The sequence below is a fragment of the Dendrobates tinctorius genome, unplaced genomic scaffold (assembly GCF_039654945.1).
Source record: "Dendrobates tinctorius isolate UK_male_01 unplaced genomic scaffold, ASM3965494v1 ptg000178l, whole genome shotgun sequence".
NCBI lineage: Eukaryota > Metazoa > Chordata > Amphibia > Anura > Dendrobatidae > Dendrobates > Dendrobates tinctorius.
Genome location: NW_027361845.1, coordinates 2,476,613 through 2,548,701, shown reverse-complemented (window position 1 = coordinate 2,548,701; position 72,089 = coordinate 2,476,613). Strand labels below are relative to the sequence as shown.

General features: G+C 45.9%; 1 protein-coding gene across 1 annotated transcript; it reads right to left on the bottom strand.

The window, feature by feature from the left end:
* Positions 1–29,388: 29,388 nt before the first annotated feature.
* LOC141054334 (NXPE family member 3-like) lies at positions 29,389–56,521 on the bottom strand. Its single transcript, XM_073551648.1, has 3 exons — positions 56,393–56,521; positions 37,734–37,949; positions 29,389–31,568 (listed from the first exon to the last, which is right to left on the bottom strand). Exons 1-3 carry the CDS (start codon positions 56,394–56,396, stop codon positions 31,036–31,038), a joined length of 753 nt encoding a protein of 250 aa, XP_073407749.1. The 5' UTR covers positions 56,397–56,521; the 3' UTR covers positions 29,389–31,035.
* Between the last annotated feature and the right edge of the window lie 15,568 nt (positions 56,522–72,089).

Here is a 72,089-nt window from a genome sequence, read left to right as displayed (position 1 = left end):
GAACCCGGTTACTAAGCAGGAGGTACCTGTGCTACAAAGCACTACCAAGGACCAGCAGACGTTGCCGGAACTCGGATACCGAGATGGAGGCACCTAGGCCAAAGGCTCTGACGAGAACCAGCTGACGGTGCTGGAACCCGGAGGGGTAGCATAAGCTGCAAGAGCAAATGGAAATAGCGAGGACCAGCTGACAGTGCTGGCACCCGGAGGGGCAGCAGAAGGAATAAGAGCCAATGGCACAACCGAGGACCAGCTGACGGTGCTGGAACCCGGTTACTAAGCAGGAGGTACCTGTGCTACAAAGCACTACCAAGGACCAGCAGACGTTGCCGGAACTCGGATACCGAGATGGAGGCACCTAGGCCAAAGGCTCTGACGAGAACCAGCTGACGGTGCTGGAACCCGGAGGGGTAGCATAAGCTGCAAGAGCAAATGGAAATAGCGAGGACCAGCTGACAGTGCTGGCACCCGGAGGGGCAGCAGAAGGAATAAGAGCCAATGGCACAACCGAGGACCAGCTGACGGTGCTGGAACCCGGTTACTAAGCAGGAGGTACCTGTGCTACAAAGCACTACCAAGGACCAGCAGACGTTGCCGGAACTCGGATACCGAGATGGAGGCACCTAGGCCAAAGGCTCTGATGAGAACCAGCTGACGGTGCTGGAACCCGGAGGGGTATCAGAAGTTACCCCTGAAAAGCAAAGTTGGCATGCCGCAAGCTGGCCGCAGTTACCGAATCACACAGTCCTACAGGGGGTGCTTGTCCTACTGGCACTATGGAACAAACCTTTCTTACCAGAACCCGCAGTCCACATAGGAAGCACCTAAACTGCTGGCACCCTAGCCTCGGCTAACCCAACCGCAACACGACATGGCAACTTGGGGTGGCAAACTGACATTGACACTTCCCTGAAACAGCAGGCAGGGCTGGAACCAAGCTGGGCAGGAGGGAGTACCCGTGCCAAAGTCAGTTATGAGCAGCAACTGGCGATGTTGGAGCCCAGGACAAGCAATTAGCAGGCTGAGGCCTGATGTGCTGTCAATTGGGAGGCAGCAGGACAGATTGCCATCAAAACAGCAGGGGAACAGCTGACATTACTGAACCCCACAAACACAGGAGCTAGTGTTTTACTCTGTGAAGACGGCACTTCCGAGCAACAACTGGCTGTGTTGAAGCCCAGGGACAAGCACGGAGCAGGCTTAGGCTGCATTGAAGAAATTTTAAGATCGGTTGTAGACTACTAATTTGAACCAAGCTCCACTTAGGCCTGTGGCTTCACTGATTTTCGTATTTCCCCTGTCCTCCAACCCCGCCAGTTACAGCTCCGAAGTGGCGTCTGCACAATCCACACTTGTTCCTGTGTTACAGGTGTTCAGTCCGGTCAGTTAATCCCCTGATGTGTGTCCGGCAATGTCGCCTGCTCTGTCCACATTCCCATAATGGGAATGTGGACAGAGCAGGCGACATTGCCGGACACACATCAGGGGATTAACTGACCGGACTGAACACCTGTAACACAGGAACAAGTGTGGATTGTGCAGACGCCACTTCGGAGCTGTAACTGGCAGGGTTGGAGGACAGGGGAAATACGAGAGACAGTGGAGCCACAGGCCTAATTGGAGCACGGTTAAAAATCAGTAGTGGTACGACTGTGTAGGCAGCAGGAGACTTTGCCATCCACACAGCAGGGGATCAGCTGACGTTACTGAACCCCACTGAGACACGGGAGCAAGTATCTCTTTCCGTGTGGACGGCACTTCCGAACTACAACTGGCTGTGTTGAAGCCCAGGAAATCGGAGGGTGTAGGCAGAGGCCTACTGTCTTTTGATTGAGGTGACAGCAGGAGAGACTGCCATCCACACAGCAGGTGATCAGCTGACGTTACTGAACCCCACTGAGACACGGGAGCAAGTATCTCTTTCCGTGTGGACGGCACTTCCGAACTACAACTGGCTGTGTTGAAGCCCAGGAAATAGGAGGGTGTAGGCAGAGGCCTACTGTCTTTTGATTGAGGTGACAGCAGGAGAGACTGCCATCCACACAGCAGGGGATCAGCTGACGTTACTGAACCCCACTGAGACACGGGAGCAAGTATCTCTTTCCGTGTGGACGGCACTTCCGAACTACAACTGGCTGTGTTGAAGCCCAGGAAATAGGAGGGTGTAGGCAGAGGCCTACTGTATTTTGATTGAGGTGACAGCAGGAGAGACTGCCATCCACACAGCAGGGGATCAGCTGACGTTACTGAACCCCACTGAGACACGGGAGCAAGTATCTCTTTCCGTGTGGACGGCACTTCCGAACTACAACTGGCTGTGTTGAAGCCCAGGAAATAGGAGGGTGTAGGCAGAGGCCTACTGTATTTTGAATGAGTTTACAGCAGGAGAGACTGCCATCCACACAGCAGGGGATCAGCTGACGTTACTGAACCCCACTGAGACACGGGAGCAAGTATCTCTTTCCGTGTGGACGGCACTTCCGAACTACAACTGGCTGTGTTGAAGCCCAGGAAATAGGAGGGTGTAGGCAGAGGCCTACTGTATTTTGAATGAGTTTACAGCAGGAGAGACTGCCATCCACACAGCAGGGGATCAGCTGACGTTACTGAACCCCACTGAGACACGGGAGCAAGTATCTCTTTCCGTGTGGACGGCACTTCCGAACTACAACTGGCTGTGTTGAAGCCCAGGAAATAGGAGGGTGTAGGCAGAGGCCTACTGTATTTTGAATGAGTTTACAGCAGGAGAGACTGCCATCCACACAGCAGGGGATCAGCTGACGTTACTGAACCCCACTGAGACACGGGAGCAAGTATCTCTTTCCGTGTGGACGGCACTTCCGAACTACAACTGGCTGTGTTGAAGCCCAGGAAATAGGAGGGTGTAGGCAGAGGCCTACTGTATTTTGAATGAGTTTACAGCAGGAGAGACTGCCATCCACACAGCAGGGGATCAGCTGACGTTACTGAACCCCACTGAGACACGGGAGCAAGTATCTCTTTCCGTGTGGACGGCACTTCCGAACTACAACTGGCTGTGTTGAAGCCCAGGAAATAGGAGGGTGTAGGCAGAGGCCTACTGTATTTTGAATGAATTTACAGCAGGAGAGACTGCCATCCACACAGCAGGGGATCAGCTGACGTTACTGAACCCCACTGAGACACGGGAGCAAGTATCTCTTTCCGTGTGGACGGCACTTCCGAACTACAACTGGCTGTGTTGAAGCCCAGGAAATAGGAGGGTGTAGGCAGAGGCCTACTGTATTTTGAATGAGTTTACAGCAGGAGAGACTGCCATCCACACAGCAGGGGATCAGCTGACGTTACTGAACCCCACTGAGACACGGGAGCAAGTATCTCTTTCCGTGTGGACGGCACTTCCGAACTACAACTGGCTGTGTTGAAGCCCAGGAAATCGGAGGGTGTAGGCAGAGGCCTACTGTCTTTTGATTGAGGTGACAGCAGGAGAGACTGCCATCCACACAGCAGGGGATCAGCTGACGTTACTGAACCCCACTGAGACACGGGAGCAAGTATCTCTTTCCGTGTGGACGGCACTTCCGAACTACAACTGGCTGTGTTGAAGCCCAGGAAATAGGAGGGTGTAGGCAGAGGCCTACTGTCTTTTGATTGAGGTGACAGCAGGAGAGACTGCCATCCACACAGCAGGGGATCAGCTGACGTTACTGAACCCCACTGAGACACGGGAGCAAGTATCTCTTTCCGTGTGGACGGCACTTCCGAACTACAACTGGCTGTGTTGAAGCCCAGGAAATAGGAGGGTGTAGGCAGAGGCCTACTGTCTTTTGATTGAGGTGACAGCAGGAGAGACTGCCATCCACACAGCAGGGGATCAGCTGACGTTACTGAACCCCACTGAGACACGGGAGCAAGTATCTCTTTCCGTGTGGACGGCACTTCCGAACTACAACTGGCTGTGTTGAAGCCCAGGAAATAGGAGGGTGTAGGCAGAGGCCTACTGTATTTTGATTGAGGTGACAGCAGGAGAGACTGCCATCTCCACAGCAGGGGATCAGCTGGCAATGATGAACCCCACTAACACTTGAACGAATGTGTTTGGCTCTGTGGAGACGACACTTCTGAACACCAACTGACGCTGTTGGAGCCCAGGATTAGGCGAGGAGCAGGCTGGGGCCTACTGGATTTTGGCAGGTGAAGGCAGCAGGAGACTTGCCATCTCCACAGCAGGGTAACAGCTGGCAGTGCTGAACCCCACTAACACTCTAACGAAGGTGTTTGGCTCTGTGGAGACGACACTTCTGAACACCAACTGACGCTGTTGGAGCCCAGGATTAGGCGAGGAGCAGGCTGGGGCCTACTGGATTTTGGCAGGTGAAGGCAGCAGGAGACTTGCCATCTCCACAGCAGGGGAACAGCTGGCAGTGCTGAACCCCACTAACACTCTAACGAAGGTGTTTGGCTCTGTGGAGACGACACTTCTGAACACCAACTGACGCTGTTGGAGCCCAGGATTAGGCGAGGAGCAGGCTGGGGCCTACTGGATTTTGGCAGGTGAAGGCAGCAGGAGACTTGCCATCTCCACAGCAGGGGAACAGCTGGCAGTGCTAAACCCCACTAACACTCTAACGAAGGTGTTTGGCTCTGTGGAGACGACACTTCTGAACACCAACTGACGCTGTTGGAGCCCAGGATTAGGCGAGGAGCAGGCTGGGGCCTACTGGATTTTGGCAGGTGAAGGCAGCAGGAGACTTGCCATCTCCACAGCAGGGGAACAGCTGGCAGTGCTGAACCCCACTAACACTCTAACGAAGGTGTTTGGCTCTGTGGAGACGACACTTCTGAACACCAACTGACGCTGTTGGAGCCCAGGATTAGGCGAGGAGCAGGCTGGGGCCTACTGGATTTTGGCAGGTGAAGGCAGCAGGAGACTTGCCATCTCCACAGCAGGGGAACAGCTGGCAGTGCTGAACCCCACTAACACTCTAACGAAGGTGTTTGGCTCTGTGGAGACGACACTTCTGAACACCAACTGACGCTGTTGGAGCCCAGGATTAGGCGAGGAGCAGGCTGGGGCCTACTGGATTTTGGCAGGTGAAGGCAGCAGGAGACTTGCCATCTCCACAGCAGGGGAACAGCTGGCAGTGCTGAACCCCACTAACACTCTAACGAAGGTGTTTGGCTCTGTGGAGACGACACTTCTGAACACCAACTGACGCTGTTGGAGCCCAGGATTAGGCGAGGAGCAGGCTGTGGCCTACTGGATTTTGGCAGGTGAAGGCAGCAGGAGACTTGCCATCTCCACAGCAGGGGAACAGCTGGCAGTGCTGAACCCCACTAACACTCTAACGAAGGTGTTTGGCTCTGTGGAGACGACACTTCTGAACACCAACTGACGCTGTTGGAGCCCAGGATTAGGCGAGGAGCAGGCTGGGGCCTACTGGATTTTGGCAGGTGAAGGCAGCAGGAGACTTGCCATCTCCACAGCAGGGGAACAGCTGGCAGTGCTGAACCCCACTAACACTCTAACGAAGGTGTTTGGCTCTGTGGAGACGACACTTCTGAACACCAACTGACGCTGTTGGAGCCCAGGATTAGGCGAGGAGCAGGCTGGGGCCTACTGGATTTTGGCAGGTGAAGGCAGCAGGAGACTTGCCATCTCCACAGCAGGGGAACAGCTGGCAGTGCTGAACCCCACTAACACTCTAACGAAGGTGTTTGGCTCTGTGGAGACGACACTTCTGAACACCAACTGACGCTGTTGGAGCCCAGGATTAGGCGAGGAGCAGGCTGGGGCCTACTGGATTTTGGCAGGTGAAGGCAGCAGGAGACTTGCCATCTCCACAGCAGGGGAACAGCTGGCAGTGCTGAACCCCACTAACACTCTAACGAAGGTGTTTGGCTCTGTGGAGACGACACTTCTGAACACCAACTGACGCTGTTGGAGCCCAGGATTAGGCGAGGAGCAGGCTGGGGCCTACTGGATTTTGGCAGGTGAAGGCAGCAGGAGACTTGCCATCTCCACAGCAGGGGAACAGCTGGCAGTGCTGAACCCCACTAACACTCTAACGAAGGTGTTTGGCTCTGTGGAGACGACACTTCTGAACACCAACTGAAGCTGTTGGAGCCCAGGATTACGCATGCCGCATGCAGAGGCCAATGGGCAGCGGTTTTTATGGAGGTTGTGGACTACTACTGATTCTAACCATGCTCCACTTAGGCCTCTGGCTCCACTGTCTCTACTATTTACCCTGGCCTCCAACCCCGCCAGCTACATCTCTGAAGTTGCGTCAGCACAATCTACACTTGTTCCTGTGTTACTGGTGCTCAGTCCCGTCAGTTGATCCCCTGATGTTTGTCCGGCAAGTTCGCCAGCTCTGTCCTCATTCCCACTACTGGTTATGGGAATGTGGACAGAGCAGGAGACCTTGCCGGACACACATCAGGGGATAAACTGATGGGACTGAGCCACAGGAACACAGGAACAAGTGTAGATTGTGCTGACGCCACTTCAGAGATGTAGATGGCGGGGTTGGAGGTCAGGGGAAATAGTAGAGACAGTGGAGCCAGAGACCTAAGTTGGGCACGGTTAAAAATCAGTAGTGGTTTGAATGTTGATGGAGCTGGTGACTTTGCCGTCCACACAGCAGGGGATCAGCTGGCATTACTGAACCCCACTAACACAGGAGCTAGTGTGTTTCTCTGTGCAGACGACACATCTGAGCGACAACTGGCTGTGTTGAAGCAAAGGGATTATAGTTCAGGTGGTAGAAAAATGAACACACCAGCAGACCTGGATACAGTTGCCAACCACTAATTTAGTCTGTAAGAGGAATGGCAAAGTCTTTGGAGATCCAGGCCTTGTTCATTTTCAGAAAAGTCAGCCGGTCAACATTATCGGAAGATAGTCGCGTGCGACGGTCTGTTAGTACACCACCTGCGGCACTAAAGACACGTTCCGATAATACACTGGCAGCAGGGCAAGCCAGCACCTCCAATGCATACTGGCTAAGCTCTGGCCATGTATCCAGCTTAGAGACCCAAAACTTGAAGGGGGAAGAGCCATCTGGGAGTACAGCGACAGGGCAAGACATGTAGTCTGACACCATCTGACGGAAGCGTTGCCTCCTGCTGACTCGAGGCGTCGCTGATGGTGTAGACAATTGTGGTGGACACACAAAACTTTGCCACATTTGGGCCATAGTGGTCTTGCCTTGTGCTGCGTCGCTGCCTCTGCTCCCTCTTTGTGCAGAGTTTCCTCCACTGCCTCGACGTACAGAGCTGCTTTGTAAAGCACTAGCAACAATGCTGTCGGGTGGAATGGAAAACATTATGGACTGCACCAGTGACTCTTCGTACTCCCGCATTTTACGCTCCCGGTTCAACGTTGTTATGAGCCTTTGTACGCTGTCCCGGTAGCGAGGATCTAGGAGGGTGTACACCCAATAATCAGCCGAGACGAGAATGTGGGCGATGCGGCGGTCGTTTCTCAGGCACTGCAGCATGAAATCAACCATGTGCTGCAGACTCCCAACTGCCAAAGAACCGCTGTCCCCTGTTTGAGGCGTGACCTCGGCCTGCTCTGCATCACCCCACCCTCGCTGTACATACTGAGTAGAGGTTTGTGTACCTCCCTCCTCTGGAGAGATGTCTTCCTCCTCCATCGACTCCTCCTCATCCTCCTCACAAAGTGTCCCCTGCCTAGGCCTTTGTGAGGAAACAGGTAGCGCAGACTGTCCAGAAGCAGATGGCATTTGGGACTCCTCATCCTCCACCTCTTCTGAAACCTCATCCCTTAGTGCTTGCAGTGTTTGTTGAAGCAGGCAGATAAGGGGGACAGTCATGCTGACTAGTGCATCATCTGCACTCGCCATCCGCGTGGATTCATCGAAGGCACGCAAAACGAGGCAGATGTCCTTCATAGAGGCCCACTCAATGGTGCTGAAGTGTGAACGGCGCACAGTGCGACTTGTTTGCGCCTGATGCAGCTGGTACTCCATGACTGCTGCCTGCTGCTCACACAACCGCTCCAACATATGTAACGTTGAATTCCACCGGGTGGGTAGGTCACATATGATGCGATGTTCCGGAAGGCCAAATCGTCGCTGCAGAGCAGCGAGGCGCGATCTTGCCGTGCTGGAACGTCGCAAGTGAGCGCACTCTATGCGGACCTTGTGCAACAGTGCAGCAAGATCCGGATAGTCCCTCAGAAAGCTCTGCACGACCAAGTTAAGAACATGTGCCAGACATGGGATGTGTGTGAGGTTGCCTAGGCCAAGAGCTGCCACCAGATTTCGGCCATTGTCACACACTACCAAGCCCGGCTGGAGATTCGCTGGCCCAAACCACACATCGCTCTCCAGCTTGATAGCATTCCAGAGCTCCTGCGCTGTGTGGCTTCGATTCCCCAAAGAAATTAATTTGAGTACAGCCTGTTGACGTTTGGCCACGGCTGTGCTCATATCGGTCGTAACAGGCTCCTGCTCTGCTGTTTCTGAGGAACTTGAGTAGGAGGAGGAGTCTATGTGTACAGACTGGAGTCCTGCAATCCGTGGCGTTGGAAGAACACGTACAGCTCCACTCTCCAGATCCGTACCCGGCTCCACAACATTGACCCAGTGGGCAGTGAGGGAAAGGTATCGTCCCTGTCCATGGTTACTGGTCCACGCATCGGTGGTCAGGTGGACCTTGCTACTAACGGCGTTTAGTAGCGCATGTTTTATTTTGCCCTCAACATGTTTCTGCAGGGCAGGGACGGCTCGCCTGCTGAAATAAAAGCGGCTGGGCACGTTGTATTGGGGGACTGCCAATGCCATTAAGTCCCGGAAGGTGTCAGTGTCCACCAGCCTGAATGACAGCATTTCAACTGCCAGAAGTTTGGCAATGCCAGCATTCAGAGACTGTGCTCGGGGATGGTTTGCCGAGTAAGGGCGCCTTTTATCCCATGCCTGTGCTACCGATGGCTGTGATGGATGGGAACGTGCTGCTATGGGTGGAATATGACAGGGTCTCCGGACAACAGTGGCAGAGGTTCTTCCTTGGCGATCCTGTGAGGAAGCCGAACCAGCAGTGTGTGAGCTGGAGGAAGAGGGCCCAACACGAACTGAAGAGGTGGTAGGTGGTGCTGTACGTTGGCCTACGTCTTCAGGGTGTCTCTGCAACTCCAACTCGTGCTTGGTGCGCACATGTTTCCACATATTTGTGGTATTGAGGTTGCTGACATTTCTCCCTCTTTTGACTCTCTGATGACACAGCTTGCATTTGACAAAGCAAATGTCATCTGCAACTGTGTCAAAAAAGGACCACGCACTGCAACTCTTGTGAGCGCCCGGTTTGCCTTTGGAAGGAGGAATGCTCCTAACGGGTGCCGAAGTGGAGGGTACAGGCAACCAAGTCTTCCCCCTCCCTCTGCCTCCTGTTTTGGCCGGTAGGGGAATCTCTTCCTCCGAGCTGCTCCCACCACCTTCCTGTTGCTCACGCCATGATGGGTCAAGGACCTCATCATCTTCCCTCCCCTCTTCAAACAGCTGCTTCTCCGGGGTTGTCTCGCCAGCACCGTACGCACCAGAAAGTGGCAACTGAGTCTCGTCATCATCTGATGCGTACTGAGGTGTGCTGACCATAGGCACTGGCCCACTCGCCTCTTCAGATTCAGAGGGACAAAGAAGTTGCGCATCACTGCATACTCCCTCTTCTTCACATTCAGGAATGCTGCTTGGCTGGCCCCCTCTTTCCAAGCCAACAGATTCCGAGAACAGAAGTAGAGACTGTGATGGCTCCTGTCCATGTCTCTCTGACTGCCTGGGCACTTTGGCAGGTGGTGAAGAGACAGATGGTTGCTCTTCGGTGCTCTGACCCTGAGAGGATGCGGAAGTAATTGAAGTCGATGCGTTAGCTGCCATCCATCCGACAACGGCTTCAATTTGTTCCTCCCGCAGCAGTGGGGTACGTTGAGGTCCTACAAAGCTGCGCATAAAGGACTGTTGCCTGCTAAAACTGGGGGATGCTGATCCACTGGTGCCCGCAGCAGGCCCAGAATCCCCACGTCCTCTACCTGTAGAATCCCCACGTCCTCTCCCTGCAGAATCCCCACGTCCTCTCCCTGCTGAAACTCCACGCCCACGCCCACGCCCACGCGCCTTACTCCCTGCCTTCTTCATCTTGCAAGACTGCTTAAGATAGGCAAAAAAGTACAAAGGGGGGCCTTAGTGTGCTTATTCCTGAACAGCTGGTTACAGGTACAAGAAACACTAATTTTATGAAGTGTGTGTGTGTGTGGACTAGACTTTAATAGGAGCTGATGTGGCCTACACAAGTTCAAAATGTAGTGTTTGGTGAACTTTTTTTGTGGTTTCTTTGTTGGAAACAAACTCAAAGTATGTGAACAAAGAATTGAAACTGATAGTATCACCAACTTTTTGGAGCTATTACAATGCAGGCAGGTAACCTACAATGCAAAAGATGAGGCTCCAAAAAAATTGGGTAATACTAATCTGGCTGCGCCGGCAGGGCACAAGCCAGAAAAAAAGGCTCCTCTATCTACTCCTATATAGTGTTTGCAACCAACCAATGTTGATGGATACGGATGGATGCACACTAATAGGAGAAGAAAAAATGAGCTGCACTCAAAGACAAATATGTGTGAGGCAGTGACGCACGTTGAGCGTCCTACAACCAGACGTAGCTGCAGGACACTCTACTCAGCGTGAGCTGCACTCACACACAGTCAGAGGCCTCTCAGACAGCCGTCAACAGTGCAGCTAAGTGGGCACTGGCACTGACAGGCTGCAGAAAGGCTCCGCTGTGTACTCCTTTATAGTGTTTGCAACCACCGTAGATGGAGACGGATGGATGCACACTAATAGAAGAAAAAATGAGCTGCACTCAAATAAAAATATGTGTGAGGCACTGACGCACGCTGAGCGTCCTACAGCCAGACGTAGCTGCAGGACACACTACTCAGCGTGAGCTGCACTCACACACAGTCAGAGACCTCTCAGACAGCCGTGAACAGTGCAGCAAAGTGGACACTAGCACTGAAAGGCTGCAGAAAGGCTCCGCTGTCTACTACTAGTGTTTGCAACCAACGTATATGGATACGGATGGAAGCACACTAGATTGAAATTATGTAAAAAATGCAGCTCAAAAAATAAAAGATGTATGAGGCAGCAGTGATCACACTGGGTGGCCTACAGCCTGACGTGGCTGCAGGACCCACTCCACAGCGTGAGCTGCACTCACACAGCCCTAGCAGACAGCTGTGAACACTGCTGCTAGGGCAAAGAAGGCTACAGTGGTGGTTTATGTAGCCTGGGTAAAGCACTAGATGTTTGGTGGAATCGCTATTTCTAACTGTCCCTCACAGTCTTCTACAGCAGCCTGTCCCTAACTGAATTCACAGCAGAGTGACCAGAAATGGCGGCTGCGGTGGCTTTTATAGTGCATCATGACATCATTTCGGCAGCCAATCACAGCCATGCCAATAGTTAACATGCCTACATGCCTAACAGGATGTGCCCACACTTCGGAGGATTCCCATTGGCTTAATCAAAGCAAGCAGGCTCATAGCATGATGGGAACTTCCTATTCCGATTCCGATTCCGGAATCCGATATGAAAAAAGTATCGGAATTAAGTATCGGAATTCCGATACCGCTAATATCGGCCGATACCCGATACTTGCGGTATCGGAATGCTCAACACTAGTCAGAATAGGATTTTCAGGTGTCAGAGAAAAGCCCAATCCTGGGGATCGCCGTGCAGCAAGGAGATGACAATTTTAACCTGCTGCACAGAGTTCCCCGATGAGTTAGGCTTCAAGGCCAGAAATAATTTACAATCATTCTTAAAATTCAGAAATTTAGACCGATCCCCAGAAAACACATCAGGAGTAGGGATCTTAGGTTCAGCAGCATGTGACTGAATGAGGTAGGTGGAAATTCCCTGCACTTCAGCAGCAAGCTGCTCCACACGATCAGACAATTGCTTAATCTCCATTAGGAGTAAGAAAAAAAATCCTCCCACGGCCCCAGAGAAAAAAGAGGAAAAAATATAAAAAAAAAATTCTGACACTTTTTTTTTACAACCTTTTCCTGCTTTTGAGTACCCTAGAATCTGTGGTATGGCTGGTGATTCTGCTATGAATGGATCACCGAGGAGAAAAAAGCAAAGCAAGCTAAGTCACAGAAAACCAGAGAGGTTGGTAACTATGCAGATTGCAGATCCCTGATCTTACCACACAGCTAGCAGTAGCCGTGGAGCGTACCTATGATGAACCTAGACGCCTCGTCACGGCCGGAGGACTAAATAAGCCTAAAGCAAGAAAAGGGAAAACTAACTGCCCCAGAGCAGACCCCAAAGGAATAGATAGCCCCCACACATGTATTGACCGTGAAACAAGATGAAGGCACAAGCACAGGCAGGAAAATAGGCTGAGCAAATGATGGGGCCCAAACTAACTAGACAGGAAAAGGAAAGGAAAGACACTGTCTGCAACCTGCAAAAACCCTACAAAAATCATATCCAACACTTCTGATAGTAAAATTAACCCTGAAGTCACTAGACTTTTCCCACCATATCAGCACTCTGAAATATTCTGAGACAGAGCAAAAAGAGACCAAACTAGTAAGGGACAAAAAGCCAATTGGCAAAACACCGATAAATAAGAGTGGAAATTCAGCACAGCCCCCAGCAGGGGCTGGCTGATCACACCAAAAAACTTAATAGACCAACAAAATCAAGTGTGAGCATTAGCAGAAAAACTTAGCTTTAGATGACTGGAACAGAGCTGAAAACCAAGAGCTGACAAGCCAGAAGGAATCACCAGCAACTGAATAGGGCGTCGGCTGTCTTAAATCCAATCTGAGACTCCTGAGATCCAATCGTCATCCTCATTCTCAGGTGGCAGATCTCCACTGATCAAATCAGCCTCTCTACCTCCTGTTACCACTAGAGGGAGTCTGGAAGGAGAACTCACAACTGGTGAACCAGAGAATGAACTCACAACAGAGAGCATCTTTTACGTGCTCCACCAAACCTCTCCAAAACACAGGGATGAGGGCTTTATCGGACCACTCCAACTCGGAAGCCAGTGTCCGAAAACGGGCGGCCTACTGACTAACCGAGAGAGCACCCTGAGTCAAAGCTAGAAGCTGAAGAGAGGTATCGTGCGTGACCCGTGGACCGAGGAAGACCTGCTTAATAGCTGTAGAAAGTGAGCAGCGGTCCGGACCTCTGGGTCACCACACTCCCATAGTGGCGTAGCCCACTCCAACGCTTTGCCCGACAGCAGGGAAACAATAAACCCCACCTTGGTCCGTTCCGTAGGGAATCGCGCTGCCAGTAACTCCAGCTGAATGGAGCACTGGCTGATGAAACCCCTACAGGAGGCGCCATCGCCAGAAAATTTATCGGGCAACGGGAGGCGGGTAACTGTCGGCGCGGGGGAGGACGTGGACATATGGGAAACCGCGTCTGTGATTGCCTTTACAGCAGCTTTGGTGGATTGTGCAGCTGAGAGAGCCCTCTCAAGAGTGGCCAGCCGGCCCTCAATCTGCCGAATACACTGTAAGAGTTGCTGCTGTTCTGCCATCACTAGCCAGGCCCTGGCGCTAGTATAATGTTAGGAACAGCGGAACGCACTCAATAAAAATATAAATAAAGTGCGTTCGCCGCTCGAGGTCCACCGTGCAGTAGGTGAAAAAACCACTGCTAAGTGGTGGCAGGAGCAATATCGCGGAATTGCACACAGGGTTAAACTCCACCCAGGTGCGTAGAGCAATCTCCGTTAAACTCACGGAGATGCCAAAAGTACAAACACAAATAACTGAGCCTGTTGTAGTCACAGCACTCAGTAGAAAACGCACACACGGTATATGGTAACAGGAGTAGCCCAAGACGGCGGCACTACGTCCGTCTAGACCTACCGTGCGCGCGGCGTTGCAACTGCGAACGCAAAGGAGGCTGCTACTGCAGCATGGCGTGGACACTGCCGCCAAACGACAAAGGCAAGGCGCAAGCGCAATGTCGGATGCTAGCAGCTGTGCAAGTTGAAGCAGAGGAGCGCTGGCGCTGAAAGTAACTCAGTCCCTATTCACATGCGTAATATCAGAGGGAAGGGGTTTCAAATGAGTCATTCACCAGAATCATACATCCGTCCTCATACACACAGCAGCAAGTATGACTATACTAGCGCATGACGGAACAGCTATGCGCGCCTTTTATAGCAGCCGGGACCTTCTGCACGCCTCCAGATCTCTGAGATGGACCAATGAGAACTGGAGCGGGACCTGAGCACATGACTCCCGATCTGTCCCATGAGCATGCCCAGTAAGAGGACAGAAGGACTTAGCCTCAGGAGAGATTTGCTGCAAGGCAATCTCCTCTGCAATCTCCTCTGCAGTGGAAAAATAGGAGGAGAGTACAGAATGTGAGGATCTGGATCCCTGCTGAGTAAACTCAGAAATCCGACTCCTAACAGAAACACACATCAAGGGTAACTAAGGAGTGGCTCCGTAAGAAGCATTTCAAGGTCCTGGAGTGGCCTAGCCAGTCTTCAGACCTGAACCCAATAGGAAATCTTTGGAGGCAGCTGAAACTCAGTGTTGCCCAGTGACAGCCCCTAAACCTTACATGAACCGCAGTCTGAAAAGAACAGATTCTCTAGCTAATAGAATGGACAAAGATAATCTGCTATCAGAATATGATAAAAAAAGTAATAATAAATAATTTATAACATTCTCAACCCAATACAGTCCACCATATTTAGAGATTATTAACATCATGCAGAAATATCTACTAAAATGAAGATAATAAAGAGATCTCAGAGATCAGATTTAGAATCATAGAATCATAGAATCGTAGAGTTGGAAGGGACCTCCTGGGCCATCTGGTCCAACCCCCTGCTCAAAGCAGGATTCGCTAAATCATCCCAGACAGATGTCTGTCCAGCCTCTGTTTGAAGACTTCCATTGAAGGAGAACTCACCACCTCTCGTGGCAGCCTGTTCCACTCATTGATCACTCTAACTGTCAAAAAGTTTTTTCTAATATCTAATCTGTGTCTCCTCCCATTCAGTTTCATCCCATTGCTTCTAGTCTTTCCTTGTGTAAATGAGAATAAAGATGATCCTTCTACAATGTGACAGCCCTTGAGATATTTGTAGACAGATATTAAGTCTCCCCTCAGTCTTCTCTTTTGCAAGCTAAACATTCCCAAATCATGCAACCTTTCCTCATAAGACAGGGTTTGTAGACCGGTCACCATTCTGGTCGCTCTTTTCTGAACTTGCTCCAGTTTGTTGATGTCTTTTTTAAAATGTGGCGTCCAAAACTGGACACAGTATTCCAGATGAGGTCTGACCAAAGAGGAGTAGAGGGCAATAATGACTTCACGTGATCTAGACTGTATGCTTCTGTTTATACATCCTAGAATTGCATTTGCCTTTTTTGCTGCTGCATCACACTGTTGACTCATATTCAGTCTGTGATCTATTAGTATACCCAAGTCTTTTTCACATGTGCTGTTGCTTAGGCCTATTCCTCCCATTCTGTATATGCTTTTTTCATTTTTATTGCCCAGATGTAGTACTTTTCATTTTTCCCTGTTAAAAACCATTCTGTTAGTTGCTGCCCACTGCTCCGGTTTATTTATATCTTTTTGAATTCTCTCTCTTCTCTAGTATTAGCTATCCCTCCTAGCTTTGTGTCATCAGCAAATTTAATCAGTTTACCTTCAATTCCTTCATCTAAATTGTTGATAAAGATGTTGAACAATACAGGGCCCAGGACAGAGCCCTGTGGTACCCCACTTGAGACATTCTTCCAACTGGATGTGCAGCCATTTACGACCACTCTTTGGGTCCGATCACTAAGCCAGTTATGAATCCACCTAACAGTTGCCTTGTCCATTCCATACTTAGTCATTTTTTCAATAAGGATTGTATGAGATACTTTGTCAAATGCTTTGCTGAAGTCAAGATATACTATATCTACAGCATTTCCTTGATCCACCCAATCAGTGATTCCGTCATAGAAGGAAATTAAGTTAGTCTGACATGACTTATTAGTTACAAACCCATGCTGACTCTGTTTAACCACTTCATTCTTATCCAGGTACTGACATACATGTTGTTTAATAATTTGTTCAAAGATCTTTCCTGGTATAGAAGTCAGACTCACCGGCCTATAGTTGCCTGGGTCCACGTTCTTCCCCTTTTTGAAGATAGGAACAACATTTGCTCTTCTCCAGTCTTCTGGCACTTCTCCTGTTCTCCAAGAATTTTCAAAGATTATGGAGAGGGGTTCAAAAATTTCTTCTGCTATCTCCTTCAGTACTCTGGGGTGTAATTCATCTGGACCTGGAGACTTAAATTCATTTAGGTTAGCTAAGTGTTTCCTCACTATCTTTCTGTTTATAGATATCCTGGATTCTTCTATTCCCTTAATAGGACAGTGAAGAAAAGTTGATGATACATTTCCTTTCTGAGAGAAAACAGATGCCAAATAGGAATTTAAAAGTTCAGCCTTCTCAACATCCTGTCTTACCATTTCATCATTTTCATCCTGTAAAAATCCTATAGCATCTTTGACTTTTCTTTTACTTTTGACATATCCCCAAAATCCTTTATTATTGCTTTTAACATCTCTTGCAAGCCTCAATTCATTTTCAGCTTTAGTTAATCTGATTTGTGCCCTGCAGGTTCTGCAGACAGCATTATATTCTTCTTTAGATATGCCTCCCTCTTTCCATTTTATAAACATTTTTTTCTTCCTTTTTAGCATGTGCTTAAGTTCTGTGTTCATCCATCCTGGCTTCCTTAAATGCTTCCTATTCTTCCCTCTTTTCGGAATTGTTAACAATTAAGATTTGCACCTACATTGGGCAATATACTTCCCCGTAGTTACTTTTCAGGTAATATACAATCTCCCCAATCTACATGGCTTTCCATGAAAGAGTTTTTTAAATGCAGACACACAGCATGTAAGGCATGTCTTTATACAGAAAGTAATAAACATATATTTAAATCAAGTACCACCAGTCAGGAATTGTCAATACATAGTTTTATTAATTGTAATACGACAAATGTCATTTACCTGATGGAATGTGAGAAATATGCAATATATAGGCTACACCACCGGACCAACCAAAAATCACATCAGAAGACATCCAATGCAGTCAGTTCTACCGCTGTTCACACCTCAGCAGTTTCTAAACACTTCTCCCAAAAACATCAGGGTAATACCAGTTCCTTCAAATTTTTTTGGCATTGTAAAAGTATTTAAACCTAATAGAGAAGGTGATCTTAAGCAAAAATTATTAAATAGGGAACCATTTTGGATCTTTAAATTACAAACCACGGTCCCCCATGATATGAACATGAGACAAGATCTGATCTTGCAATATAACAAATTGATTTTCATTATTTTTCTGTATGTCGTTTGCTATTATTATTATTATTTGTTTTATATGTCATTATTTCTTCCATCTGTTTAACGGATCCCATTCATCTGGTCTGCCTCGCACTCTATGGGGTTAATTCCCAGGTGTTTGTTAATTATCTTACACCTGTGCTGAACTGCTAGATATATTACAATCCCATCTAGTCTGTGATACACCATGATTAAGGCTCCTAGCTGAAACACGTTGGTTTGTCTTCCATGGATTTCTTTTTGTGACCAGAACTTTTATTTTTTTAATATTGAGTAAACAAAAGCAAATTTTTACATATTCCTCTCTACATTGTGCTTTATCGCTGGAGATTCCTTCCTCCTTTATGCATTATACTCTGTGGGGGGTGTGGCTGCATTATACTCTGAGGTGGGCTGCAATATACCCTATCGGGTGGCTGCATTATATTGTATGGGGTCGCTACAGTATAATGTATGGGGTGGCTGCCTTATATTGTATGGGGTCGCTACAGTATAATGTATGGGGTGGCTGCATTATATTGTATGGGGTGGCTGCATTATATTGTATGGGGTGGCTGCATTATATTGTAAAGGGGGGCTGCATTATATTGTATGGGGTCGCTACAGTATAATGTATGGGGTGGCTGCCTTATATTGTATGGGGTCGCTACAGTATAATGTATGGGGTGGCTGCATTATATTGTATGGGGTGGCTGCATTATATTGTATGGGGTGGCTGCATTATATTGTAAAGGGGGGCTGCATTATATTGTATGGGGTCGCTACAGTATAATGTATGGGGTGGCTGCATTATATTGTATGGGGTGGCTGCATTATATTGTAAAGGGGGGCTACATTATATTGTATGGGGTCGCGACAGTATAATGTATGGGGTGGCTGCATTATATTGTATGGGGTGGCTGCATTATATTGTATGTGGTGGCTGCATTATATTGTAAAGGGGGGCTGCATTATATTGTATAGGGTGGCTGCATTATATTGTAAAGGGGGGCTTCATTATATTGTATAGGGTGGCTGCATTATATTGTAAAGGGGGGCTGCAGTATATTGTATAGGGTGGCTGCATTATATTGTAAAGGGGGGCTGCATTATATTGTATAGGGTGGCTGCAGTATATTGTAAAGGGGGGCTGCAGTATATTATATAGGGTGACTGCATTATATTGTAAAGGGGGGCTGCATTATATTGTAAAGGGGGGCTGCAGTATATTGTATAGGGTGGCTGCATTATATTGTAAAGGGGGGCTGCATTATATTGTATAGGGTGGCTGCATTATATTGTAAAGGGGGGCTGCAGTATATTGTATAGGGTGGCTGCATTATATTGTAAAGGGGGGCTGCAGTATATTGTATAGGGTGGCTGCATTATATTGTAAAGGGGGGCTGCAGTATATTGTATAGGGTGGCTGCATTATATTGTAAAGGGGGGCTGCATTATATTGTATAGGGTGGCTGCATTATATTGTAAAGGGGGGCTGCATTATATTGTAAAGAGGGGCTGCAGTATATTGTATAGGGTGGCTGCAGTATATTGTGGCTGCATTATATTATATGAGGTAGCTGCATTATACTCTATGAGGGGGCTGCATTATACTCTATGAGGGGGCTGTATTATAATCTATAGGGTGGATGCATTGTACTCTATGAGGTGTCTGCATTATACTCTGAGGTGCTGCATTACACTCTATGGGGTGGTTGCATTGTACTCTGAGAGGGCTGCGTTATACTTTGATCTGGTTGCATTATACTCTATCGGAATATGGTGAGTGCATTATACTATATGTACTATATGGGACCTGTATTATACTGTATCAAGGACTATGGGGAATGCATTATACTATATGAAGAACTTTGGGGTGCATTATACTCTGGAGAGTGCATTGTACTGCATGGAGGACTATGGGGTGAATTATAGAATATGAAATACTATGAGGAGTGTATTATACTATATGGAGGACTATAGGGGTGTATTATAATATATGGAGGACTGAGGAGTGTATTATACCATATGGAAGACTATGGGGAGTGCATTATGCTATATGGAGGACTATGGGGAGTATATTATACTTTGTTGAGGATTATGGTGTGTGCATTATACCACATGAAGGACTATGGGGTGTGCATTATAATATGTGGAGGACTATGGGTTGCATTATACTAAACAAGCAAAATTCCGCCTATTCATCAAGTGATTGGATTGGTGTCAGCAGCACATTGCCCTGTGAAAACAGCAGATATGTTGCTGATCACATGATACTGTATGTGGACAGATTGATCTATTAGTGATCGTTCTGTTCCCATCATTCTTCCTCAACCAGTGTAAATAGGCCTGGGCACAAGTGTCAAATGACTTCAATATTGTCGATCACGCTCGTTTAGGGGTCTGTACTCAGTGCAGGTAAATGCAACTGAAATGTTTCTGTGTGATGGTACAATATGTGATCATTGGGGCACCACTTTAAACTTTTTCCCAGGGTCCCACTTTGTCCAAAACTAGACCTGTACAAAGGAAATGTGTTGTCACAATTCATTTTTGGAGTCTTGGCACCTCTGGCTCTGCTTTAAATTAAACGTTTTTACTTTTGGGCCAACAAGGGTTAATGTCAGTTTCCTTGCTGGCAGCTGCTGTGTTGCTGGTCAGCTGATGTGGGCGGTGACCACTCCCACCATCCTTTAAATAGTCATATGACGCATCAGCTGACTGCTGGTAATAGAGTTTGTCTCTGAAGACCAGCCTAGAAGTTTGGAGCTCTCTGGCGCCAGCAGTGCTTCTGCTACTTCTGTGGAGTTTGGAGTCCGGGTTCCATATCCTCTGCTGTGTGGAGATTGGCAGCTATAGCTGTAACTAAGTTTTGTTGTTCCTTTCCTTGTCTGTCTCATACTTGCCACTACCCCCTGTGTTGATAACATCAGCAGTGGTGATGCTAGTGTCCTTGCTGGCCAGTGCACTAGCCAGGGTATAGTGAGGTGACAGCAAGGGACTAGACACGTGACGGCAGTGGGGGGAAGAACCCACATAGGGCATTAAGGGAGCTTAGGGATAGGCACAGGTTGTTGTTTAGGAGGTGCCCCATCCTTCATTCCCTATTGTTAGGGCTTTCCGCTCCCTTTTTCCATCCAGTTGTTTGTGTATGTTATGCCGTCCACTGGACTTTCCCATCCCGAACATGACATGTGTCATCTCTAACTCAAGACTTTTTAGAGATCATTTCATCCTCAGCTTGCTTAAATGTTAACAATCGCATTAATTTTGACCAGGGGTGCCCAAACTTTTACATGTCACTATAAATGCCTCTCAGCAACAGGCTGAGGGAATTTTACTATATACTCCCCTTTAAGAGCAAAGGTGCACGCACTAGGCTCGCCACTGGAACTCAGTACAGACCAGGAAACAGGAAAAGTCTGGGGACCACGCTGCGGGGCTGGGGCGGGGAGTAAGCTGGCATCCCTGCATTGAGGGAGAAGGGGACACCATGCAGGGGCTCTGACCACAGTGCACCAGTGGGCTCAGATGATAAGTTCTTTTCCTTTGTCATCATGAGTTTCTCTTTGCAGGGAAATACAAATATGTTATCAAAATACAAACTTTAGTATAGAGCAAAATGTTGGAATTAATAATTGGCTTTACAGAAGCAGCAGTAGATATCCAGACCAGAAACTGGAATTTATTGTAAAAATACAGTATGTAAAATTCAAAGGACATCTCATCATTTTGGACATACTGTATGTGAGACAACATGAGGTCCACCTCGTTCTTGATGACTGGGGGTCCTGGGTGGATGTCGTCAGGAAGATAGTGGCAGGATGTCATGTCCCAGACATCCAGGATTATCACCGCCATTCCCTTGAAGGCCACCCTCAATAAAATGTCCAGCTGAAGAGACTACCAATCACTGATATATAACTTCTTATGACCAGTATTAGCGGATTTAATTGTCACAGTCGTCTCAGGGCTCCGAAAAAGCAAAGACGCAACTGCCTGTTGGACCTTTTCCAATCTTTCTAAGTAAAACCTCACTGGAAAAGATGCAAAATGGGGGCAAAGAGTCATCACTACAACAGTGTGAGGGCCACCATCGATCTCGGCCAAGTGAGCTGCTTCATAATGAAGGTTAGAAACTAACATCTTCGAGATCTTTAAGGGCAGTCCATGGGACCTATATCTGATGACCAGGCCAGCATCAGCATCTACTGCTAAGAGAGGTCCCGTGGGGTAATGAACATGTAGGTATATCTTCTTGAGACCTAAAATAGGGAATGACTTGTATTACTTCACACATGTCTACTACAATTGTCCTTTCATAAATGACCTCTAACATTCAGATTATGGAAATGCATGTGGAAAAATTTATTCAACACAAAGTAGTTTACAATATTTTTAGAAAACTTAAAGAGATTGTCCCACGAGGAAAGTACATTTTAATCAATAGATCTTTGGATCAAAGTAAGTTCCGCAATTGAATGTGTTAAAAAAAATGTTCCTGTGCTGAAATAATCTTATCTTATATGCCTCCTATGTACTGTGTAATAACTGTGTCTGACTGTGTAGCGATTTGGTTTATACATACTATCTCTCCTGGCCATTGAAGGAAACAAAATAGAGTGTCACGATTCCACCACTCTCAGTATCCTAATGACACAATGAGTGACAGCTCAGCCGCCTTATAGGATCAGGGACGTGCTGAACGGTGGGGTTTCCTCCAGGTGTCACCCGTTCTGGGTGATTACCTGGCTGTTTAGCTGTCTGGCAATGATTGGAATATTGACAGTTGTAGCTTAGCTCAAGTGGTGTGTGTTTGCACTATGCTCTATATTCTTATAGTCTGATCTTTGTTGCCCAACCTTGGATTTGCCTTTGACCATCCGTTTGCCTAGCCCCATTGTCTTCATCCCCTACCTTCTTGGAATTCTGACCAGAGACAAGTTACCTGACTATGCTTTTGTCTCACCTCTCCATTTATGACGTACCTTCCTGGCTTATAACTTTGAACACCTTGACTTCCTCCACTCACGGCATGTTCATGAAAAGTGACTCAGTGTCACATTTCAACTGGCCTACAGTCATGGTTGAACTGTGAAATTGTTCCAAAAATGAAGTATTTGTCCGGAAAATTATTGCAATTACACATGTTTTGTTATACAGATGATTATTTCCTTTGTGTGTATTGAAACAACACAAAAAGAAAACAAGCAAATTGGACACAATACCTGAAAAGGATCCAGGAACCTCAATAGCTCTACTTCTGGGAAGAGATATACTACAAGTCAACAAGGCTAGAGAATGTATAAACGGCTCCAGGAAAGCTCCGTACGCATAGAAGCACGACCTTGGATGGGTCATCAAAGGAGACGTCTGTCTAGGAGGAGCACACAAGCTGGCCTCAGTCAATAGTATGCTTACCAGCACGCTAGGAAATGAACGTCCGTCTCCCTTCTGGCCATGTCACAATAGTCTGCTGATAAAGGAATTGCCAAACAGCACTCCACTACCTTGCCCTTTCTCAGCACCTAACAATGAAGACCACGCCTGTGAAGGTGAACAGGACCACATGGGATGTACAGTATTCCACAGGACAAAGGAGGACAACAAGGTAGTGATGTCCATAGAAGATAGGATGTTCCTGGACATCGTGGATACACAAATAGTCAAAGACAAATGAAACAGTTGGGTCGCACCTTTACCATTTCGGCCTCAGAGAAGGCGCCTATCCAACAACAGAGAACTGGTCTACAGCCGATTCATCTCCCTCAGGCATAAGCTTCAGAAGTCACCTGAGATGAAGGAGCACTTCTTTACCTTCATGGGGACATTATTCCAAAACAACCATGCAAAGATTTCACCTGCACTTCAGCCCTCAGAGGAGTGTTGGTACTTGCCCATCTTCGGAGTATACCATCCCAAGAAGCCAGGTCAGATACAAGTGGTATTCGACTCAAGCGTCAAATGCGAAGAGGTTTCATTAAATGACGTCCTACTGTCATGGACAAACAGAGCCACATCGGGTTTGTGATGAGCCGGACTAAACTGGCACCACTCCGTGAACACACGACACCCAGACTGGAACTCTGTGCTGCTGTCCTCGCAGTTGAGTTGACCAAGCTTATCTCAGATGCTATGAATCTGGAGATCAAAGACGCAGAGTTCTACAATGATAGCAAGGTGGTACTAGGATACATCTGCAATGAAACTCGACACTTTTATGTCTACGTCAGCAACCAGGTACTGAGGATAAGAAGATCCACCTGCCCTAATCAGTGGCACTATGTGCCTACTCACCTCAATCCTGCGGACCATGCGACCAGATCTTTTGCTCCAAGTCATCTTAAGGACACCACATGGTTCACTGGCCCTGCTTCCTCGTACCGTTGGATGCCCCACATCGACAGGCCCGATATGTTCAAACTAGTGGATCCAGATGCTGATGAAGAGCTCCGCCCTCAAGTGTCTGCTCTGCATACAGGGATTTCAAGCCATCACCTGGAATCTCATCGTTTCAGCAGGTTCTCAACCTGGAAGTCACTTGTTCGAGCCATAGCCTGTCTTCTTCATGTGGCCTAGTCTTACAAGTCAGCATCATCTGCAAGCCAGGGATCTTGTAAAGGATGGCATCACTGCAAGCATGCATTTACCATCCTCAATCTGGAGAGAGCCGAAGTTACAATACCTTGTGTTGTACATAAGGAAACCTATCCCAGAGAAAAAGACAACCTCAACAAGGGACAGCCTATTCCTGGAGATAGCATGCTAAAGAAGCTTGATCCAATTGTTGACCAAGATGGGCTGCTGAGAGTAGGTGGCCGTCTTCAAGAAGCCGAGGTAGAAGTTTCAGAAAACCACCCGGTAATAAATTCCTGGACGTCATCACGTCACAACCCTGCTCATTCAGCATCATCATGACTTAGTGAGACACCAAGGCCATTTGTTCACCAAAGGGAATCTGCAAGCGGCTGGTCTACGGATAGTCGGCACAAAGAGAAGCGTGAGCAAACTCATCTTCAACTGTGTTATTTGTCGCAAACTCCGTGGCTCGTTCCAAAATCCGAAGATGGCCAATCTTCCATCCGACAGACTGAACCCCCCATCACCAGTGTTGGAAATAGACGTATTGGGTCCTTGGTCCGTGGCTACTCGAAGCACTAGGAAATCCAATACTGAAGCAAAGTGTTGGCAGTTACTTGTCTGTCCATCAGAGCTGTTCATATCGAAGTAATCGAATCTATGGACCCTTCAAGTTTCATAAATGCTTTTCGACGCTTCACCACAATCAGAGGCCCTGTGAAGCATATTTGCTCCAACAGAGGTACCAATTTCATTGGAGCGGCAAGAGAACTCCAAATCCCCTCCAATTTGGACATCGCTAATGTTGAAAAGTACCTAGGTGAGCAAGGATGCCCCTGGACTTTCAATCCGCCACACTCTTCGCACATGGGAGGTGCCTGGGAGAGAATGATAGGCATAGCACGCAAGATACTAGACTCTTCTTGCAAACGAACACCAGACTCATACTTAAGAGTTTAACTACGTTCTTGGTCGAGGTATCGGCTATCATGAATGCCAGGCCACTGTCAGCGCTCTCTAGCGATTCCGGAGACCCGACTGTCCTTACTCCGGCAATGCTACTGTCATGCCCGCTATATCTGTTATGCTGCATGACGCCTGGAGCAGTGTGCATGCACACCTAGCTGTCATACCCGCCATGTCTGTTATACCGCATGACCCCTGGAGCTGTGTGCATGCGCACCGAACTATCATGCCCGTTATGTCTTATTCTGCAAGATCCCTGGAGCAGTGTGCACATGCACCTTGTGACTGTTGTGCTGCAAGATGCCTGGAGCAGTGTGCATGCGCACATCACCTCATGGCTGCATGCCATTGCTGTGTGCGTGCCTGTCTCTGCTCTACCTGCTGTGATTGTCACTATGGTCCAGCAGAATCTGATCCAGCAATCCTTCCTATGGTCCTGGACTCCCTAATCATGTGACCCTCTCTATTTCCAGCAGTATCTGATCCAGCAATCCTCTCAATGGTTCTGGAGGCCCTGATCATGTGACCCTCTCTATGGTCCAGCAGAGTTTGATTTAGCTAGCCTCTCTATGATCTCCTGGAGGATCTGAACCGGAAGTCCTCTCCTGGTCCTGACCCGGAACTGCAGGTGCTAATGCCCTATATCAGACTGTCCCTTCCTATGGTCGGGGCCTGAGTATTGTGTTGCTTCCCTGTATGGCTGCTTGCTCTGCTGGGTCGCTCCCTGTATTCTCTGCCCCTGCACTCTGCCCTATCGTGCGTCTCTGCACACGCTCTGTGCTTGTACTCTGTCTCTTGTCTCTGTCTTGTGCTGTCTTTCATGCCATGTCTTGTCTTGCTATTCTTTGACTTGTAGTACTTCCTCTGTTCTCTTCCGTTGCCTGTTTCACCATGTCTTGTCCTTGCTATGCTTTGACTTGTAGTACTTCCCATGTTCTCTGTTTTTGCTTGCTCTTCCTTGCTCTGACCTATGGTGCTCTGTTGTGCGTCCTGGCACACGGACCATTCCTGCTCTCTGACCTATGGTGCTCTCTAGCACGTTCCCTGGCTAGTCTCAAGGTTCTCCCTTGACCCGGCTCTGGGCTTCGGCCTACGCTCCGCTGCTAGCCCTGAACTCTTACCTATGGTGCTCTGTTGTGCCTCCTGGCACACGCACCATTCCTCTTCTCTGACCTATGGTGCTCTGTTGTGCCTCCTGGCACACGCACCATTCCTGCTCTCTGACCTTTGGTGCTCCTTTAGCACATTTCCAGGCTAGTCTCAAGGTTCTTCCTTGACCCGGCTCTGAGCTTCGGCCTATACTCCGCTGCTAGCCCTATACTCTCCATGACCCGGCTCTGTGCTTCTGCCTACGTTCCGCTCCTTGTCCTGTACCTTGCCTTGCCTTGTTTTTTGCCTTGCCTTATTTCTTCACGTACCCTTTGTACGTGCCTGGCCTTCCCTTGCCCACCTGTTTGTGCCTCAGCCATGCCACGCTATATGTGCCCGCCTGTCTGTGCCTCAGCCGTGCTCGTCGGACAGTGACTAAGCTGTGTCCGCCTGTTGTGCTTCAGCCATGCTCACCTCAGTCTTGCCCGCCGGTCTGACCCTCAGCCCGACCAGCTAACCAGTGCCCCAGCCGTGCTCTGTGCATCCTTGCACCCACGCTGCCCCGCACTGTGCATAGTGTGTTTCTCTAATAGCATGCGCAGGCCCTAGCCTGCCCCTTGGCATTCCTCCCAGTGCTTCTGTAAAAGTACACGCAGGTCTTGCCATGTACCCTGTCGTGCTCTCTTGCACGCACAGGCCCTAGCCTGTACCCTGGCGTACCTCCTAGCACGCGCAGGCCCTTGCCTTAGCCTGAACCCTGGTGTGTCTCCTAGCACGCGCAGGTCCCTGACTTGAACCTGACCCTGGCGTGCCCCTCTGCACGCGCAGGACTATGCCTTAAACCTTGACGCTGGCGTGTCCACTAAACACGCACCATGCCTAGTGTGTTGAACCCTGCCTTGCACCTTGCCTTGGACCCTGGCGCTTCCCTAGCATGTACCCTGCCTTACACCTTGCCTTGGACCCTGGCGTGTCCCTAGCACGCACCCTGCCTTGCACCTTGCCTTGGACCCTGGTTTGCCCTAGCACGCACCCTGCCTTGAACTTTGCCTTGGACCTTGGCGTGTTCCCTAACACGCACCATGTCTGGAGCTCTGTCGTGTCTCTTTGCCTGAACTCTGCTTTGCCTGCCGGATGCCTGGAACCTGCCGATCGCTGCCAGAGATCGCAAGTCTGACGACTGCGGCCTGATGTCCGGAGCTGATGTCCGCAGCCTGATGCCCTGATCCTGTCATTTAGATTGTGAGCCCCATCAGGGACAGTGATGATAATGTGTGCAAACTGTAAAGCGCAGCAGAATATGTTAGCGCTATATAAAGATAAAGATTATTATTATTATTATCCTGTCGATCGTTGCCAGCTGTCCGGAGTCCGATGCCATTGAGCCTTGCTTGTACCTAGGCGAGCCACACACGCACCTTCCTGTGTTTCCCTGTTATCACGTTTTGTACCTGTTGTTACCCTGAGTTTGCGTTAATGAAGATACCTTGAACCCACGCCTTGTCTTGTCTTGTTTGCTGCACGTCCCTTGTTGCCAGACACTTCACATTGTGTCTCCTTGAGCCGGCCATCTGGTTCCAGCAGTCGTGGTGGCTCACCCCCTTGGTCTTGCCCCTGACACTCCCTCTATAGGGGGTGGTTCCTCACAAGATCAGCTCACCCTCGGTGGGTGGGTGCCACGACCCAGAGGGTCCACTCTAAACAAAAAGTCGACTCAGCTGAAGCTGACTCGTCACAGCTACTCACGCAGAAAACCTGTGTCCTGAGAGCTCCTCCTCAGAGAATTCAAAGATAAAGATCTCTTCAGACACCAGTGGAGGCAAGTACAAAGCGTGTCCAATGTCTTCTGGGACAGATGGAAGAAGCAATATCTCCACTCTACAAACCTGGACAAAGTGGCAAAAAGACAGCCCAAACATCCATCCAGGCGATGTGGTACTTGTCAAAGACAGTCACATCGTAATGAGTGGCCACTCGGTCTAGTCAACAAGACTCTTCCCAGCAAGGACGGGAAAATGCACAAGGTAGAGTTCAAAGTGAGCAAACGTGGGGAGAACAAACTGTTCCTCAGGCCAGTTACTGAACTTGTATTGTTATTATCCCCAAAAGAGCCAAATTGTGGCATCTGTTGATGCCAAGCGGAGAGTGTTCTGCCCATTCTGTGCAGCTAGATATTTTTAAGTGCTGTTACAGCTATGGCCATTAGGTGTCATAAGTTGCCCTTCTCCTTTATTCATGTGTTTGCAATTTTCTGTTCCCCAAATGGTCTATCGGTACTGACATGCTGTATTATTTGTCTCTTGTAGTTTTTACCTGAATCATCCACATTGTGTACAACAATCTTATAAATCATCCATAACTGTGTTCAACAACCTCTGATATCATCTACTACTGTGTTCTACTATACCATCTGTTATCATCTCCCATTGTTGTGCATATCATCCCAATAAATAATACACTTAAGCACCCATACAGTCTTGTTTCTGGGAATGGATGAAAGATTAAGCTGTATGCTGGAATCCACACAGTGTCATACGTGGAAGAACAAACTGTATTTTACAATAGTGCAATTTTTGAAAATATACAACAGTAATGCTGGTATTGTTTTTTGTATTTTTTTTATTTATGACGTTCACTATGCAGGGTAAATAACAATATAGTTATAAGGTCAATATCACTATAGTAATATCCAATTTATATATATGTTTTTTACATTTTACTACTTTTGCACATAAAAATAACCTTTTAATTACAAAAAATTTTACTTTTTTGAAATTGAGTATCTGACGATTTTCAGCTATGTTTTTTTTTTTTTCACATCACACCAATTTTTTTTCCTAGGAATTAAGGAGGGTATTCTCACTTTAAGAAAATCACTTCTAAATATTTTTTGAACAATATTTATTACATGTAATCTTATGAATGCAAAGATAAATACACTGCACTATTAGTGTAATGCAGTGTGTTACCTTATCCTGTGTTAAATATACTTATTTCCGTATATTTATTTATTCAGGACTTGATACCAGATGTGATACTCTAAAATATAACAATCAACCAGAGAAAAGTAAATGCATCAAACAGATGGGATCACCACAATAATAAATTTAATACAGAATCTGAGAATTTTTATTGTAAGCACCACACACAATTTTTTAAAACCATATAAAATATCCCAAACAAGGGAGGACAGAGGATTTGGGTCCAAAATTATATGAATAAAATACTCAGAAGGAACCCACACAGTCTCATCTATTGGCACATGACAAGCAACATCAATAATACATATCAAACATATCATTACATCAAACATGTATTATTGATGTTACTTGTCATGTGCCAATAGATGAGACTGTGTGGGTTCCTTCTGAGTTATAAAGATATTGTCCATTTGTTCATAACAAAGCTTGTATCCTTCTTTCTTGGAATTCTGAATGGAAAAGACCTCTGTCTCTGTCATAAGCTTCTCTTGAAGTCACACGTGGTGATTAAGTTACATACCAGCTGTTCATTCAACATAGTGTCTGGGAAAGATGTTCCCTCGAGTGTGTCTCATGGTAGTGAAGAAGAGAGCCCCCCTCCTTCCTGCAGGCCATTATATACGTCTTTAAGAGCACGTGGTCTCTATATATATATGGGGTTGACATTTACCATGAGCTAAACTTACAGAAATAACATATGTAGTGTCAGCGGAAGGCAATGTGTTCAGTACAGAACGGAGTTGTAGTGTGATAATTTAAATTAACAACCGATTAATATTTAACATCCTGTCAGTGTTTGGCTGACGGGTAGCAGTGAATTGTAGACCTTTATTAGTACTCTGGTTGCCATTGCAGTCCATCAGGTTCCCAAGGATGCCCTGAAAATTCCAGTGTCAGTATTGACACGGCTGCTGCGCTCAGTGTATGGCTGCATACGTAGTCATGTTGTCACTGCTGCAGCCAGTCAAAAGAAATCTGAGCAGCAGCACTGGACTCAGGGAGGAAAGAGTAATTAACATCTGATATTATTTTAACCTAGCAAAGGTCTTTAGAGGCTGTAAAAAACTATTCAGCTATCTTGAGGCATTTATAGGGGTTCTCTAGCAGTGGACAACTCCTTTAAAAGGGTTTTCCACAAATATTATTTTTCCATACAATGAATTTGTGCCGCATGAAAATAACAAATAGAGCAGTTACTCACCTTCCTCTGCTCCAGCGAAGCTTCTCCACGCTGTTCCGGTGTTTGCTTACCAACTGCAGCATTGTTGTTGTGACTACAACTAAGGCTGCTTTCACACATCCGGCTTTTTGAATCCGGCACGATGCGGCGAAATTTGGAACAACCGGATCCGGTTTTGTCCCATAGAGTTGTATTGTCGCCGCACCGTGCCGGATGGGTATGCGGCGCATCCGGTTTTTGCCGGATATGGCAAAAAGTAGCCACCCGGCATCTGCAAAAAACGTTCGCTGCAACGTTTTTTGACAGCGCCGGACCGGTTTTTCTCAGAGCGCATGCGCGGAGACTCTGAGTCTCGCGCTGCTCTTTTAAATATGGGTGCCACCGTATCTGGCCACACAGGCATCCGGTGTCTCCGGCACATCCCGGATCCGCCCCTACGGCTTTTCGCTGCAAGGCGCCGGAGACACAAAGCCGGATGTGTGAAGGAAGCCTAATAATTCAGCCTACTAGTTAAGGCTTCCACAGCAGTTTTTCACTTGACCCCTTGGGAAAGTTAATTTCCCACCCTTGATCTAGAGGTTATCAGCCAGGAGTGAGCACAAGGACATCATAGACCTCAGCTCTTTCTCTCTTCATCTCAGCTGGGTGAGGTGTGCTCGGATGAAAAGTTATTTTCCTTTGTCATCATGGGTTTTCCTTTGCAGACAAATACAAAAACTTTATACAGCTGCAAACTAGTGTAGTGCTAAATGTTGGAATTCATAATTGGTTTTACAGAAGCAGCAGTAGATATCCAGACCAGAAACTGGAATTTATTGTAAAAATACAGTATGTAAAATTCAAAGGACATCTCATCATTTTGGACATATGTGAGACAACATGAGGTCCACCTCGTTCTTGATGACTGGGGGTCCTGGGTGGATGTCATCAGGAAGATAGTGGCAGGATGTCATGTCCCAGACATCCAGAATTATCACCCCCATTCCATTGAAGGCCGCCCTCAATAAAATGTCAAGTTGAAGAGTTAACCATTCACTGACATATAAATTTTTAAAACCAGTATTAGCGGATTTAATTATCACAGTCGTCTCAGGGCTCCGAAAAAGCAAAGACGCAACTGCCTGTTGGACTTTTTCCAATCTTTCTAAGTAAATCCTCACTGGAAAAGATGCAAAATGGGCGCAAAGAGTCATCACTACAACGGTGTGAGGGCCACCATCGATCCCGGCCAAGTGAGCTGCTTCATATTGAAGGTTAGAAACTAACGTCTTCAAGCTCTGTAAGGGCAGTCCATGGGACCTATATCTGATGACCAGGCCAGCATCAGCATCTACTGCTAAGAGAGGTGACTTTGAGTATTGAACATGTAGGTCTATCTTCTTGAGACCTAAAATAGGAAATTACTTGTATTACTTCTCACATGTGTCTACTACAGTTGTCCTTTTATATATGATCTCCAACATTCAGATTATGGAAATGCATGTGGAAATGTACAAAGTAATTTACAATATACAGTATTTAGAAAATGTAAAGTGATTGTCCCATGAACAAAGTACATTTTAATCAATAGTTCTTTGGATCAAAATAAGTTCAACATTTTGTGTTAAAAATGTTCCTGTGCTGACATAATCTTATAAATGTACCCCTGCTATCTACTGTGTAATCACTGTGTCTGACTGTGTAGGGAAATGGTCTGCATTTGCCACATCTCCTGGCAAGGGAAAGAAACAAAAGATGGGCACAATTCCACCACTCATCGTGTCCTAAGGACGCTGTGAGTGACAGCTCAACCACCTTATAGGATCAAAGGCGTGATGAATGGTCAGCATTGGGACTGACAGCTCAGTCGCGCAATCTCAGGCAGGGGAGTGCTGAGCTGTCAGTACAATGAATGGAAAATCAGTTGTCCAATCTGGCTGTGCCCGTGGGATTTCCTCCAGGTGTCACCCTTTCTGGGTGATTACCTGTCTATTTAGCTGTCTGGCAATTATTAGAATATTGCCAGTTGTAGCTTAGCTTAAGAGTGTGTGTTTGCTCTAAGTTCTTATATTCTGATATTGGATTTGCCTTTGACCATCCATTTGCCTAGCCCCTTTGTCTTGATCCCCTACCTTTTTGGAATTCTAACCTGAGACTATACCTGACTATGTCTTTGTCTCACCCCTCTGTTTGTGACCTACCCTCCTGGCTTATAACCTTGAACTCCTTGACTTTCTTGACTCCCGGCTTTTCCATGAAGATTTACTCAGCGATAAATTACAACTGCCCTAAGTGTTGGCACCTTTGAAATGGTTCTTGAAAATGAAGTATTTCTCCCAGAAAATTATTCCACATGTTTTGCTATACACATGTTTACTTCTTTTGTGTGTATTGGAACAAACTTACAAGTATAATGTGAATAAGTGTTGCCTATAACCGACTAACTGAAAAAAACCCTATTAAAATATAACATTTATTAAGTACAAAAATAACAATATAAAATTGCACAGATGTCCCCTTTATAATAGGGGATATCTATGCAATTTTATTTTGTTATTTTTGTACTTAATAAAAGTTATATTTTAATAGGGTTTTTTATCAGTTAGTCGTGTATTGGAACAACAGAAAAAAAAATCAAAAAAATCAAAGAAAAAAAGCAAATTGGACATATTTTGAAACAAAACCCCAAAATAGGGCTAGACAAACGTGTTGGAACTTTTCCAAATTTGTGGGTAAACAACTTAATGCTTTTTCAAACTCACCTGTGGCAAGTACAGGTGTGGGCAATATGAAAATCACACCCTGAACCAGATAAAAAGGGATAAGTTGACTCAATCTTTGCATTGTGTGTCTGCGTGTGCCACACTAAGCATGGAGAACAAAAAGCAAAGAAGAAAACTGTCTGAGGATTTGAGAACCTAAATTGCTGAACAATAGCAACAATCTCAAAGTTACAAATCCATTTGCATACAGGAAAGATATATGTCCTTGTACCGTGTTAGCCAGTAGATAGAAAAATATTTAGAATTGAGAGTCCTCAGTGGTTGATACCGCATGGATTTATGTCTTTTTACATCAGTTAAGGAATTTGCTCCTCAGACCTTCTGGGGGCATCACACAACACAGAACCAGACCCCCATCAGAGGACAATAAAACTTTCACATTCCTTATCTATGAACTGTTCCAATATTTATGTTTATCCCTTTCCCATAATGATAATTCTGCATGACATCAATTGTCTTATCTATTGCCGTTATTTCTGTGCTGTTTTATGTATAAATATGTGACTCTTCAGATGTTGTATTAGTCTTTGCCTGATGAAGAGACCTGAGTAGTCTCGAAAGCTTGAAATTTGTTACCATCATTTCAGCTAACCTTTAAAAGGTATCAACCACTGGGGACTCATAAATCCATTTGCAGAGAATTTCGTATTCCTTTGTCCACTGTGTGCAAAATAATCAAGAAGTTTACAATCCAAGGCACTGTAGCTAATCTCCCTGGATGTGGACGGCAGAGAAAAATTGCTGAAAGTTTGCAACGCAGGATAATCTAAATGGTGAATATGCAGCCCCAATCCAGTTCCAAAAAAATTCAAGCTGTCCTGCAGGCTCAGAGTTCATCAGTGTCATCGCAAATTATCCATCGACATTTGAATGAAATGAAACACTATGGCAGGAGACCTAGGAGGATCCCACTGCTAACACAGAGATATAAAAAAGCTAGACTGCAGTTTTCCAAAATATACATGAGTAAGTCAAAATCCTTCTGGGAACGTGTCTTGTGGACAGATGAAACCAAGTTAGAACTTTTTGATAAACATCATTCTATTGTTTACCGAAAATGAGGACAACAAAGAAAAGAACACAGTACCTACAATCAAATATGATGGAGATTCAAAGATGTTTTGGGGTCGTTTTGCTGTTTCTGTGTGCTTTGACTATGTGCAAGGATCATAAAATCTGAAGATTACCAAAGGATTTTGGGTCGCAAGTGCGCAGTGTCAGAAAGCCGGATTTGCATCCTAGGTCATGGATCTTCCAGCAGGACAATGACTCCAAACATACTTCAAGAAGTCACTGAGATGGATGGAAACAAAGTGCTGGACAGCAATAAGCCTGGATATAAATCCTATTGAACACCTGTGGAGAGATCTTAAAATTGCTGTTGGGAAATGACACCTGTCTTTGCTGCTGTCTTCTGGCTCCTCTGTCGCCGTAACACCATGACAGCACCCTTCAATATGAGAGACAGTTTGCAAAAGAAGATTGGTCCAAAATTCCAGTTTAGAGGTATAATAAGAAGTTTGCTGATTGTTATACTAAGTGATTGATTTGTGCAACCAAATATTAAGTTGAAGGAGCCAAGAATTTTGTCCTGCCATTTTTCGGAATTATGTGTGAAATTATGTCCAATCTGCCTTTTTTTCTTAGTTTTTTTCTGTTGCTCCAATACAAACAAAAAAATAAACGTACAACACGAAATATCACACCTAATTATGATCACTGAATAATCACAAAATCAGTTAAGGGCGACTCTCCATTAAATAGAACCCCAAAAGAAAGAAACTAGAGTCAAAAAAGCCCAAAGTTTAAATTCTTATCAAAAATTCATTATTTATTAGACATAATAGCACATACATAAATATCATTAGTCTAAATGAGAGTACATTCATGGTGAGGGACACACTAGCAAGGGTAAACAGGCTGTGCCAGGAACGCCAGAGCAACAGACAATATAACAGATTAGAAGGGAAAAGCTAACGCATAAAAACACAATCTTATACCAAGTGGTAAAGTTCTCCAATGTGAACTTGTGTCCAGCAGGAGTGAGGTTACCAGGCTCCCACATGGGTAAGAATCTGCCTTAGCAACTGCACTAATTAATGCACCTTATGAAGTAACTGGGCGCTGCTTTTAAAGCATGTAGACCTTCCTGGGATTTGCTATCTGCATAGGTCCTGCTGGACAGAAGTTCACATTGGAGAACTTTACCACTTGGTATAAGATTATGTATTTTTATGCGTTAGCTTTTCCCTTCTAATCTGTTATATTGTCTGTTGCTCTGGCGCTCCTTGCACAGCCTGTTTACCCTTGCTAGTGTGTCCCTCACCATGAATGTACTCTCATTTAGACTAATGATATTTATGTATGTGCTATTTTGTCTAATAAATAATGAATTTTTGATAAGAATTTAAACTTTGGGCTTTTTTCACTCTAGTTTCTTTCTTTTGGGGTTCTAAAAAATAAACGTGTATAACAAAACATGCGTAATAGCAATATTTTTCTGGGAGAAATACTTTAAGGGTGCCAACAGTTTTGGCAATTTTTTAACCTGAGACCTTGGTCTTCAGAGGAAGAGTTCCAGAGGGTGGGATTAATCATGTCCCAACTGTGAGCAGACCCTCAAACCTGGGCATTTTCTTTGTGCCCACAAGCCCCAGAACAGGCTTCAGTTGACACTTTTTTTGACGCATTAGGTTTAATCTACAAGGTGGGCCATTTATATGGATACACCTGGGTGGACCATTTATATGGATACACTTGGGTGGGCCGACTTCAAAATGGCCGCCATGGTCACCACCCATCTTGAAAAGTTTTCCCCCTCCCATATGCTAATGTGCCACAAACAGGAAGTTGATATCACCAACCATTCCCATTTAATTTAGGTATATCCATATAAATGGCCCACCCAGGTCTAACCTTATAAATGGCCCACCCTGTATGATGAACCAAACAGGAACAGGGGGCTGAGGATTACTGCACTGAGTTCTGCCAATGGTCCACTGCAGTTCTGTCGCATTACACAGCTCTCATGAGCTGGCTCTACAAAGGTCTTTAAGAGACTCTAAAGGACGCTCTGGTTCTTCAAAATTCCCTTGTTCTTTGATGGAGAACATGACCCAAGCATTATGGATGGTCCGCACAATCCGTGAGAGATGCAGTGAGCAGCAGGGTGCTCATTATACTCTCCTGGAGCATGTCAAGTTGGGGTTTTCATCCCCATTTTGGTGAATATTCTAGGATAAGTTCTAAATATCCTGCGGTGGAGGTCGCCATACAGAAATTTGGGAAATCTGAGGGAGGTTCAAAAGTCCAAAATTCCCTCCAGAACTTCATCCATTGGAAGGGATACGGACCAGGAGACAGATACTAGGTTCCAGCTCGAAGCTTGAAGGCCAATCAACTGGTCAGGGCCTTCTATTCCAGATTTCCTGGGAACCTACTTGTCTGGTGCCCTCCCCCTAAAAGGGGGGTATTGTCACAATTCCACCACTCACAGTTACCTAAAGATACTGTGAGTGACAACTTAGTTGCCTTATCGGATCAGGGCCATGCTGGGCTGTTAAGATTGTAACTGAAAGCTCAGCTGTCCAATCTGTCCATGCCTGTGGGATTTCCTCCAGGTGTCGCCCACTCTGGGTGAATTTCTGGCTATTTAGCTGTCTGGCAACGATGAGAACATTACCAGACCTCAAGTGGTGTGTGTTTTGCTCTCTAATCTTTATATTTTGATCTTTGATGCCCGACCTTGGATTTGCTACTGACCATCCATCTGCATAGCCCCTTTGTCATGATCCGTTACCTCCTTGGAATTCTGACCCAAAACTGTGACCTGACTCTGCCTTTCTCTTACTCCTCTGTACCCTACTGGCTTAACACCTTGACTTCCCTGACTCATGACTTGTCCATGAGACATGACTCAGCGTAACAGCTCTCTAACAGCATGGACTCACAGCTGATTCTTTCTATGAGGAAATGCATTTCCCTGCCTGTTTTATCACAGGTGTATTTCTGCCGCATCTCCAGTCCTTATCACAAATAAAATCAGTGACATATGAGTATATTGGCAGCTGCAGCCAGAGCTCCTACATCACTGAGTTGAGTTATGATGAGCTCAGGGGACTGGGACACAATAGAAACACTCTCTCTCGTGATACAACAGACAAGGAAATGTTTTACCTCACAGAAAGCAAAATCTACAATCAGCTGTTATATCATCTGTATAATCACTAATTTTTCATCCCCTGGGCCGGAGTTGTGTTATATGCCTATTCATGAACTGGAGCAGCTCTGCATGGTCAGACACAGCCATTACATAGTACATAGCAGGGGCATATTTATAAGATTACCTAAGCACAGGAACGTTTTTTGAACACATCCAATTGTGGAACTTAATTTTATTCTAAGATCTATTGATGAAAATGTACTTTGTTAGCTGACAACTCCTATAAAATGTTGTGTCGCCACACACAAAACCATCTGGTAGAGCAGAAAGTGTACAAGTGAGCATACAGCGTCCCAAATAACTGGCAACTGTAAAAGTTCTGCACAAGACTAACCTTGCCCACCCATCTTGAACCCTAATCTGATCCTGTAGCTCTTTACTATTGTCTGGCGTAAGGCCGCAAAATATTTTGCTCTACCCTGTGAAATCATCTGGGTTTGCTGAAAAAAAAAAATTGGGTTGGTATAAATCTGAATCATTTACCCATATCTTATACGTTATATCTGAAAAATGGACCCCCTAGATCAGAAACTAAATTAAGCCTGAGGAACACAGAAAGTGATCTTACTTGGAATAAATCTCTCAAGATATTCAAACCACTGACGTAGAGTTGAGTCTCCCACCATGTAGATGTCTTTTCCTTTCAAGCAGGTGAGAGCATCTGTGGGCTGAGGAAAATGACGGCCCAAGCAAGAAAGTGATGTCCACTTATCAGCGTAATAGAACCCAGAGGGCTGCGGAGAGTGTTGACCACGTCGGCAAAGAGAGAGGTTGGAGGTAAGTCCTACAAAACAATTGGATGGTTTGATGAATGGACTGTTGCATCTTCTACACAGAGTACTCCAAACCAATGTCTATCTATATTGGGATGTATGCAAGTACTGTACAGTAGCATGTAAAAGTTTGGGCTTTGGGCACCCGTTGTCAAAGTTTCTGTTATTGTGAACAGTTAAGGAAGTTGAAAATGAAACTTCTCTTGCATTTAAGGCAAAAAAATACATATTTTAATCTTTTACATTTTAAAAATCACAAAAAGGGAAATAGGCTGATGCAAAAGTTTAGGCACCCTGCATGGTTAGCACCTAGTAGCACCCCCTTTGAAAGTATGACAGTTTGTAAATGCTTTTTGTAGCCTGACAAGAGTCTTTCAATTCTTGTTTGAGGGATTCTCATCCATTCTTTCTTGGAGAATTCCTCCAGTTCTGTGAGATTCCTGTGGCATCTTGCATCATCTGCTATTTTGAGGTCTAGCCACAAATTTTCAATGAAGTTCAGATCAGGGGACTGTGAGGGCCATTGTAAAACCTTCAGATTGCACCTATTGTGGTCGTCTATTGTGGATTTTGACATGTGTTTAGGATCACTACCCATTTGTAGAAGCCATCCTCTTTTCAACTTCAGCTTTTTTTTACAGATGAAGTTATATTTGCATCAAGAATTTGTTAAAATTTTATTGAATCTATTCTTCCCTCTACCCGTGAAATGTTCCCCGTGCCATTGGCTGCAACACAATTCCAAAACATGGATAACCCACCCCCATGCTTAATGGTTGTCGATGCGTTATTTTTCTGACATTTTGTGCCCTTTTTTCTCCCCACATACCTTTGATCATTGTGACCAAAGAGTTCTATTTTAACCTCATCACTCCACAGAACTTATTTAAAAATGCACCAGGCTTGTTTAGATGTTCTTTTGCAGACTTCTGATGCTGAATTTTATGGTGAAGATGCAGAAGAGGTTTCCTTCTGATGACTCTTTTATGAAGGCCATATTTGTGCAGGTGTCTCTGAACAGTAGAACAATGTACAACGCCAGAGTTTGCTAAATTTGCCTCTATAGCAATCCTATGAGCAGCTCTCAGTGAAATTTTGCTAGGTCTCCAAGACCTTATCTTGACCTCAATTGTTCCTGATAACTACCATTTCTTAATTATAATTCGCGTTGCTATCTTCTTATAGCCTTCTCCTCCTTTGTGGGCCTCCACCATTTTTATTTTCAGAGTGCTAGACAGCTGCTTAAAAGAACAGTCTAATTAGGCTCTGAAACCTTGGTCAAAGTTTTCTGAGCACACAAATCTCCACGGCTGCCCAAAAGTTTGCATCAGTCCATTTTCCTTTTTGTAATTTTTAAAATGTAAAATAATTACAATTTTTTTGCCTAAAATACAAAAGAAATGTGTTATCTTTAATTTTAGGCCTTTTAGAGATCATTTCATCTTCAACTTGCTCAACTGTTCACAATAACAGCAATTTTGACCAGGGGTGCCCAAACTTTTACATGGCACTGTAAATGCCATAAAATAAGCAACATTTTTACAATGTTTCACAGTAGTGTAGGGATGCATGTCTGCTTCCTAAGTGACCCACAGTATTAAAAGGCTACACGTCTGCTTCCATAGTGTTCTTTTAGAGTAGATGAACACATATTTGCATTCTCGTGGCCTGTGTTAGAGGAGGGCTATGTGTCTACTTCCTTAGTGGTCTGCGGTAGAGGCATGATTCATGTCTGCTTCAACAATGGTTTCCAGTAGTGGAGGAATTCATGTTTGCTTTCCATAGTGGTCTACGGTAGTGGAGGGCTTCATGTCTTCTTTTTCGGTAATCTATGGTAATGGAGGGCTTCATGTCTGCTTCTTCTGTAATCTATGTTAGTGAAGGGCTTCATGTCTGCTTCTTCGGTAGTCTATGGTAGTGGAGGGCTTCATGTTTGATTCTTTGGTGGTCTATGGTAGTGGATGGCTTAATGCATGTTTCCTCAGTGGCCTACCATAGTGGAGGGCCTCATGCTCGTTTCTTCTGTGATCGATGGTAGTGGAGGACTTTATGCATACTTCTTTAATGGACTGTATTCATGCTAACTGGTGCTCAAGGGTGGTGGAGAATATAGTGCCTGCTTCTTTTCTGGTCTAAGGTGGGCTTCATGCATGTTTCCTTGGTAGTCTATGGTAGAGGAGGACTTTATGTAAGTTTCCTTAGCAGACTGAGATATTGGGACGTCATGCATGCTTGCTTTGTGGACTGTGGTAGTAGAGAGCTTCATACATGTTTCCATGCTGGTCCGTGGTAGTGGAGAGCATCATGCATGCTTCCTTAGGAGACTGTGGTAGTGGAGGACTTTGTGCATGTTTCCTTATAGGACTGTTGTAGTAAGGACTTCATGCATGCTTCCTTAGTGGACTGTGGTATTGGAGGGCTTTGTTATGAATGAGTCACCGTAGGAGGCAAAAACAGAAATACTAGCTAAGTCCAGAAAACCAGAGAAGTTGGCAGCTATCGGATTGCAGACCCCTGAACCTAACAACAACAACTAGCAGTAGCCGTGGGGGGTTCCTACGGTGCCCTAGACCCCTCGATCACAGCCGGAGAACTAAATAGCCTAAAGACAGAAAGGGAAATCTAAACTGCCCCAGAGCAGACCCCAAAGCAATAGGCAGCCCCCAACATATAATGATGGTGAAGCAAGATGAAAAAACACTCACACAGATAGAAAGATAGGCTGAGCAAATGATGGGGCCAAAGCTAACTAAATAGGACAGGATAGAAAAGCTGCTGTCTGCAATCCGCCAAAACCCTATCAAAACAAGAGCCAACAGACTGATAGGGAAAAAAGCCCTGAAGACGTTAGGCTTCAAAAAGACTATATCAGTACTCAGGTATTTTCTGAAGACAGAGCAAAAAGGAATTCAGCTCACCCCAGCAGGGAATGGCAGAAATCCAGAAAAGCAAGGCAAAACAAAACCAAAACACAAATGCAAAAAACAGAGCAGAAAACTTAGCTTTTGAGGAGCAGGAATCAGACTGGTCTCCTAGAATCCCTCGGGGAAATCACCAGCAAGGCAGAAGGGCGTCGGCTGCCTTATATCCAGTCAGCAATCCCAGTCACCCAGTCATCATCATCCAGCTCAGGTGCTTGGTAATCAGCCTCACTACCTTCCTTCACCAGAAGAGGGAGTTCATCAGACCTCAATGGTGAAGGGGAAAATGAACTCACAACAGGGCTTTATGTATGATTCCATGGTGGTCTTTAGTAGTGAAAGGCTTCATGCATGCTACCATGGTGGTCAAGGGTAATAGAGAGGTTAACATCTGCATAACTGGTGCTCTAGGGTTGTAGAGAGGATAGTGCCGGCTTCTTTATTTTCTAAGGTGGTAAAGGGGTTTATGCCTATTTTCCAGAGAATCTAGGTTAGTGAATTTGTAAATTACTGCTTTACTATTGTCCTTATTACTGATCAATGCCTTCTCCCACAATTAATGGGACTGTGCCCTAAACAATGTCATCCTGCACCCCTAGATATGGCTCTGATTTTCAGGATGAATAAAATTCAGCAAGGAAAGAGGGAAAAGCACCAAAGCAGGAAATATTGTACAGCTTTATTTGATGGAGTGGAAGCACTGCTTGCTTATGTAGACTGACCATTTAGGGAAAACTAGAAAATAGAGGGAGGAGTGGGATGCAGCTGCAACTTTTCCCTTAGCTTTTGTACTGTCTTTACATAAACTTGCATGGATCTTACCCAATGAGCTGCTTTCAGTCGTAACATTGATCAGAGACACTGAGCCAGGGATAATTTTGTCAGTGACTGAGCTGGAAGGAGGCAATAGGGACAATAAGGTGAATGGATTTAATTACAATGGAAACCTCTAATTGCGCATTTATAAATCATGGAAATCAATTATGGATTTTATGAAAAATTGGAAACACCTTTATTCCCCCAATTGGTGAAATATTGGTCAATCGCGTAATTTTGTTTTAGTTTGATTACATCCCGTTTGCGATAACATAACTCACCTATGATGTCACAGATTGCTTTGTTTTACATAGGTGATAAATGTTAGATCTCTAAAGCAGGAACATCGGAGTTCAAGTTGAATGATCTTCATTGTACATCTTCTTTAAGGCCAATAATTTGCTACCACATCACCGATTTGATGCCATGACATCACAGAAAGTGATAGGCGAGCACTAAAATGCTCGGGTGCTCGTTGCTTGGGTCGAGCAAATTAGAATACTCGGGTACTCGGACAGAACATCGAGCCCTATGTAAGTCTATGGGAGACCCAAGCATTTTTGCTGCGATTCCCCCCGGGGGTCCTTTTAAGGTCTAAAAACGTCTGAAAATGATGGAAACACTGCTCAAATGACACGGGGACATCATGGGGATCGCCCCTGGAAGCATTCCTGACTCCTAGTTCATAGCTTTAAACAATGTTATCACAGTTTCATGCCATTTTTACCGCTGCACCAAAAAACATACCAAAATGAAACCAAAACGGATTTTGCTGGGAAATATGTTAAGGTACATCCTTTCCAGGTTAATGACTTGTATATAAGGCAAAATAAATAACCCCAGACCAAAATGTTCCTGCCCTACTTGGGCTATGTTCAGATGCTGCATTTTTGAAGCGTTTTTCAACTTATCATTGCTTTCAACCAAAACAAATGTATTCACTGGGAAATGTCATTGTAACATTTACCAACCCTAGTTGGCCATGTGGTGTGTGACACATAAGCAGACACATCGTGTTTCATTTATGAAGGAGGGACTCTTAAAGTCACAGAGCCTATTTTTACAGGGACTTCAGGCAGCATTAATCTGCTTAAAGGGCCATTATTAAATAGTGGGTCTCCTAAACTGTTATAGCCTATGCTGTGAGTGGATGGGCTGCCAAGAATTACACGCTAATACCCCTTTCATGAGATGTCCAGGAGGGCTTCCCTAAAAAATGTTGCATTGACTGCAAGGCCTGCCCTGCTACCAAGTCATATACACCCCAATAAGCATTTGAACCCACATACTGGATGGGCACAGGAAAATCCACTTCACATTATACATTTTGTACTCCCATTCTGTTTTCTTATGGATTCACTGCAAGGCCTGCCCTGCTACCAAGTCATATTCACCCCAATAACCCCAATCCCCCCTTGGAAGAAACATGGAAGAGGGCCTCTTAACCAAAAATGTCCCATTAAAAAGGAGCGGGTCTCATACTTGTAATGCCCATACACTAAGTGCATGGGCTGACAAACATTCCCCCTGGGGAAGTAAAATTGTTAAAAATATGTTATGGGCATCATAGACACCCTTGCCAATAATTGGACTGGCTGTAACAGTACAGAACCCGTTAACCCTGATGATCTAGTGGTGAAGAATGAGGAGACATTGATGAAGACCTCAGTAAAATCTAGGCCCAATATTAAGGAGCAGGTCTTCTAGACTTGTAATGCCCATACATGCAGTGCATGGGCTGACAAACATTTCCCCATGGGGGGAACATTTTGACAAAATATTTTATGTGCATCATAGACACCCTTGCCAAAAATTGGACTGCCTGTAGCAGCACAGAACATATTAACCCAGTTGATCTTGTGACAGAAAATAAGGAGACATTGATGAAGACCTCAGTAAAATCTAGGCCCAATGTTAAGGAGCGGGTCTCCTAGACTTGTAATGCCCATACATGCAGTGCATGGGCTGACAAACATTTCCCCATGGGGGGAACATTTTGACAAAATATTTTATGTGCATCATAGACACCCTTGCCAAAAATTGGACTGCCTGTAGCAGCACAGAACATGTTAACCCTGGTCATCTAGTGGTGGAGAATGAGGAGACATAATGATAAATCATACTGAAATCAAACAAATAAATAAAGCGGGATGGTGACGCTATTTATGGCGTCATCGCCGCTCACCATCTTGGTGCAGTGCTCAAAGTTCTGGAGGATGGTACGTATGTCTGACATCCATGTCCACTCCTGAGGTCTTATGTGTTGAGTCGCAACTGAATATCGACTGCCTTGTTGATGCTGGTAGTCAACAACTGCTCTCTTCTGCTCACAAATCCTTTCCAACATATGCAGTGTAGAGTTACAACGCGTGGGAACATCACACACCAGTCGGTGAGCTGGAAGCTGCAAATGCTGCTGAAGCCTGGCAAGGGCGGCTGTAGCTGACGCTCTAAAATGGGCAGACAGATGGCGTACTTTCACTAGCAGATCCAGCAGCTCAGGGTAACTTTTGAGAAAACGTTGATCTACGAGTTTAAGCACATGGGCCAGGCAAGGTACGTGTGTGAGCTCACCTTGCCTCAGAGCCGCAACCAGGTTCCAGCCATTGTAAAACATGACCATGCCAGGCTGTAGGTTCAGTGGTGTCAGACAAATATCTAACTGCTCTTTCAGTGCTGTCTACAACTCTTCTGCATTGTGCGGTTTGTCACCTATGCAGATTAGCTTCAGTACAACCTGTTGCCGCCTGGCTGAGGCAGTGCTGCAGTGCTTCCAGCTTGTAACTGATGTGTTCATTTCAGAGATGGAGGCTGAAGAAGAGGAGGAGGTGGTGCAGGAGCTGTAGACTGTGGGGGCAACCCTGATTGACGTAGGGCACGCATTCCTCGGCGTGGGGAGGATGTGTTCCACCACAAGGTCCAACAGGGTTCCAGCTTCCACTATATTAACCCACTGTGCCGTCAGTGAAATGGACCGTCTCTGCCCACAGGCACTTGTCTACGTGGTTAAGTGGACTTTCCCAGTAACAGCATTGTTGAGGGCACGGGTAATGTTGTGGGACACATGCTGGTGTAATGCGGGTACGGCACAAGGGGAGAAATAGTGGCGACTGGTGACCGAGTACCTTGGGACGGCCGCTGCCATCAGGTTGTGGAAAGCTTCTGTCTCAACGAGCCTAAAAGGCAACATTTCAAGCGCAAGCAGATGAGAAATGTGCGAATTAAGTACTGCGGCCTGTGGGGCATTGGCTGCGTATTTCCGCTTGCGTTCCAATGACTGGGGTTTAGATAACTGAAGGCTTGGCTGGGACAAGGATGTGGATGGGCTTGATGATGGTGCTGGTTTACTGTGGCAACAACAGGTGCAGGGCCCGAGGCATCGTCACAGGCACGGTGAACTGGGGATTGGCTTGGACGCAAAACAGTGGAAGAAGCAGTGTTGTCACCTTCAGACAGTGTTCCTGGAGCCTGAGGTTTGGCCCACAAAGTCAGGTGCTTTGCTGCCATGTGCCTAATCATGCTGGTGGTGGTCAGGCTGGTAGTTTCGCTACCCCTGCTGATGTGGGCTTGGCAAGTGCTGCAAATGGCCTGTTTGGGGTTATCGGCAGAGTCTTTAAAAAATAACCAGACTTGGGAAGATCTAACAGTTGGAATGGCAACTTCCGTCCTGTTGGTGTTACGGGGAACGGATGCACGCCCTCTGTCTGCAGCCACCACATTGCTTCTTCCTGTCTGTTGGGGTGATATTGTCATGATCTATTTTTGAATCCGTGGCAGAGTCTGGATTCTTATAGAAACCTTTTTCCTTTTGCCCCCCCGGTGGCCGTGGCCGCTGGGGTTACTACAACTGTAGTTGATTTGGTGCTGGTTTTGCCCCCCTGGTGGTCGCTGGTGTTACTACATGTTAATTAGCCAGCAGGTGGCGACCAACCCCCTCCTTCCTATAAATGGAGGTCAGGTGCTTAGCTCCTTGTTGGTAATACTGGTCATTTGGAAGCCAACCGTGCTGAAGAGAGAAGCTATCTTGAGCTGTGCTGTTTGCAGCTGATCTGGAGCAGTGGTTATCCTGCTGAAAGCTGAGTTCGGGCACCGTATTCTGCTGCCTCAGGAGCATTGGCAGCAGAGATTGCTAAGTTGTTTACTTTTCCCTGTCTGTTGTTTTCCCTGGTGTATATTAGTACAGCTGTGAAGACCAGTGTCCGCACTTGCCAGTTCCCTTGTAAGGGATAGGTGCAGAGCAAGTGAGGGACTGAGGTATTCTGGTCGGCGACAGGTTGAAAGAACCTATATAGGGAACATGAGGAGAGTCAGGGCTCTTCCTTAGGAGAGTGCAGGATGTGTCCACTTCCCCATTCCCTATCATAGGGCCCACCGTTGTAATTGTGTCCCCAGTGTTCCCTTGTTTGTCTTTGTTGGTCTTCTGACTAACCGATCGGTGGGTCGTCACGCAGGGCCAGTCACACCGTGACATTATTACCAACCTACCCATTTTTTCTAAGCCATGACCCAAATACAGGCCTTTGCCCAACTGCTTCAACCCCTCATTGATGAGCTTAGGGTACTGCATGGTGAGGTGGTGCAGCAGCTGCAGCAGTTGGTGGGGTTTGGGGGCTTGGTTCAGGTGCAGGTTCAACCAGAGCCCAAGATATCTGTTACCTTCACGCTAGGCAAGGTGGAAGTCCAGAGTGGACCCTCTGGACCGCGGTACCGAGGGGCCCCGGACGAGCAACCAGGTGGGCCTGACCCCTATACAGGGACCGTTAGGAGCAGGTCCGGGGATTCGGATGCCGCGGTAGCCGGAACCAAGAGGGGCGGCTCGGAGCGTGTTGGGGAGCTAGACCCGGGTAGGCGAACTGGAGTAGGACGGCTGGAACGAACCACGGGCAGCGGGACTGAGACTGGAGTACGGACCACAGAAGGAAGGCTGGAGCACGGACTACAGGAACGGAGGCTGGAGCACGGACAACAGGAACGGAGGCTGGAGCACGGACAACAGGAACGGAGGCTGGAGCACGGACAACAGGAACGGAGGCTGAAGGGAGCACAAGGCAGAGAGGTTAACGCAAGGGGGCCCAGGGTGCTAATGGAACATTAACGATCAGGCGCCTCCACTAAGGGAGGGTGGCCTGATATAGGCAGGGACCTGCTCCCATTGGTCCGGCGGTGCTAGCCGGTCAGGGCACCGCCGGAATAGTGAGTCAGCCAGGGAGAGCCGGCCGCGGCCTAGGACGCATGCGCAGGAGTCGCATTGACGTCACAGGCCGCGGACCGGCCAGAGGAGGACGCTGCCGCCGGCGCTGGGAGGAGGAATGCTGCGGAGCCGACAGGTGAGTATGGAGGCAAGAGGCAGAGTGCGCGGTGGAGACCGGAGCAGGGCGTGCGGTGGTGGTTGCCGTAACAGTACCCCCCCCTTAAGCCGCCCCTTACTGCGATTGGCAAAAAATCTCCTAAGAATGTGGGGAGCGTTAATGTTCTCCCGGGGTTCCCAGGATCTCTCCTCAGAACCAAACCCTCTCCAGTCAATAAGAAAAAAGGTTCTACCCCTAATCCTCTTCATGGCGAGAATGTCCCTTACCTCAAATGTGTCGTCAGCACCCACCGGCCGGGGAACAGGACAAGGAGAGGGTTGAAACTGATTCAGCACCACAGGTTTCAGGAGAGAGAGGTGGAAGGTGTTCGGGATACGGAGCGAAGCAGGCAACCTCAGCTTGTAGGCGACTTCGTTGACACGTTTCAGAATCTCAAAAGGACCAATGTACCGGGGACCCAGCTTGTAAGAAGGTAATTTCAGCCGGATATACCTGGAAGAGAGCCAGACTTTATCTCCGATGCGAAATGGTGGAGGGTCCAACCTCTTCTTGTCTGCGTGTCTCTTCATCCGTTCACTGGCCCTTCTGAGGGCAGAGTTTGTCCAGACCTCCGAAAATTCTTGGGACAAGACGTTGGCTGCGGGTACCTCGGAAACCGGGATTACAGGGAGAGGCATGCTGGGATGTTTGCCAAATACCACAAAGAACGGAGACTTAGTAGTGGCCTCTCCGGCATGATTGTTGTAAGCGAACTCTGCCCAGGGAAGTAGGTCCACCCAGTCATCCTGGTGAACTTTGGAGAAGTGACGAAGGAATGCGATCAGCGTCTGGTTAGTTCGCTCCACTTGCCCATTGGTCTGTGGATGGTAGGCTGAAGAGAAGTCCAGGGAAATATCCAGAAGCCGGCATAGCGCTCTCCAAAATTTAGACGTAAACTGAACTCCACGATCCGACACAATACGACAGGGTAGGCCGTGAAGCTTAAAAATGTGATGGACGAAGACTTTGGCCAATTTGGGCGCAGAGGGAAGACCGGTCAGAGGAATAAAATGCGCCATCTTGGAAAAGCGGTCCACGACCACTAGGATCACCGTGCAGCTGGAGGAGCGGGGCAAGTCGGTGATGAAGTCCATGGCGATGCTCTCCCAAGGAGATGTAGGCACCGGTAAAGGGAGCAGCCGACCAAACGGAGACCGACGTGGGACTTTATTTCTGGCACAGGAGGAACAGGCGGCAACAAAGTCTGCTACGTCTCGGTGGAGGGTTGGCCACCAATAGTACCGGGACACGAGAGCAAGGGTCTTCTGTATTCTGGCATGACCAGCCAATTTGGAGGAATGTCCCCACTGTAGGACTTTACCCTTGAGACTCTCCGGCACGAACGTCTTGCCTGGCGGTGGAGAAAGCAAATTCAACGGAGCCACAGTGATTATCTTCGTAGGCTCGATGATGTGAGATGGTTCCTCCCTAGCCTCGGATGGTTGGAAAACTCGGGACAGGGCATCGGCCTTGGTGTTTTTGTCTCCGGGACGGAAATGGAGCTCAAAGTCGAAACGAGCGAAAAACAGGGACCACCTGGCCTGTCGAGGGTTAAGTCGCTGGGCGGACTGCAGGTAAGCCAGGTTCTTGTGGTCCGAGTAAATAATAAACGGGTGGACGGCACCCTCCAGAAGATGGCGCCACTCCTGCAGAGCCAACTTGATGGCTAAGAGCTCCCGGTCGCCAATCGAGTAATTGCACTCCGAAGCGGAGAAGGCCTTGGAAAAGAACCCGCAGGGACGTAGGCAACCAGAGGGGGTTTTCTGGGACAGAACTGCCCCTGCGCCTGTTGAGGATGCATCCACTTCCAACACGAAGGGTTTGTTGCTCTCCGGACGGGACAACACTGGAGCCGTAGAGAAAGCTTGTTTAAGCGAGTGGAAGGCCTCCTCAGCCTCCGATGGCCAGAACTTAGAACTGACCCCCTTACGGGTAAGGGCAGAGATCGGCCTGGAGAGTGAGGAGAAGTGCGGGATAAACTGTCTGTAATAGTTGGCGAATCCGAGGAATCGCTGGATAGCCTTTGTGCCGATGGGACGGGGCCATTTGAGAATGGCAGACAGTTTCTCATGATCCATCTGCAACCCGGTGTCGGAGACGATATAACCCAGAAACGGTAGTGAAGTCTGTTCAAACAGGCATTTCTCCATCTTGGCATACAAACGATTCTCCCGGAGACGCTGCAGAACCAGACAGACAGTCCTCCTATGAGACGGAAGATCCGAGAAGACAAGGATGTCATCCAAGTATACCATGACACTGGAGTACAAGAGGTCTCGGAAAATCTCGTTAACAAACTCTTGAAACACAGCCGGAGCGTTGCATAGACCAAAGGGCATCACCAGGTACTCGTAATGACCGTCACGGGTGTTGAAGGCGGTCTTCTATTCATCACCGGCCCGGATACGGATAAGGTTGTAAGCTCCTCTGAGGTCCAGCTTGGAGAAGATCCTTGCCCCTCTGAGGCGGTCAAACAGCTCCAGGATGAGAGGAAGAGGGTACCGATTCTTGACAGTGATGTTGTTGAGGCCCCTATAGTCGATGCCTGGATGCAGCGAACCGTCCTTCTTCTTGACGAAGAAAAAACCGGCTCCTGCCGGAGAGGAAGACTTCCAAATGAAACCATTGGCAAGGTTCTCCTGGACGTATTCGGACATAGCTGTAGTCTCTGCAGGAGACAGCGGGTAGATCCTACCCCTGGGAGGAGTGGAACCGGAGATTAATTCGATTGGGCAATCGAAAGGGCGGTGCGGTGGAAGTATCTCTGCCTCCTTCTTGTCGAAGACATCGGCATAGGACCAATAGGCCGCCGGAAGCCCCGAGAGTCCCGGAGGGGGGCGTGCAGAGACGACAGGACGAATAGAGTTCAGACACCGACCTAGACACCGATCACCCCAGCGCAACACCTCCCCAGACGACCAGTCGAGGACCGGCTGATGAGTCCGGAGCCATGGAAGACCAAGCAAAATGGCGTGAGACAAATCGGTTAACACGTAGAAGGCCACGCTCTCCCGATGGAGAGCACCGACTTGCAAGACAACCTCTTCTGTGACCAAGGAAATGGGTTCCCGTAGTGGTCTGCCATCCACGGAGGCAATCCAACGAGCATTCTTCAGGGCCACCAAGGGAATCCGGTATTTATCCACCACATCACGCCGGATGAAGTTGCCTGCCGAGCCCGAATCCACGTAGGCCACCTCGGACCCACGCCTCTCCCCTGAAAGCAAAAGAACAGATAACGTAAGTGGTTGAGAGGAATCGTATTCACCTAGGGAGGCCTCTCTTACCTGGCCTAGGCGGAGGAGTTTCCCGTCCTCACAGGGCAAGAATGGATAAAATGCGAGGCTCCTCCACAATAGAGACATAAACCTTGCGCCCGTCTCTCTCTCTGACGTGTCTCAGCTAACCATACCCGGTCTACCTGCATGGGCTCGGGAAGAGGGGCGTGAGCGGAACTCGCTGGTCGTGGCGTAAAGGACCGATCAGAAGGCGGAGCTGGCCTGGGGGATCTCCTATCCCTAGCAGACTCCCATGCGCGTTCCTGAAAACGGAGGTCTATGCGGGTAGCCAGGGAGATGTGGTCCTCGAGAGTGAAGGGAGTATCCCGACCCGCCAATTCGTCCTTTATCCTGCCCGACAGGCCCCGCCAGAAGGCTCCCACCAAGCCGCATTATTCCACCCCAATTCCGACGACATTGTGCGGAACCGGATGGCATACTGACCGACCGTCAGGGTGCCCTGGTGCAGGTTGAAAAGGGACTCGGTAAGGGAAGCTACCCGGCCTGGCTCATCAAATACCCTCCGAAAGGTGTCCAAGAAGAGCTGGATATTTAACACTATGGGATCATCCCTCTCCCAAAGAGGATTGACCCAAGACAGGGCCTCTCCCTCCAGATGGGATATGACAAAGGCCACCTTGGCCCTATCGGAGGGGTACTGATGAGGCAAAAGCTCAAAGTGCAGGCTACATTGGTTCAAGAACCCTCGACACTGCTTGGAATCCCCACTGAATCGGGGGGGTTTGGCTAGGCGGGGAGAAGGAAACGGCGCAGGACTAGGAGGTGCGACAGCGGCCGCAGCGGCGGACTGGAGGGCCACCAAACGATTATCCACGGAAGCCATGTACGACAAGATATGGGACTGAGCATCCCGCTGCTGACCCAACTCTTGCTGGAGACTGGCCAGCTGGGCAGCATTCCCCGGATCAGCGGCCTGGAGAGCTGACAGACGTGACTCCATAGATTTCATTATGGACATGATCCGCCCTTGGTTCTCCCGAAGGAAAAGCAACTCCTTTTGAGTGGGAGCGGAGGTACCGGCGGGGTCCATGGCCTGATCGTACTGTTACCTTCACGCTAGGCAAGGTGGAAGTCCAGAGTGGACCCTCTGGACCGCGGTACCGAGGGGCCCCGGACGAGCAACCAGGTGGGCCCGACCCCTATACAGGGACCGTTAGGAGCAGGTCCGGGGATTCGGATGCCGCGGTAGCCGGAACCAAGAGGGGCGGCTCGGAGCGTGCTGGGGAGCTAGGCCCGGGTAGGCGAAATGGAGTAGGACGGCTGGAACGAACCACGAGCAGCGGGACTGAGACTGGAGTACGGACCACAGAAGGAAGGCTGGAGCACGGACTACAAGAACGGAGGCTGGAGCACGGACAACAGGAACAGAGACTGGAGCACGGACAACAGGAACGGAGGCTGGAGCACGGACAACAGGAACGGAGGCTGGAGCACGTACAACAGGAACGGAGGCTGAAGGGAGCACAAGGCAGAGAGGTTAATGCAAGGGGGCCCAGGGTGCTAATGGAACATTAACGATCAGGCGCCTCCACTAAGGGAGGGCGGCTTGATATAGGCAGGGACCTGCTCCCATTTGTCTGGCGGTGCTAGCCGGTCAGGGCACCACCGGAATAGTGAGTCAGCCAGGGAAAGCCGGCCGCGGCCTAGGACGCATGCGCAGGAGTCGCATTGACGTCACAGGCCGTGGACTGGCCAGAGGAGGACGCTGCCGCCGGCGCTGGGAGGAGGAATGCTGCGGAGCCGACAGGTGAGTATGGAGGCAAGCGGCAGAGTGCGCGGTGGAGACCGGAGCAGGGCGCGCGGTGGTGGTTGCCGTAACAATATCTCTCCCTGACAGGTTTGCTGGAGGGAGAGATAAATTCTTGTTTTCAGGAGGCCTGCAAGTTATACTTCAGGCTCCGTCCTTGTTCTTCAGGGAGTGAGCAACAACGGGTGGGAATCATTATGTCCCTTCTTAAGGGTGATCCCCAATCCTGGGCCTTCTCCCTGCCGGTCGATTCACCATCTCCATGATCAGTGGACGAATTTTTTGCGGCATTGGCACTGGTGTATGGAGATCCTGATGGCGTCTCCCTGGCGGAATCCTGACTCCGTAAGATCAAGCAGGGGGGCAGACCTGCTGAGGAGTACTGCTCAGAATTTAGGAGGTGGGCCAGTGACACACAGTGGAATGACCCTGCACTTAGGAGTAATTTTGTGCAGGGTCTATCTCCAAAGTTGCAGGATACTCTGGTGCAGTATGCCGCCCCCAGGTCGTTGGAGGCCGCCATGTCCCTTGCCATCTGGGTGGATAGACGCCTCAGGGAGAGGCATACACCAAATGTGCTCCCTGTAGTCCTTGCTAGGGAGGAGAACGCACCAGTACTGACTGAGGAACTCATGCAGATCGGAGTAATTGATTTCAAAAGAGGGTTGCATGTGACTTGCCGTGGTGTGGGGGCATGTTTTTTCTGTGGGCAGATTGACCATTTTTTAAGAGCCTGCCCAGCATGCGCCAAATCTTCGGTTGAACCTAAGAAGCCGCGTTCCCCTGGTCGTATGGAGGGAGATGACCAGGGAGTGTATATTTCCTCCATTTTGCCCTCTCAGTGTACTTTATCAGCTGAAGTGGTGGTTTGCGGGGTACCTGAGGGCATACCGGTGTTTGTGGACAGTGGAGTGGAAGGCAATTTGGTGGACGCTCACTTTGTTCAAACTCATGGCCTGAAGTGTAGGATGCTGGCCAAGCACCTAAGCATCCAGGCCATTGACTCTGCCCCACTGAGCCAGAGGAGGTTGACTCAAGTCGTGGAAAATATATATCTGCGTATAAGAACTCATGAAGAGCCCCTGTCATGCTGCGTCTTGGAGGGTATGCCATCACCTATCGTTTTAGGCCTCCCTTGGTTAGAAAAACACAACCCGGTCATAGATTGGCGGTCTAGGGAAATAGTCAGCTGGAATCAGTCGTGTGAAGGCTGCTGCCTGGGGGCTACTGTCTCTGCCGTCTTTCTACAGCCGTCCCCTCCTACTCCAGTGAGGGCAGCAGAAATGCTGCCAGGGAGTAGGGGCAAGTCTCAACCCTCGCCATTAGCCAAACTGGAAAGGTGGAGTCCTCGTAGGAGGAGGGTGGTGGTTCCCTCTGTGAATTGCGGGGGTGTGTGTGGTGATACAGGGGGATGCCTCTGTTGTCAGTTCCTAGAAGAGTTCACCGTCTTGCGGCAAACATGTGTGTGGCAATAAACGTTCAGGTCCGGACCTGTGTGTGAACGAGTAAGTATGGGTGTCCACCAAAATCATCCAGTGGAAGTGTGCTGCTGGGGTCTGGAGTTCTCAGGTGATCGGGCTGTATCGGGTGTCGGCCATCCCCAGCCCGGGGACTTACCAGCTGGAGATACCCCCAATAATGCCCATACACAACTCATTCCCCAGGTAGGTGCTCTGGAGGTTTGTGGTGCCTCTGGAGCACACATTGCCACTTCCATCTGCCCACATTTGCCATAAACCTGAGAGTCAGGTAGTTGCTGAAGTGAACGCTGGTGGATCTGGGCGTCCTCACTGTAGGTGGTTTTCCGGTGAGGTGCGGTGTTGAGGGTCCAGAGGCCCCTCTTTGAGGGAGTGGTACTGTCACAATCTATTTTTGGATCTGTGGCAGAGTCTGGATTCTTATAGAAACCTTTTTCCTTTTGCCCCCGGTGGCCACTGGGGTTACTACAACTGTAGTTGCTTTGGTGCTGGTTTTGCCCCCGGTGGCCGCTGGTGTTACTACATGTTAATTAGCCAGCAGGTGGTGACCAACCCCCTCCTTCCTATAAAAGGAGGTCAGGTACTTAGCTCCTTGTTTGTAATACTGGTCATTTGGAAGCGATGAGGACCATTGTCCGCACTTGCCAGTTCCCTAGTAAGGGATAGGTGCAGGGCAAGTGAGGGACTGAGGTATGCTGGTCGGCGACAGGTTGAAAAAACCTGTATAGGGAACGTGAGGAGAGTCAGGGCTCTTCCTTAGGAGAGTGCAGGAGGTGTCCACTTCCCCGATCCCTATCATAGGACCCACCGTTGTAATTGTGTACCTGGTGTTCCCTTGTTTTTCTTTGTTGGTCTTGTGACTGGCCGATCGGTAGGTCATCACGCAGAGCCAGTCACAACGTGACAGATATGCCTCCTTCCCCATGTGTGCTGCTTTCCTCGCTCTGCATGTCCTCCTGCATGTCAGGTTGGGTCATTCACTATGTCAGCCACCATCCTCGTCTTCCACATACGCACCCTGCTCCTCCTCCTGACTTTCCGGCAATTGTGTCTCATCATCGTCCACCTCTTGTGACCGTGGCTGCTCAAAGATTTGTGCATCGCTGCATGGAATATCATCTTGCCTTTCAAGTGGAGCGGGCGAGAGGCAGGAATCTCCAAAAGGGAAACTGAACAGCTCTTCGGATTGTCCGAGTGTGTGATCAGTTGTCTCAGGTCACTCGGCATGGTGGGAGGAAGGAGGATCAGGGTGAGTATATCCGGTCCACACTGACGGCTACTCAGACTTGACCGTGTGGAAGACATGGTGGTGGCTAAGTGACTGGAAGCATTATCCGTTATCCAACCAACAACTATTTCACACTGCTCTGGCTTCAATAGTGGTGTGGTCCCCTAGAAACTGGGACATGAACGTCGAGCGAGAAGATGTGGGTCTTTGCTGGGGGCCACTTTCAGCTTGGCTGCGGCCTTGTCCTCTGCATGCACCATCAGCATCACGTCCACTTCCCTGTCCCTTGCACCTTGCCTTGCCCATTTTAAATGGCCTCCTGAAATATTTGAAAAGCTCATTACAAAAGGATTTATTTGGAGAAAAATTATATGTGATAAGTATGCCTGAAAAGCGAAGGTTTTTCCACCACAGTTACACCAGGCCACAACCTGAGATAACAGACTGTATTAATTTTTTTTGTGGTTTTGTGTTATTTTTTGAAAACACAAAATAATGAGTAGAACAAGGCTAGCAGACAGAACTATGCAATGTACACCTGCGAAGCAAAGATGTTTACACCACAGACAAACCAGGCCTCAGCCTTAGATAACAGACTGTATTAATTTTTTTTATTTTTTGGATACAAAAGACTGCTGGATATAATAACTGTGACAGCCAGGCCAAAAAAAGAAAACTGCCGTAAACTGGCAAAACTTTGAGCACACTCAGATATGAGCCGCCACGGAGAAACCACTATGACAAATGTGTGTCCTGTATTTGTTTTTTCCTCAATACTACTGTATTTAACCAAAACTGACAGCCAGGCAAAAAAGAGAAAAAAGCCATAAACTGGCCAAACTTTTAGCACGCACAGATATGAGCTGGCACAGAGATACCACACCAAAAATGTGTGGCCTGTATTCCAATTACACCTGGGGCTAGTAGTATACGGCTAATATATCCCACAGGTAGCAGCACCAGAACACAGGAAGGGAATGGACCTTCTTGATGTATGCAATGCTCTATATACACACATACAGTGCCTGCAGGCCTTACACTGATGTGTATACAGCGACGTACACTACCCTGCCTAACACTGGAACTTATATACTCTGGAATTAGTCCTTAGAAGGCCTGTTAGTTTAGCTGGATGTGAGTATTTAGGATGGTAGACCCCACACTAACTAATAAATCCCCAATTCTGACCCTATCAAGGCTGCCGCTCTCCCTACACTCTCTCAATCCGGAGCTGAATGCGCCGAGCAGGGCGGCGTCTGGTCTTTTATACCCCTGATGATGCTATGCGGCCAGCCAATCACTGCACGACAACCTCAAAGATGGCTGCGGTGTTTCATAGCCTGGCAGACAATCCCTGCTGCGTGATTGGGTCTCTAAAGTCTACCAAAAATGCTGGACGGAGACCCGAGATCCCGCCAAGTAATCCCGTAAATGTTCGGTGCTCGCCGAGTACACTGAGTACAGTGATACTCGGGCGAGTACCGAGTAGTGGCGAGCACGTTCACTCATCACTAATCATAGATGTGCTGAAGTCACTTAATCTGTGAATTCAAAGCTGCTCTGTGGACCTCACAGACAGGATGAAGCTGATACAAGTTTGTAGATGACTTCACTCACCCATTCAGTAGAGAGTCCTCCAGCTGGTTGGTCACTTTGTGGTATCCACCCATCGAGTGAAAGATCCAGGAGTCACACGGAAGCTTCTGTGGTCGCACACACTGCCAGATGTTGCCTGTGAAGGGGTCCTTATACGTGCACACGTGTTTTCCTGACACCTCCAGGTTGCACTCCATTATCTCGCTGGTGCCATTTAGTTCAAAATAGCCATAAAAATAGACCTAAGAAGCAGATTTGTGGTCATTCGACAACATTACATCTTATCCAAGACGAGTACACTCTCTTCCACCATGTAGTGCGCAGAGCAGTGTTGCTTGGGGATCTGTGACTTATGGCCATAGCAGGAGCTGTGAACAACTGATAGGTGGTGAGGGTGCTGGATATCAGACCATAACCTAACCAGGGGAGAGGTCAACAAGATCTAAGTCCAAGGAATCTCTTTAATAATAATATTCTGGCTAAAGAAGTTTCTAACTATGAAGTGGGTAGGGTGCCTAGTCTTTGGACTAGGCCAATCATGGAATAGGTCAAACTCTCCAGAAGCATCATGTAATGTTTGAGGTTCTACTAAAACCAGAAGGTTTCCAATCCCTGGGGCCAAAAGAAAACAATTGTCATTGTTGCTTCTAGCACCCTGTGGTTGGTCAACTCACTCTGGTGATTAAAGAGATAGTCTCAGGAACATTTTCCGTTTAAACTTTCTGCTGGTTTATTAAAAATGTACGGCATAAACCAGTAAAAAAATTACGTAAACAAACACGTCTCTTCTGGCAAAATGGGAAAAACAAAAATAGCATACAATACACTCTGTGTGGCTGCGGGGTTTGTCCGCTCAAGAAACAAAAACAAGGTTCGGTTCTCTTTACCACGAGCACAGCTTTGGAGATATCATCTCCAGACACACTGAACACTGAATGAGTCCAATGGCTCCACATTTACCTTCTGAACCACACCCTGGGGTGGAGAAAAGGTGATCAGCCTCCTATCCACTCTTCGACTGTTCACAAAAACCCAGCCCTGAATATGGCTGATTAACCCCTCTCAGCACTTGGAATGCTGGAGCATTTTTCCAGGTTCATGTCATTGAGGCTAACATCCTGAGTAATACATATCTCCCCTCCAGTATTTTACTAGTGACCTTCTCACACATTCCCCCCTCTGCCCAAAGCAGTTTTGGCACCTTCAGTCACTAAACAGGGAAATCAATTATATATGGTTGGATGTAAATACTGTATATCCATTGGCTTCCACATTTTTGTATACCATGTAATTAATATGCATATAGTTAATTTTCATTATTAATTCTATTTTTTATACTTATGACAGTCAATTTTAATATAATTTATTAAGGAAATGGTTATTATTATGTAATTACTGATGGTGATGCTAATGTTGGTTTGAATTTTGTCCCTATAGTTAATTTTTATAAATTCTATTTATGTGTAATTCCCATCTTTGTATAATATGTAACTTTACAAATATACTGTATGTTTTACCACACGTAGCTGTAATATATCTTGATGCAATGCAGTCTTTCATAGTCATCATTATTTTTATCCCCCATTCCCTTCCCCCCACCCACCACCATATCTACTGGATTTTGAACTGTTTTTTCACATGAATATATCATTTTTACACACCTTCATCTTATTTTTATTTTATTTACTTTACTCTTATTTCTATCCTTTATTATTCTTTGTTATGCTCACCTTATTTTTTCACATATAATTATTGGTACACTATCTTTTCATATTCATTTTTTACTGCTTCACATACATACTTATTCACATCATATGTTCTCTATATTATTCATTCCACATTATGCATCCATATATTAACTTCCATCCAAACACAGTTGCGGGCTTATATCGCATCATTCTCTGCATTGCATTTACAGATGTAAGACCATCACACATGACTATAGGACCTTCTGTCATGCGACTAATTGCATCATCTTTTCCAGTACGGCTTCCCCGCATTCTGCTTCTTACGTCTGCCCTCCCCGCCCCTTCACATGATTGCGGCATCAGGGACCACACGGGCGGGTGGTTGGTGAAGAAGGGTAACCTCCTGAAGGGGCAAGCATCAAGCGATGCCCATGCCAACAACTGTTGGCTATTTCCTTTTTTATGAACTCTCCTCTCTGTTTATGGTGCCCTCTCCCTAGATCAGCCGCTCTTTGACTCCTCAATGATGCCCAGGCTCAACATTCTCCTCACCTCATTTGAAATCACCTCGCAGGAGGCTTCAGGAATTGGATATAGCTTTAGATTTACCTGAACATGTGGTTCCATCAGGATTTTGTACTCGACAAACTGTGTACATCCTGGCAACTCTGAAAACAGGTCTCTGTTCCGCTGAAGCATTTCTCGGCACTGTTGTTCCTGGTCACTCTCTGCCACTGTGACATCCTCATATTTGGCTTTGGGATTGGTCTCCAGGCACGTGGCTTCGGCTGGTTCCCTGTCTCACCACGACTTAAGCAGGTTGACGTGGTACACCTGGTACAGTTTTCTTCTCCTTGGCAGTTCGTATGGCCCTTGTCACTTGGTCAGAAATTTACTTTTGACAGAAAGAATCAGTACTAACACCTGATCTCTAGCTCTAAATTATCAAAGCATCTACGACCAGTTGTAGACCCTTGCCTGGGATTCTTGTGCCTGAAGGAGGATTACCTTCGCAATCCTTGACTGCATCTGGACCACATTCTCGATGATGCTTTGGTGGGGTGTAACCTCTGCTCTCATTTCTGGCACCCATGGGTTTTTTTTGCTATTCATTTTTTGAATGAGATTTGGCCTTATTGACATTCCCTTTTGGATATTATTGGTTTACTAAGTCCAGTCCAAGGAGGACTATTTTATTACAATATATCTTGCGTTCCTATGGTTGGAATCATTTCTCTTTTAAAACACCATAAGGGTTTTTTCCACTATGTGCCCATAATATTGGAGAGGAAGTATGACCCTCGAGAGGGTCACCAAACTCCCTGAGTCTAGCAGTCCAGTCACTTTCAGACCATTCACCTTTACAGGTTAAGCTTGTAGCCCCTCGCTGGGTGAACCGTTCACAATGCAGGCTGGATATGCATATTATAAAAAACAGCATCCTAGGCTACAGTCCATCTGCTCAGAGGTCAGCGGAAAAAGGGAGGCTATATAGCCGGGGTATTGACATTTCCAGCATATAATATCACCAGCTGGGACCTTTGGCACTACCTCCCCTGCCCCTTTAGACCTTGGACACCCCACCCCCTTTTGGGCCTCCTCCCACTGTTGGAAGCCCTAATATGAAGTGGATTGCCTCCTCAAGGAACCCTCGACCCAAGGACCCCTTTCGACCAGTCCGATCAAGTTATCAGTATTCCGGGGATGACCCTTGTCAACCCAAGTCGGCATTGACCTTGGAAGGGAGTGCTGCAACCATTTTTAGACCAGGAGAATCAGATCAAACATTTGGGAGAAAGGGGGTTTGTCATGGTAATATGCCCAGCGGTGACCCGTTAGAATCATAGAATCATAGAATGTTAGAGTTGGAAGAGACCTCCAGAGCCATCGTGTCCAACCCCCGGCTCAATGTAGGATTTACTAAACCATCTCAGACACCTTTGTCTGTCCAGCCTCTGTTTGAAGAGAACTTACCACTCCTCCACTCACTGATCACCCTCACTGTCAAAAATATCTAATCTGTATCTTCTCCTCTTCAGTTTCATTCCATTGCTGCGAGTGTTCATGTGCAAATGAGAATAAGGATAATCCTTCTACACTGACATCCTTTCAGATATTTGTACACAGTTATTAAGTCTCCTCTTAGCTTTCTTTTATGCAAGCTAAATATTCCCAGATGCTTTAACTGTTCCTAGTAGGACATACTTTGCAGTCCACTCACCATCCTGTTAGCTCTTCTCGGAACTTTCTCCAGGTATTCAATTGTTTTTTAAAATGTGTTGCCCAGAACTGTACACAGTATTAAAGAGTTCTGACCAAGGAGGAGTAGAGGGGGATAATTACTTGTCATGATCGAGGTTGTAATACACTCCAGAACTGTGTTTGCCTTTTTTGCTGCTGCACTACACTGTTGACTAATGTGCAGTCTGTGATCTATTAGTATAACAAAGTCTTTTTCACACGTATTCTTGCTTAGTTCTTTTTCTGCCATGTTGTAGGTGTAATTTTCATTTTACTTACCCAGATGTATAATCTTGCTTTCCTCCCTTTTAAATACCATCCTATTAAACACTGCCCATTGTTCAAGCTTATCTAGATCCTTCTGAATCCATTCTCTGTCTAGTGTTAGCTATTCCTCCTAGCTTTGCATTGTCTGCAAATATGATTAGTTTACCTTTAGTTCCTTTAGCTAGTTCATTTATAAAAATGTTGAACAACACTTGGCCCAGGACAGAGCCTTGTGGTACCCAACTTGAAACACTCTTGCAATTGGATGTGTAACCATTTATTACCTCTCTTCGTCGATCACTGAGTCAGTTATGAATCCACCTAACCTTAGCCTTGTCAATCCCATAAGTGGTCAATTTTCCAATAAGGATAGCATGAGATACTTTATCAAATGCTTTGCTGAAGTCGAGATATACTATATCTACTGCATTTCCCTGATCCACCTAGTCAGTGATTCCATCATAGACGTAAATTAAGTCAATGCAAGAAAGTGGACGGCACCGCTGTTACCGTGCTAAGGTCCGTGGCTCGCAGCAGGCGGAGAGCTCACGTCCAGGACTCCCGGGTGCTTGACCTCGTAGCAAGACGATTGTAGTTTCCAAGAGAAAAAGGTCGCACTCTGCGGGATAATGATAAATGTTTATTGACACTGAATTGACATGTAATTCAGTGTCAATAAACATTCATCATTATCCCGCAGAGTGCGACCTTTTTCTCTTGGAAACTATAGACGTAAATTAGATTAGTCTCACATGACTTGTTTGCGACAAACCCATGCTGGCTCTGGTTAATTGCTGTATTCTTATCCAAGTGCATACATACATGCTGTTTAATAATTTCTTCAAAGATATTTCCTAGTAAAGAAGTAAGGCTCATCACACAAGCGCACCAAAATTTCAGTATTCAGTTTCATTTAATATTTGGTGTCTTGTAAGGCAAAATCATAGTAGGCTTTCTGGGGCTTCCCAATTAAGTGTGGAGCCAGCACTTCCACCCATTGCTCTGGCAGGAGTTTTTCCCTTCTTGGCAACACTTTTAAAAATGGTCAAAAATGCCTTTATGTCGTAACCCAGGGTAATTTTCCGCAGGGCTCTTCTTATCGCATTCCGAATGGAAAAATCATCAGTTGACCTTGCAGTCAGAGCTGCCATGCCACAAACTGCATCTGTGAGTAGTTGCTGCTGCTTAAGTTTTCAGCTGTCCAAAGTTAGATAAACAAACATGATCCTTCTGACATAATGCATAAAACAAAAACAGCATACTATATTCAGTTCTCTTTAATACGAGCACAGCTCTGGAGAGCTCATGTCCTAGCACACCGAACACTGAATGAGTCCAAGGGCTCTACATTTACCTTCTGGACCACACCCTGGGGTGGAGATATGGTGAACAGACTTCCACCCACTCTTCAGTGTTCTCAAAAACCTAGCCCTTTATATGGCTGATTAGCACCTCTCACTGTGTCCTAATTTAGGATGGTCCTGTAGAACTTCAACAGAAGCATCAGCGCTTTGTAGTCATTTAAATAAAAGACATTTATATTTTCTCTCCATGACTCTGGACCTGTTCCTGTTAGTTTGCAGAAGCTATAACTCTACTCCTTAAATTTACAATATCATGAATTTTAGGCCCAGGACCGAGCCCCGTAAATTTGTGACACTTGGTCCTGATGAACTTAAGCAGCTCTGGTAAAATAAAAGCTGCACTGTGATTGGCTGCTATGGGCATTACAGACAGTTTTGAAAAATGAGGCCTAGTGGATAAATAAAATGTTTGACACAAGACCAACGGAGATGAAACAGACAGAACACCATTTATCTACGCCACCTCATCTATTTAGCCAACATATTGGGTTTGGACCTTTTAGATCCAGCAACTCTTGATCCATTTCTTCTTCAATCCATTGTCTAATTCTACTCATATTACTAATAATAGATGCCGAGAAGGGGGAGAGATCCAACATAGGGTGTCAACAACACAACACAATACAGGTTGTTTCTGTTGCAGAGTGCATCTTTTGTGAATCCTCCGGTACACAGGAGAACTTCACTGAGCAAGTTATCTTGAATAAACAGCATTTACTTCTTATGGGTAAACAGGAGATAAGAATCAGAAGCGCACAGCCTGTGCTGCTGGTATAATACAGTCAAAAGCGAAAGTAAAACCTATACAACAACAAGAGAGCTTCCCTCCCCACAATACAGCAAACATATAACTTCACACTATCGCCATCTGCTGTCAGGCTAGTGTAAAGTCCTCCTTTACATATAATAAGTCCTGATCTGTTGCATATACCAACACCCTTTCTCAACAGTAAGGACTTATTCAGTCAAACCCAACTATTTTATTAGTCTCTGGTGTTTATCAGCGTTCAACGCCTTTGTGAAGATGTTTGCTGTCATTTCTTCAGTAGGACAATATTCTAACTTCAAGACTCCTTATTCCTGATGATTACTCAAGAAATGATACTTCACATCAATATGCTTGGTTCTTGGATTGACTCTTTCCATTTGTGCAAAAACAAGACATCCTTGATTGTCCTCTTTCAATTTTGTCGGTTCCAACTGTGGTTGTCCTAAGTCTGTCAACAATTGTCTTAACCACAGAACTTCTTGACTTGCATGTGCTGCGGCAACATACTATGCTTCTGTTGAAGACAGTGTCACAATTGACTGTTTCTTACTTGTCCAACTTATTGGTCCTGAAAGGAAAAAAATATGTCCACTGGTAGATCTTCTGTCAGTTGAATCTCCAGCCCAATCTGCTTCAACGTATCCTGTTAAAATGCAATTATCACTTGTGGGTAGTTTGAGCTTAACGTTGCTGGTTCCTTTCAAATAACGCATTACTCTCTTTACAGCATTCCAGTCAGCTTTATTTGGTTTTGACACCTTTCTATTCAGGATTCCTACTGCTGCTGTGATGTCTGGCCTTGTTAGTCACTAGATAAAGTAGTTTTCCTATTGCTGTTCTGTACTCTTCATTATTTGGTAGCATATTTTTCTCACTATTCATCTCTTTAAGATAATTAGTTTCCATTGGAGACTTTACTGTTTTTGCATCCTTCAATCCAAATTTTTCTGTTATGTCTAGAATCATGTGATTTTGATTCAGTAGGAAACTTTCATCTTCTTCTCTTTCTATCTGTATTCTCTTTCTATCTGTATTCCTAGGTACTGTTTCACATTTCCCAAGTCTTTAATTTCGAAATGTTGCTTCAGGATTTTTACAATGTTTTCTTTATCCCTTTCTTGTTCAAAACAAATCAAAATGTCGTCTACATGTATGAGTACATAAATCCATCTATTCATCAGCCTTTTTGTGTACAAGCATGGATCAGCTTTGCTTCTTTGAAAATTTTCATTTGTAAGCACTTCCGTGATTTTGTCATTCCACGCTTTAGCTGCTTGCTTTAAACCATATATGCTTTTCTGTAGTTTGCAAACTTTGTTTGGGTTTCTTTCATCTTTGAATCCTGGAGGTTGTTCCTTTTAAATGTCATCTGTTAAATCTCCATTCAAAAATGCTGTCTTTACATCCAGATGTGTCAGTTCCATCTGTTTCATTGCTGCAACTGTAAGTAAAGTTCTTATTGTAGTATGTTTGACAACTGGAGCAAATGTCTCATCATAGTCTTCTCCATATTTTTGAGAATACCCTTTAGCTACAAGTCTTGCTCGGTATCTTTCAAGTGTGCCATCTGTTTAGTATTTTACTTTAAAAATCCATTTACATCCTATGGCTTTTCTTCCTTCTGGTAAATCTGTCAGTGTCCATGTATTTGAGTCATGCATGGATTTCATTTCTGTTTCTGTTGCTTCTATCCATTTATTAGCTTCTTTAGGGAGTTTAGATATGTCTCCCCAACAGGTAGGTTCATAAATTTTACTTGTGTTTGTCTTGTATGAGAGATGTTTTGGTGGTTTACCTTTGTTTTCTCTCATTGAACGTCTTGGTTCTGTGTCTGTTTGTAGTTGTATTTCTTCATTTTCAGTATTCTGTTCTTCATCAATTTCAACTACCTTCTCATCAGATACCTCTTCAGCTATGTCCCTGCTTTTTTTTAATATTTTTGTGTCAATTGAAATCATAGTGTCTTCATTTAGATCCTCAATGAATGTCACACTGTTACTCACCATGACTCTGACTGTTTTGGGATCTAGGATTCTGTATCCCTTGCAATTTTCACTATATCCAACAAATATTCCCTCCATGGATCTGTTTTGAAGTTTGAAATGTTTTTCTGTTGGAATGAATATAAAAACTTTACATACAAAAACTTTTAAATGATTTACACTTGGTTTCATACCTTGCCACAGTTCATATGGAGTTTTCTTCACTTTTCTGTAAAAAAGTCTGTTCTGTAGATATGTAGCTGTCATTGCTGCCTCACCCCAATATTTCTCTGATAGTTTGGAATCTGTCAGCATACATCTTATCATTTCTGTCAGAGTTCTGTTTTTCCTTTCTGCTACTCCATTTTGTTCAGGTGTGTATGGAACAGTTTTCTGGTGTTCTATTCCATTGTGTCTTAAGTAGTTTTCTATTTTGTGACCTGTAAATTCACCTCCATTATCACTTCTGATGACAATTCGCTTCCTTTGAAATTTGTTACTCGACCTTGTTACGTAGTCTACAAGTTTATCAAAAACTTCACTTTTGTTCTTAATTATGTGACTGTGTATCTTGAGTAGTCATCTATAAAAGTCACCATGTATCTATTTCCTCCTGATGTAGTCACTTGCATGGGTCCACATACGTCAGTATGCACCAAATCAAGTGGTCTTTTGCTTTTCATCTCACTTTCTTTTGGAATAGATATTCTTGTGGCTTTAGATTTTATACAACATTCACATCTTATGGTAATTGAGCAATCTGATATCTTTAGATCTTTTGTCAATTCTTTTCTTTGTAGTTCTCTTATACTGCCAGGGTGTCTGTGTCCTAGACATCTATGCCACATGTGAATACAGTTCTTGTGATCATGTGTACTTACCTTCATCTGTTCCTTTGGTGTGTCAAGATGATATAATTGTTCATCTGCCTTGACATTGGTTATCACCTTGTTTCCTGCTAGAATGGCACACTCATTGTCTTTGAATTTTACAGTGAGTCCATTGGCTGTTAAACGCTTCACAGATAACAATCCGCCTTCCAATTTTGGAACATACAACACATCCTGTACAAGTATCTTTGAATCTTGTCTGAACTTGTTTGAACAGTTGAGCATACCTTGTCCAATACCTTCTGCGGTTATTTTGCTTCCATCTGCAAGATAAATGGCTTCTTTCTTATCTAAATCAAGATCAGTGAAGAAATTCTTGTCACTTGTCATATGACTCATTGCTCATGAATCAGTAAACCAACCAAGTGATGATTTCTTGTCTGTTACTTTAAATGTGCCATTCCAATTATTCTCACATGAAATTGTGTTTTTCACTTTCTGTGTATGCTCTTTATGTTGTAATTTTTGTTGTTCTGCTTTCTATATGGTACAGTCTTTCTTGAAATGACCTTTTTTCTTACATCTGAAACATTCTCTTGTCACTTTATTATAGGGTTTTTTAAATTCTGTAGCCTTAAGAGTGTTTCCACTGTCCTTTTCAGTAGAAGAATCATTTGTCTATTCTTTCCTTCTCTGATATTCATCTATTAGGCTATGTGCACACGTAGGAAAAGTGGTGCAGAATTTTCTGCACAAAATCCGCATCTCCTGGCAGAATCTGCAGACGCGGTTTTGCTGCGGAATTGATGCGGATTTTGTGCGGTTTTTCTGCAGTTTTTGCCACTGCAGATTTCTATCATGGAGGGGTCCAGAACCGCTGCAGAACCACACAAAAGAAGTGACATGCACTTCTTTTAAATCCACAGCAATTCCGCACTGATTTTTCTGCACCATGTGCACAGCCTTTTTTTTCCATTGAGTTACATTGTACTGTAAATCACAGTGCGGTTCTGCAGCGTTTCTCTGTGGAAAAATGCACAGCAGATCCGCAGCAAATCTGCATCGTGTGCACATAGCCTTAGTCTGGTTTTCACAAAATCTAATGTGATGTCTTTTTCTGGTCTTGTCTCTAGTGCATTTATCAAGGCTGTATACGAATCTGGTAAACTGCACAATAATATTGCTGCTACATGACTTTCTTTAATGTCTTCACCAATAGACCTTAGCCTTGATATTACTTCCATCATTGAGAATATGTGCATCTGCATATTGTCACTTGCACTCAATCTCATACTGTAAAGCTTTCTTAATAGAAATAACTTTTGATTTAAACTAGATCTCTCATATAGCTTTTTCAATGCGTCCCACTTTTTTCGCTTTCTTCATTTCTTATGTGTATTAATTGAGCATCATCCACTAATAAGCTAATGGTGGCTCTAGCTTCTCTATTCTTTCTATCCCATGTCTGATTATCTTCATCAGGTCTATCTGTAATGATTACTTCCCATAAATCATCTTTAGATAACATCTCTACTTTGAATTTCCATAACTGATAATTTTCACTGTTCAGCTTAGCTACTGTGAGTTTCAGCTCAGTGCTGCACATCATTTTTATATAATCTTACTTGTTTTATGAAGATATTCTTTCTTCTTGTATATCCTGTGTGTGGTGATTCTCTGTAATTATCTCCAGTGTGCAGCCATCCAGTTCCTGGGTCATATTTTCCTTTGTCTCTCTGTATCTGGATTTTTTCTTTTCAGCCTCTGTTCACTGGGTTTTATCTCCTTCTGTTAACAGAGCTTATCTGCTTCTCCATGTCTGAGATTATCTCCTGTGTGTCTGGGACTAGCTCCTGTTCTGGGTGTCTGGGATTCTGTGTCCTGGGTGTCTCTCTTCTGTGTCCTGGGCCCATAACCTGTTTCAGAGTGTATCTTTTGTGAATCCACCGGTACACAGGAGAACTTCACTGAGCAAGTTATCTTGAATAAACAGCATTTACTTCTTATGGGTAAACATGAGAGAAGAATCAGAAGCACACAGCCGTGCTGCTGGTATAATACAGTCAAAAGCGAAAGTAAAACCTATACAACAACAAGAGAGCTTCCCTCCTCACAATACAGCAAACATATAACTTCACACTATAGCCATCTGCTGTCAGGATAGTGTAAAGTCCTCCTTTACATATACTAAGTCCTGATCTTTTGCATATGCCAACACCCTTTCTCAACAGTAAGGACTTATTCGGTCAAACCCAACTTTTTTATTAGTCCTGATCTGTTGCATATGCCAACAGTTTCATGGGTGTAATGTTACCCACTGATTGTTTTTAAATCTAAAGGGACGAGTAGAAAAAAAACACTTAAAGGGGTGGTCTCATAAAAAAATGCCGCTGTAAACTTACACTATTAAGTTATATAAGCATTTTATTTGCAGAAGCAGACATATAAGAGTACCCTTGTGTTAGAGCACTCTGAGCACTCACAGCCTTCTAACTGTCCCTTTCCAGGGGCTCATAACATGGGTCGGTCAGCGATATAGCAAATCGGCGCTCGTTAACTTCCATTTGTTTAGGTAATCGTGAGGGTTTTCATGTGAACGGTCATTTGTGCAATCTTTTTAACATGTGACCTAAAAACACCAGCAAACTAACAATTATGATTTCATTATCACACCAAAAAATTAATACAGACAAAAAAAATCAATATAATTACACCCCACGCCCCAAAACAAGTACAGACCTTAAAAAATGTCAAGCCACCTAAGCACAAAAAAAGACTTTAAAATATCAAACTCCAGACCAGGTCTAAGAATAAATCAGACCTCAGACCCTCAAAAGAAAACCAGACTCCCTTATAAAACACAGAATCCAGACCCTAAAAATATTCAGACACCAAACCAGACTTCTAGATACACACTTCAGACCAGATCCCAGACTAACTACAGATCTAAGACCAAACCACTTACTTAAAAACAAAACTTTGAAATAACCAAAGATCCAAGACAAGGCCCTCCAAATAACTATAGACCAAAGATCAGAACCACTAAATAAATATGGACTCCATAGCAGATCCTAGAATTAATATAGACACCAAACTCCCTGATAAAGACTCGGTACCCTAAAAAATTTCTCCAAACCTCAGATGATTCGCTAAATAACTTTAGACGGCAGACCAGACCCCTGAATAGAGACTTCAGACCAGAATAACTACAGGCCCAAGCCCTCAAAATAACCAGAGACCCAAGACTAGATCCTCCAAACATTTACGGTACATATCCCAGATCAGGTGTAGGCTTCAGTCCAGATCTAAGAATTAATATAGACCTCAAACCTCCTAAAGGCTAGAGACCCTCAAAACAATCACAAGCCCTAAATCAGACCATTCAAATAACTACAGACTTTAGACCAGACTCCATACACGGCCAAACAGCAGCTTACATGCCTACTCTATAAAATCTTGCTGCTCCATCCATTGATTTCAGGACCTTCACACCAATAGTCATGTTACTTTCTATGATCAGGTCCTTCAACGATTCTTGTGCTGGGGATGATTGCACACAAGACAATCAAGGAAAAAGTGTGATGTGCACAAATTCCCTATAATTCATTTCTAAACTAAAATTCCACTCCTCACCTAATATCTGTTCTGAGGTGTAGCCCTAAGTAGCCATCTACCTCTAGTACCAACCCCATCTGGAATGGATAAATGCTGCGTTTACCTTCTCTGGATGACTTTCCCTCTTTCTCTTCAGAACATTAACAGCTTCACTGGAATGAATGAGCCTGATCTGCACTCGAGCTTCCCCCGTCCACGGAAGAAGCAAAGTGGCCAAGTAGCTTCCATTATTATAGTCCTTCACGTGACCGGTCACTCCAGCTTTAAGCGCTGGTGAGTGGAGCTTGGCCCGGAAGAAGTCTCCACCATATTGCTTTTGTTGACCATTGTGATCCCGAGCCGTGATGATCACTTCCAATTTCTCCCCAACTCTGTATTTTTTCCGTGGTCTCAGTAGTTCATAATTACATTTATTAGGACTGGTGGAGAAGTTATAATGTGTGACAGGAGATGGAGGTCCAGGCCAATCAATCATTCTCATAAACTTTATGAATTTGGGGTTAATAGTTCGCGAGGAGACAGTTATGGTTTGGTGGGTTTTCATAGGAGGAGTCTGCTTCTTAGGGGACGGAGGTTTGTATTTTTCTACATTCTTCATTAGAAAGAACCTGAAATTAAACTAAAAATATTGTAAATTATAAAAAAATGCAAAATATTTTACAGACACATCTTTACGATTCTCTTAGACTCTCTAACATAAAGTGATGCTATGATAGACAACACAAAATTCTTATCGGCTTGTAAGAAAATTCTTGCATCTTTACTTACTACAGCAGCACCTTTTGCCCCCAATAAAATGAAAGAACCCAGGGTGTGAAAAAAATTATCATCAACTATCATTGAGCCATCATTGAAAAAAAAAGACGAGCATTGTAGAAAAAAGTTGAACTATGGGAAAACTATCCTGATTAGTGATGAGCGAGTATACTCTTTACTCGGGTTTCCCCGAGCATGGTAGTCTCCGAGAGTTTTGGCGTGCTCGGAGATTTAGTTTGTATCACCGCAACAGCATGATTTGTGGCTGCTGGCCAGCCTGAATACATGTGGGGATTGCCTGTTTTTTTCTTAATAAAACGTTCAACCTGGAGAATTCGAATTTCCAAAGATTTCATCTAATATATAAAGCTCAATGTGTGTGTGTGTATGTCCGGGACTGGCATCTGCACCGCCGCAGCTACAGCCACAAAATTTTGCACAGTCACACATCTGGACCCCAAGAGCATCATAGGCTATGTTGTGAGGTGAAATTTTAACCCTGTGCATTCCAATTCACCAAACAATTTTGCCTATTATTCTTATCATTTCTATGGTGTTATCGTCCTTCTGTAAAGCTGGAAAATAACACAATGTATTACCGTGCCAACGCAGACCACCCTCTGACAGACTGCAGGGGGAGCCCAGTATCACACAGGAGAGGATTAGATACACGGCTCAGCAGTCAGTATCACACAGGATAGGATTAGATACACAGCTCAGCAGTCAGTATCACACAGGATAGGATTAGATACACGGCTCAGCAGTCAGTATCACACAGGATAGGATTAGATACACAGCTCAGCAGTCAGTATCACACAGGATAGGATTAGATACACGGCTCAGCAGTCAGTATCACACAGGATAGGATTAAATACACAGCTCAGCAGTCAGTATCACACAGGATAGGATTAGATACACGGCTCAGCAGTCAGTATCACACAGGATAGGATTAGATACACGGCTCAGCAGTCAGTATCACACAGGATAGGATTAGATACACTGCTCAGCAGTCAGTATCACACAGGATAGGATTAGATACACGGCTCAGCAGTCAGTATCACACAGGATAGGATTAGATACATGGCTCAGCAGTCAGTATCACACAGGATAGGATTAGATACACAGATACACATGTTGTTTATCAAAAGGCTCTTGAATGAGTTGAAAATAAAATACTATCAATACTTGGGTAATCATTTAGTTAATTTGTGTTGCAAATCTGTAGTGTTGTATATATGATGTGAAATGTTTTTCTGTGCAATATAATCATTATAATTTGTTATAACTACCCACAGTTGGTTACTATGCCCGGGCAATGCCGGGCTCTTCAGCTAGTTTTTTATAATTCTGCTTATTTTTTTTTAAAAATCATGAGCTAACAACAACTTTAATTAGCAGTGAATCAGATACATTTCCCCTTATTTATAAAACACAATCATGTGACCACTATTGGCCAATAGAATAACTCCAGTGAATACCTACCCCTCAGGGTCACATGAGGGTTAACCATTATTCACTTTCTAAATACATTTATTTCCTGGAAAAATACATAGAAACAAACTGAAATGAAAGGGAAGACTCCGATTCTCGAAGGATTTTAGGGGAGTTTGAGGATATTCATGTTATGAAGCTACAATCTTGACAGCAGGGCCCTGAGTATGCTCAGGGGAAAGAAGAGTTGACCACCACACGTGTGAGGTTCTCTCCATGCAGTTCTAAAAGGACCTCCAAAAATTGCCCAGACAGAGGGTGAAGGCGCTCTCTATGGCGCCCATCAAGTTCAACGGGTTGCCATGGAAGTCAGAAGCTCAAAAATGCCTCCAGCTCTATCATTGTCATTAAAGTAAAAACCTAGAAATCCCCATGTAAGGGGTCCTTTGTGAACATGGCCATCAGCTAATTTTAGATAGGTAGAATGGTAGCCCCCATGTACTTACCCCTGCCAGACATATAAGACACAAGATCAGGAGCCAGCGTTGCTTCATGTTCAGGAAGAAGAGTCTTCTGTAATATAGATATAAACATGTCATCACCTCTATAATTACAGGCTTTTATCTATTACGTAGATCACAGTTGTAAGAAGAAACTGACCTTGTCACACGGCTGTAACTCACCTGGATATATCCTATAATTGTCTGCCTGTTCCGTCAAGTGGACTTAGGACATTGTCGGAGAGCCTACATAGTAATTTTTTAGTTCCTGTCTG

What these genes read in the sequence shown, in the direction of transcription:
- LOC141054334 (XM_073551648.1), bottom strand. An exon ending in TCTTGAGAGATTTATTCCAA is followed by an intron (nt 31,569 to 37,733) that starts GTAAGATCACTT and finishes TTCCTATTTTAG; the next exon opens with GTCTCAAGAAGATAGACCTA.